Source organism: Engystomops pustulosus, chromosome 4, assembly GCF_040894005.1.
Source record: "Engystomops pustulosus chromosome 4, aEngPut4.maternal, whole genome shotgun sequence".
In the NCBI taxonomy this organism is placed as follows: domain Eukaryota; kingdom Metazoa; phylum Chordata; class Amphibia; order Anura; family Leptodactylidae; genus Engystomops; species Engystomops pustulosus.
The window spans coordinates 78,193,708-78,265,796 of NC_092414.1; the positions used below are offsets into that span (position 1 = coordinate 78,193,708).

Here is a 72,089-nt window from a genome sequence, read left to right on the forward strand (position 1 = left end):
AAAATGTTATTTTAGGCCTTGTCATTATTTTCCCTTAAAATAGAAGCCCCTGTAAATACAGCAGTCTTTCATGAATGATCCCGTGCACAGCTGAGCAGTGTGTAAGAAACACAGATCACTTGTGAACTCAGATTACTGGCACCATCTAATATTAGATAAACTTTTACCACAATGCCATTTCAAGTATTAGTCAGAATTTTAAGAACTCAGTGCTTTTCAGTTTTATTATAGCTATACGTATGATGTGTAATTTCAGGATAAAAAGTCAGGCGGAAAATAACAGTAATATTACATGGGACATAAAGCAGCAAACCTGATATAACACCAGGGTATAAAAATACACAATTATATGCAGTTTGCTGTGTGCTAAAGAACACTACTTTGTATGACTGTCATCTTTTTGTTTCAGTTTTGCTAAATTATAGGTATTGCAGTAAGTATAAGTTCTTTGCCCCTGCCCTTTTTCAGTATTTAATCACTGTGATGACACATTAGAGAAAACTAAGGGTAGGCAATGGGACCATTATTTGAGTGATTGGTGCTAGTCCTGGCAATGTAGGTCCAAGCAGTCATACATTTATTGCTTATCGTGTTGATAGATTAGTAATGTATTATTGTATTTGTTTATTACTGTTTCTATCTTCTCTTTTGCAGACTACATAACCCTGAAGCAATGCTTCACTATTGGATCTGGGAATTAAATAATAGCTATAAGCTAGATGTATATGGCAGACCTCCTGGGACATGCCCTGGTTATAGTAGTAAACTGTAAAATATTAGGGAACACATTATTTTGTTAAAAAAAAACCCCAATATTTACATAGAGAAATAAGAAAATGGTTAAAAAAATTAAACACAAAGAAAGCATTGCTGAGGCTAAATGGTCAAGAAAAATAAAAAAAAAGAAAATTTCCCCAATAACTCCTTTATGTTAGGTGTCAGTCTGAGGATAAAAAATAATGTACTAAAACTTTTATTATTTTCTAACTTTTATTAATAGTTAAAAAAATTATACGAGGAAAAGGAAAAGACGGGGTCGAAAAGTTAGACGCGCTACATCCAAAGTGATATTATTAGTTTTATTAGAAAGTAGGACTCCGCGTTTCAAAACCGTAACGTCGTCTTCATCAGGTCAAACACTGCAGGAGGTCCTGCTGGTTCTGTGGCAGGATCTATGCTGCCCTAGGTGTCCGGACCGCGGTGTTTCAGTGCAGCAGAGAGAAGGCTGCGTGCTGTCACTGGCGCGGGATGAACAGCCCTGTGTTTTTTTAATGTGTTTTTCACTTAAATGATCCTGTGTTCACTGTGTTCACTGTTTTTATTCTATTCTTCCCTGTTCTTCACTGTGTTTTTTTAATTAAATGCTCGATCTCGAGCAGGGGAATTATTCATGTCACCTAGCAACCCATCCATTTAAAACGCATTGCACTCGCATTGCACTTGCAATGCTTGCGAGTGCAATGCATTTTTGATGCGTCTCCATAGACTTGAATGGGGCGGGAAAAACGCGCGTAAAACGCGAAAGTAGAGCATGCTGCGATTTTGACACGCGTCAAAACAAACGCAAGCACGCGCGTGCAAAACAACGCAAATGAGGAAAGACCCATTGGAAACAATGGGACAGAGTGCAATGCAAGTTCTGCACGTCAAAAGCACGCGCAGAACTCGCACGTGAAAAACGCTAGTGTGGAAGGGGCCTTAGGCTCATTTGGATACTTTTTAAAACCTTTTTATTAGTAAAAACAATGGCTTAAGAACCTAAAAGGAGAACAGATCCTGACAGAGGGGGCTCACACCAGCATGTAAGTGTGGGTGTTTTGTTACCTGATGGTGGCCGTTGCGGCCATAGCTGGAGTCATACTTATCCTGGGGACTGTTGCTGGTATTTTCTGTTCTATATGGGACTATTTTATTACACATATTATTGTGATTAATGTTATTGTTTGTGTGATGGATGATTAAAAGATCTCAGATTGGGCATTGATTTTCGTTCATTTTTTCATTTTGCTGTACACGATAAATACAAAATGGGTGTACTTTTTGCATATTTTGGATTTTTAAAACTTTTTTCTAAGACTATTGTTTTTTTAATTAAAAAAACATTTTTACATTTTTTTATGTTACATTGTAAGTGAATACTAACGTGCGATTGTTAATCTCTTGTATAATGCACTGCACTACTACAACAATTGGTATCCTGTAATCGCAGCTGTGGGGCGCCGATAGGTGGCAGAGAGATCTCACTCCCTTAGCACCCACTTATACACCGCGGCCCATGTTTGACCACCATCTATCGATGGTTCTGTAACCTACTTGAGCACCCTGACAAATCAACGAAGCAAAGAGTGACGTGTATCAACTACAAAATAAGGGGTTAAACTCCTGGAAAATGACCTTTTTCAACCCTGGGTGTTAGTGCTAGGCTCTGATAACAAAGCTTTGCAATCTTTATATTTTTTTAAAGTGCATTTAGTACAAGTTATTTTTTAATCTTAATGCTGTACTTCACATTGTGCTTTCAAAGTTGGTGGTAACAGCTGAGACTTGTTTATCTGCTTGCATCGTGTACTACAGAATCCATGACATGGGCATCTGCTTACCCTTCAGCCTCATGCAGTGACTAATCTTCGTCTCTCTTCAGCTATTCTCAGCTCATTTTCACAAGACTTTGGAGGTTTATATTGGTAAGCAGATTCGACATAAAATAGGAAATTCTAGGAATGGTCCAATGAAAAAAAAATCTGCCTGTGCTGGAATCACCAGAGTGACATCTATTAAAGCAAGCACAAAGAGTTGTATGCTACTGAGACACAGGAGAGAAAGAAGGTCACGTGATCACCACTATGTTTGGCTGTAGTTGGTTGGTTGCAGTGCATCCACTATGGCCAGTGTTGTGGTGATGGCAGTTACACATCATTACTATGGTAACAGAGCAGGACAGTCTGTTAGATCATCACTGGGAGCAGAGCATAAGAGGGAGGAGGAGTTACTGAGAACGAAAGGATCATGGGACGTTTTCAGTGGCGGCCATCTTGGTGATAACTCAGCCTACTTTAGAGAGGCAAAAAAATTTTGTGAATCATAAAATCAAACTATTTAAAGCTCCATTTTGTGACTAATGACATTGAGTTTTGTTATATTCATTTATTTTTAGCATCCTGGGATATCCCTTTAAATGGAACCTGTCATCACAGTTTGCCCCCTTAATAATAATAATTCTTTTATTTATATAGCGCACACAGATTACGCAGCGCTGCACAAAGCATGTCAAATCAGTCCCTGTCCCGATGGGGCTCACAATCTAAACAACCTACCAGTATGTTTTTGAAGTGTGGGAGGAAACCGGAGTACCCGGAGGAAACCCACGCAAACACGGAAAGAACATACAAACTCTTTGCAGATGTTGACCTGGGTGGTATTCGAACCCAGGACCCCAGTGCTGCAGGGCAGAAGTGCTACTCACTCAGCCACCGTGCCCCCTTACATGCTTGTCCTTTAGAGTGATGGCACACGTGGTGTTTTGAACCAGCTTTTGGACTGTTTTTAAGCAGTCCGTTAAAAACGGATGCGTTTTTTTTTTTTTTTTTAAAAACATCAGTTTTTGTCAGGTTTGACCAATTATCTTAATTCAAACTGGTCAAAAACGCATACGTTTGTTGACAGACTACTTAAAGACAGGCCAAAAACGCGTTCAAAACGCCACGTGTGCCATCACCCTTACTCTAGGTCAGTGTTGGCGAACCTATGGCACGGGTGCCAGAGGTGGCACTCAGGGCCCTCTTTGTGGGCACCCAGGCCACATTTCCCCAGCACTGAGTTCACCAGGCATGACTTAAAGAATTCACCTGCAGGCACAGGCAATGTAGCTGCCTCTCTCAAAGTGTTATTTCAAAGCAACACATGCTCGGCTTCTTCGGCCTGTAGATAGAGTGAGAAGGTATGGGCAGGTGCAGTTTATTGATGATGGTCTTCTTCTATTGAATTTGTGGTAGAACAGAGAGTTACTGCTTAAATTGCTGTGTTGGCACTTTGCAATAAATATGTGGGTTTTTGTTGTCATTTGGGCACTCGGTCTTGAAAAGGTTTGCCATCACTGCTCTAGGGGATGGAAATGTATTTGTTAGCCTCAGGGACTTGAAAAGTGGAAAATTCTTTATAAAAACAAATATATGAGCTGCAGATGGGATTAGATAATCCGCCATTGGATTATTTATGCATGCCCCTGCTCTGTACTTCACTGCTTGGTCCCGCCCATTAATCGGCTACGTTTGTGAGGGGCGGTACCAGACAGAGCGCAGGGGGTGGGTGCGTGCATAAATAATTCGATGGGGGAGCCAGAGTGTCTGTGGCTCATCTACGTTTTCTCCACTAATTGCAGGACATAATATTTAACTACTTAAAAAAATACCTTAAAAATATACTTTACATAACCTTTGTGAAAAAAACAAATAAATGTAATTTTGGCAGCACATGGGGTCTGCAAAGGTGACATTAGGGTGTATCGGACTGGGGGTTTAGTGGCATTTCTTTTGAGCAAGAAACCTAGAACTCAAGTGCCATGTAGGGCACCGCTGTTCACATGTGGCACAGGAGTTTTTGGTGCGGCACGGTGGCTGAGAGATGAGCACTTCTGCCTTGCAGCACTGGGGTCCTGGGTTTAAATCCCACCCAGGTCAACATCTGCAAAGAGTTTGTGCGTTCTCTCCGTGTTTGTGTGGGTTTCCCCCAGGTACTCCGGTTTCCTCCCAAACACACTGGTAGGTTGTTTAGAATGTGAGCCCCACGTGGACAGTGACCAATTTAGCATTCTTTGTGCAGCGCTGTGTAATCTGTGTGCGCTATAGAAATAAAGAATTATTATTATTATAATCTCTGTTGCCTGTACATAAAGCGGGGCATCATTTGTGCAGCCTGAGCGGACTCCTCCCCTGTGAGAAGAGGAGAACAGCAGCCAGATGGAGCACTTGTAGCTTTTGTGTTGCTGCTGTTTTACTATGTGTGTGTCTTATATTACAACCATGCTGAACATCAGTGGCCGGAGAGAGAAGAGGGAGGAAAAGCCTGTTTACACAGACTGCAAACCGCCTGGGGAATAATGCAGGAAAGGAAGTGAGCCGGCTCTCTGTCTGACTGCTCCAACTTCCTGCTCACACACACACACACTCACATTAACACACAGCAGAGAGAAAAATCAGGATCTCATTACAAGAGTGAGGCGACTGACAGCATGGACAAGCCAAGGATTGTACCACAGCCTTCCTAGAGAATTACTAGCCCAGGAGAGGGGTGCAGCACCAGTCTGGGTAGGTACAGCTGGGCATCATGTGTGCCACTAGTTGCATGCACTTCTTACTACAGTTCTCTGTGAATGTGGGGTGGAGGAGGGGCTGCTGTGTTATTCATCAAGTTTTCTATTTTACCTACTTGCATTCATTTGTATTGATAAGCTGCAGCTAATTGTCTGGGTGGGCACTGAAAGTCAGCAGCCTCATTACTTTAGTAGGGGTGTGACTGGCATGAGGGAGAATACCCACGCAGAGTCATCGCATAGGAGAGATGTTGTAATTCTGTGCATGTGTCACATCTGGTAACATTGGCACATTTTAGGAGTGTGGAGGGAAGACTTCTTCATATCAGCACCTGGAGGGGTACAGTGTGGGTATTCACCAGTGTCACTCTCTGGGCATCAGCACTTGTGGTTGGCATCTGTAATAGTGTCATGTATTACTGAGAGAGTATTGGATTAATGACTGGTAAATGTGACATAGTGACTGGGCACTGGTGAAAGGCATTGGTAACTGGCATGTGTGATAGGGAGGGGGCAGAGGCTGTGATATGACCTGAATGGCACCAGCAATGTGTGAGCGCTACACCTGGCATTGCATACAGGGGGTGCAATGCCAGGTCTAGGGCACTGGGCATCACTAGTTGTCACGTATGTGATACATGCTCGGACATAAACAATTGGGACAATTCTGTGTGACAGGAAGACATTGTTATATGACTTATTAGAGGCATCTGTGACAGGAAGAGTCCCTGGAGCTAATGACTGGCATCTGCACTTGTGTCTGGCATGTAGAGGCTATTAGTGAGGGAGCATCATGTCTGTGAGGAGAGTATTTTCCTCCACAAAGTTGTGTGAGTCCGTCCTGTCTGGAAACACAAGACTAATTGCCATGCGCTTCCGGTTGGGAGCTGGCAGCAGACAACATCTTGAGAATGAGTCAGTGAGCGCACAAAGAGAGTCTGTGGTTTCCTTCTCCTCAGGTTCATGCATGTGCAGCTTCCTTTGTAGTCTTCGGAGGATTTCTCGGAGGCTCCGGCCATGTAATAACGCGCCTGAGCCAGAGAGGTAGAGGAGAAGGCTGCACTGTTGTTTTTGGAGGGGAGGCTTTCATTTTTATAAGGTTACAGGACCCGATGCTGCCGGGGGAAAAAGTTCCCTTGAATTTTCCACTGGCTGCAGGAAGAGAGCGCATTTAGTCATGGCTCAGTAATGTCTGCCTATACCGACTAATCTCATTAGGAGTTTCCGCTCCCCAAACACTGGAGGGTTTTGTGTGGCTTATAGAGGAGCCCTGCCACCAACATACACAGCTAATACTCCTATTTATTTACTCAAAGTACCCACCTTACTAACTGTACTATGTATATGCCATCACTATCTGTACTATATATATTATATATAGTATATGTATAACCTGCCACCAACATACACAGCTAATACTCCCATTTATTTACTCATAGTACCCAGCATACTATCTGTACTATATATATTATATATATAGTATATGTATAACCTGCCACCAACATACACAGCTAATACTCCTATTTATTTACTCATAGTACCCACCTTACTAACTGTACTATGTATATGCCATCACTATCTGTACTATATATATTATATATAGTATATGTATAACCTGCCACCAACATACACAGCTAATACTCCTATTTATTTACTCATAGTACCCACCTTACTAACTGTACTATGTATATGCCATCACTATCTGTACTATATATATTATATATATATAGTATATGTATAACCTGCCACCAACAGACACAGCTAATACTCCTATTTATTTACTCATAGTACCCAGCATACTATCTGTACTATATATATTATATATTGTATATGTATAACCTGCCACCAACATACACAGCTAATACTCCTATTTATTTACTCATAGTACCCAGCTTACTAACTGTACTATATACATGCCATCACTATCTGTACTATATATATTATATATATATAGTATATGTATAACCTGCCACCAACAGACACAGCTAATACTCCTATTTATTTACTCATAGTACCCAGCTTACTATCTGTACTATATATATGCCATCACTATCTGTACTATATATATTATACACTCACCAGCCACTTTATTAGGTACACCATGCTAGTAACGGGTTGGACCCCCTTTTGCCTTCAGAACTGCCTCAATTCTTCGTGGCATAGATTCAACAAGGTGCTGGAGAGAGATTTTGGTCCATATTGACATGATGGCATCACACAGTTGCAGATTTGTCGGCTGGACATCCATGATGCGAATCTCCCGTTCCACCACACCCCAAAGATGCTCTATTGGATTCAGATCTGGTGACTGTGGAGGCCATTTGAGTACAGTGAACTCATTGTCATATTCAAGAAACCAGTCTGAGATGATTCCAGCTTTATAACATGGCACATTATCCTGCTGAAAGTAGCCATCAGATGTTGGGTATATTGTGGTCATAAAGGGATGGACATGGTCAGCAACAATACTCAGGTAGGCTGTGGCGTTACAACGATGCTCATTTGGTACCAAGGGGCCCAAAGAGTGCCAAGAAAATATTCCCCACACCATGACACCACCACCACCAGCCTGAACCGTTGATACAAGGCAGGATGGATCCATGCTTTCATGTTGTTGACGCCAAATTCTGACCCCACCATCCGAATGTCGCAGCAGAAATCGAGACTCATCAGACCAGGCAACGTTTTTCCAATCTTCTACTGTCCAATTTCGATGAGCTTGTGCAAATTGTAGCCTCAGTTTCCTGTTCTTAGCTGAAAGGAGTGGCACCCGGTGTGGTCTTCTGCTGCTGTAGCCCATCTGCCTCAAAGTTCGACGTACTGTGCGTTCAGAGATGCTCTTCTGCCTACCTTGGTTGTAATGGGTGGCGATTTGAGTCACTGTTGCCTTTCTATCAGCTCGAACCAGTCTGCCCATTCTCCTCTGACCTCTGGCATCAACAAGGCATTTCCGCCCACAGAACTGCCGCTCACTGGATGTATTTTCTTTTTCGGACCATTCTCTGTAAACCCTAGAGATGGTTGTGCGTGAAAACCCCAGTAGATCAGCAGTTTCTGAAATACTCAGACCAGCCCTTCTGGCACCAACAACCATGCCACGTTCAAAGGCACTCAAATCACCTTTCTTCCCCATACTGATGCTCGGTTTGAACTGCAGGAGATTGTCTTGACCATGTCTACATGCCTAAATGCACTGAGTTGCCGCCATGTGATTGGCTGATTAGAAATTAAGTGTTAACGAGCAGTTGGACAGGTGTACCTAATAAAGTGGCCGGTGAGTGTACACAGCCAGATACTCCTATTTATTTACTGATAGTACCCAGCATACCCCTCCCTGCCTCCTGTACTGCCATCACTATCTGTAATATATACTGTATGTGTGTAACCAGCCACCAGCATACCCCTGCATCCTGTACTATCATAACTATCTGTCATATATACTGTATGTGTATAACCAGCCACCAACATACCCAGCATACTCCTGCCTCCTGTACTGCCATCACTATCTGTTATATACATATATATAATATATATACCGTATTTTTCGGACTATAAGACGCTTCTTACTACAGGACGCACCCCAGATTTAGGCTTCCAGAAAAAGGAAAAATATATTTTACACCAATTAAAATATCCCTGTTGGTCGCACTAAATCACAGCACACACAGACATACATTTACACACTCATCTCTGCATCATCCATAGTTACACACTCAGCTCTGCATCATCCATCCACATACACACTCAGCTCACCTATACACACATACATACTTCCCCCATTCCCCTTCTTCTTACCCTGTCCCAGGGCAGCATGGCAGTGTGAGACCAGTGATGATGTAAGAAGCATGTGATCAGGCTTCTCTCTTGGAGATCAGGTGCAGCTCTATATCAGTGCATCACCCGATCTCCATTACAGCGGTCAGGAGGGTCTGGCTGTGCTGGATCCTCCTGACCTCCGGACTATAAGATGCAGGCACTTTTTAGCAAGATTTTCTTTTGCTAAAAAATGCGTCTTATAGTCGAGAAAATACGGTATATATACAGTATGTATAACCAGCATACAAATTACACAACATACCTCGGCCTCCTGTACTGCCATCACTATCTGTAATTTACAGTACAGACCAAAAGTTTGGACACACCCTCTCATTTAAAGAGTTTTCTGTATTTTCATGCTATAAAAATTGTAGATTTACACTGAAGGCATCAAAACTGTGAATTAACACATGTGGAATTATATACTTAACAAATAAGTGTGAAACAACTGAAGATATGTCTTATACGCTAGGTTCTTTAAAGTTGCCACCTTTTGCTTTATTTACTGCTTTGCCCACTCTTGATGAGCTTCAAGAGGTAGTCACCTGAAATGGTCTTCCAACCAGAGGTCGCACTAACATTTTTCCAGAAGGGTAATAATACTCCTCTCACAATTTTTGAGGAGTATTTTTAACCCAGGAGGAGTACGAAATTTTCACTAATAAATGCATAACTCCCAGGTGTATATATAGTGTTAAGACACATCTATTAATACAAGGAAAAAGTTACAGCTCCTGTTTTCTGTGCTTAAAAGGGTTTTCCCACAAATTCAAGTTAGGCCATATCCACGGGATAGGGTCTAATTTGAATTCTCAGGAAAACCCCTTTAGGGAGCATGCACACGTTTTTTATGCGTTTTTGACGCATCCAAAGGCTTCACATGTTGAAGTAACATTGGGTTTTAGCAAATGCAATGGAAACGCAATGTTACTTTAACATGTGATCAAGGTTGAAGCCTTTGGAATGCGTCAAAAACGCAACGCATCGTGTGAATGCGCCCTCAAATAGCAAGTATGTATTAAACGAGTGGTGCACAACATTTTTATGGTGTGTTCACACATGGCGTTTTCAAACACATAAGAACAGCTGAGAAGAGATTTGCATAATTACATTGCAGTCAACATTGTGTTAACAAAACGCATGCATCAACGCAATGTGGACAGCAATATAATTAGGCAAATCTCTTCTCAGCTGTTGTGATGCGTTTGAAAACGTATGTAATAACCTCACCCTTAGGGCGCTGTCCCACGTTGCGTTTGCAAACGCAGACAAAACGGCGCCCACCGGGGCGGTCCGCGGTCCGATCGCATCAACGTTTCTATGGAAACGCCTGCAATCGGATACGAGCCGCCTGTGTTTTGCGTTAAATTAATGCAATGCACCAGCGGCTCGTTCCCGATCGCAGGCGTTTCCATAGAACCGCCGATGCTATCGGACTGCGGACCGCCCCGGTGGGCGCGGTTTTGTCTGCGTCTGTGTTTGCAAACGCAACGTGGTACAGCGCCCTCAGGCTACATTCACACTACCATATGGGGGCGTATGTAAAACCACAAGCTTGTGGCTGTACATATGTCCCCAATAGATGGCCACACAGAGTGATACCGCTCAGTACACGGGAAAATGACATGTCTCTCCCCGTGTTACGGCCAGTACCCAATGCATTTCAATGGAGAGGGTCGGGGTCACCTCCTCCTCCTCTCCATGGTGCAGAACGTACGCCTGCCTGGCTCCGGCCTGGCGGGCATACGTTTGTGTGAATGCAGCCTTATTGTCTACCCAGTGGACTATGGCTGACGGCGGCCCCCAGACCAGTCCGGGGCTGATGCTGCTGAAATTTTATTTAATTCGGTTTCTGCGGTTTGGGAACATAACCCTTTTTTTTTTTTCATTATACAGGGCACATTTAGGGAGGAACACATAATATATGTGTTCCCTGCTTTTCTTTTATATAGATGACAGATAACAGTGATCTAATGGTAAGAGCCCATTGGATCACTGTCATCAGTGATCTGTATACAGAGACCTGCAGAGAGGATGCACAGCACCTTCCCTGCAGCCTCTCACTGTATACAGGGGCTGCTGTGACAGGGACCGATTATTATCAGTCCCCTGTCACAGTACACAATTGGGCTGTCACATAGACAGCACGATCCTGTTACTGGCTGTGTGCACGATCGCACACCGATCAGGAGCACAGCCCCGGCAACAGATATCCCTCCCCCACCCCCCGCTCTGCTCCTCCATCTCTCACCACTCGCTCGGCTCCGCCCCCACCACTCGCTCGGCTCCGCCCCCACCACCCGCTCGGCTCCGCCCCCACCACCCGCTCGGCTCCCCGCGGGAGAGGCACGGACGGTGAGCTGGAAGTCCCTCCCTGTCCTGCCTCCAGCCACTCAGCGCTGCGATCCTGCAGAGAATATCTTGCAGGATCGCAGCCGGCAGTGTCACCGCTTGGAAGCGGCAGCTCACAGGAAGATCACCAAGCGTATTAATACGCTTGGTGATTTTTCTGGGGAGTAAATCAGCCTCTAAACGCGTCTATGACGCGTGTAGAGGCGTTATCGCGACCTCTGCTTCCAACAATTTTGAAGGAGTTCCCACAGATGCTTAGCACTTGTTGGCCTTTTTGCCTTCACTCTGCAGTCCAGCTCACCCCAAACCATCTCGATTGGATTCAGGTCTGGTGACTTTGGAGGCCAGGTCATCTGGTGTAGCACCCCATCAATCTCCTTTTTGGTTAAATAGCCCTTACACAGCATGGAGGTATGTTTGGGGTCATTGTCCTGTCAAAAAATAAATGATGCAAACCTGATGGAATAGCATGCTGCTGCAAGATGCTGTGGTAACCATGCTGGTTCAATATACCTTCAATTTTGAATAAATTCCCAACAATGTCACCAGCAAAGCACCATCACACCTCCTCCTCCATGCTTCACGTTGGGAATCAGGCATGTAGAGTCCATTAGTTCACGGTTTCAGAGTCGCACAAAGACACTGTGAACCAAAGATCTTAAATTTGGACTTAAAGACCAAAGCACAAATGTACACTGGTCTGATGTCCATTCCTTGTGTTCTTTAGCCCAAACAAGTCTCTTCTTCTTGTTGCCTGTCCTTAGCAGTGGTTTCCTAGCAGCTATGAAGGCTGCTGCACATAGTCTCCTCTCAACAGTTGTTGTAGAGATGTATCTGCTGCTAGAACTCTGTGTGACATTGACCTGGTCTCTAATCTGAGCTGCTGTTACCCTGCGATTTCTGAGGCTTGTTACTCGGGTGAACTTATCCTCCTTGGTCTTCCTTTCCTGGGTGGTCCTCACGTGAGGCAGTTTCTTTGTAACGCTTGATTTTTGGTTTTTGAAACTGCACTTGGGGACACTTTCAAAGTTTTCTCAATTTTTCTTAAAGTAATGATGGCCACTAGTTTTTCTTTACTTAGCCGCTTTTTTCTAGCCATAATACAAATTCTATTCAGTAGAACTATCAGCTGTGTATCCACCAGACTTCTTCACAACACAACTGATGTTCCCAACCCCATTTATAAGGCAAGAAATCCCACTTATTAAACCTGACAAGGCACACCTGTGATGTGAAAACCTTTTCTGGTGACTACCTCTGGAAGTTCATCAAGAGAATGCCAAGAGTGTGCAAAGCAGTAATCAAAGATAAAGGTGGCTACTTTGCAGAACCTAGAATGTAAGACATATTTTCGGTTATTTCACACTTTTTTTGGTAGGTATATAATTCCACACATGTTAATTCATAGTTTTAATGCCTTCAGTGTGAATCTATAATTTCTATAGTCATGAAAATACAGAAATCTCTTTGAATGAGAAGGTGTGTCCAAACATTTGGTCTGTACTATATATATAGTATGTATAACCAGCCAACAGCATACACAGCCAGCTACTCCTATTTATTTACTCATAGTATCCAGCCCTTGTACTGCCATCATTATCTCTAATATATAACCCTTCAATCGCTATCAGTAAAGTTGCCAGTGGCATTAAAGAGTATGTATGGCAGTATACGGTAGCATCAATCAGACAACCTAGGGTTAAAGTACCCTATGGGGGTCTGAAAAATAGTAAAAAAAAATCCTAAAAATTTAAATCACCCCCTTTCCCTAGAACTGATATAAATAAACAGTAAAAAATCATCATAACCATGTTAGGTATCGCCATAATGTACCAAAATGTCCGTTCTATCAAGATATAATAATGGTTATTCCCGGCGTTTAACCCTGTGTTGGGAAATAGCACCCAAATTCAAAAGTGCCACTGTTTTCCCCATTTGAAAAACATAAAAAATATAATAAAAAGTGATCAAAAGGCCATACAGTCCTCAAAATGGTAGCAATGAAAACATCATCAAAAGTTGCAAAACATGACACCAAACACAGCTCCGTACACTGAAGTATAAACAAAGTTATATACAAACATAATAAAACCTATATAAATTTGGTATCCTCATGATCATACCGACCCAAAGAATAAAGCAGGCATGTCATTTAGGGCGCAAAGTGAAAGCCATAAAATCCAAGCCCACAAGAAAATGGTGCAAATGCATTTTTCACTGCAATTGGTGATTTCACTACATTTGGAATTTTTGCCCACTTCCCAGTACACAGCATGGAATATGGCTAAAGGATGTTTCAAGCAGCAGAACGTTCTCCACAGCATCTCCAGACTCTGTCACATGTGCTCAGTGTGAACCTGAACTTATGCGACAAGTGATGAATATGACTTATCTTGGTATTCTCTGGTAAATGCCTATTGCCTTTTATGGAGTTGGGCTGTAAGCACAACACCGGCTTGTGGACATCTGGCCCTCATACCACCCTCATTGAGGCTGTTTCAGAGTTTGAGCAGACTCATGGATTTTAGTGGCCTGGAGGTCACTTTGCAGGGCACTGCTCCTCCTGTTCTTGCTTGCAGAAAGCAGAAGGTAGCTCTCCTGTTGTTGGGTTGTTGCCCTCTTACACCTCCTCCGTGTCTCTTCTCCATGGTCTAGACACTGTGCTGAAAGAAAATGGCTAAACTTCTAGCCACATGCCCGCATTAATGTGGCATCCTGGATGAGCTTTACCACCTGAGCTACTTCTATGGATTGTAGACACTGCCTCATGCTACCTCTAGGGGTGAGAGCAGTGACAAAGTGCAAAAGTGACCAAAACAAAAGCCAGAAAGGATGAGAACAGAGAAACGGTATGTGGTCAGCAGCTACGAAACCGCTTCTTTCCTACCTGTTCTCTATTAAAGTTAAAGAGTTAAATTATGTTGTTTATAGAGGTTATGTTTACACAATAAAGATGATTTTGAACTACTTATTTTACTCAGTTTTATTGCTGTTTTAGCTCCTATCACTCAGTGATGGTCAGTGTAAAATTGTGTGGGCGGAGACTCTCTAGTTAAGATCCCTTTAGTGCTATAAGATGCTGTGTACTGACAATTTGGTTAGATTATCAGGGTACAGGTTTATATACACCTTCATTTAGCTTCTGAACATTGTATTAGTATCTGGCACATAGAAAGAGAGATGAGATGGATCAGAGATGATGAGATCCATGATTTGCACATTGCACACAATGACACAGTCAGCCCTGCTACATCTGTTCTATTGCACTGTTGCATCTGATGTGCATCCCTACCCCCTTCCCTGGATAAAGAACTTATCTGCCTATAACTTGCAGCTCTCCTCTCACTGCTGCTATTTGCTGTCTGGAAGTGAAGGGGCCCCTCCGGAGAAGAACTCAATTCCACAGCATCAGACAAGATGGCCGCCGACCCTAAAGTTAAAAGATACAGGGTCGGAAACCAGGGCAACTGAAATTGTGTACAGCAGGACTGATAGGGACAGGTTGGAATAATGTCTGTGAAATGCTGTATTTTTGTTCATAATAGTGAATTAGAGAATGTGTTATTTCATTATTCCGAGTTTAAGAAACTTGTCTTTGTGGGAATACCCCTTTAAGTGTTCTCTTTATTTTTTTGAACAACAATACAAATGTGAAGATACCACTTTAAACATAACTTTTAATACATATTGATTAAAATTTGGGGAATTACCCTCATATATATACAGAAATACAAACAAAGCCCAGGAAAGAACTTTTTCCATTGACCAGACAGTTTTAGGCTACACTATCAAAAAAGTGCAAAAAGGCTAGCCAGAAAAAAAATCTTAAATACTGTTGCTGTCTCACACTTTCCAAAATGTATTCGTGGTAGCTCAAAAACATCTTCCATTAAATATTGATTGCAGGTGTGGGGATATTAGTGGATTTAGAGGGCAGGAGAGGGGTAGACAGGTGCAGACGTATCAGATTTAATGTACTGTATGGCTACATATAGGGAAAATGCCGCTGGCTAGTTATTTCTATCAGGCCCTCCGGTAGTGAGTTGTCCCTAATGAGCCCTAGATGCCTCAACTCATAGTGGTAATAATAGGAGATTACAATGTCCCTGATTACACTGAACCTATTCCCCAAATATTGGGAGAGTGAAGTGGAACAGTAAAAGAATTAAGGCCTAAAAGTACAAATGTCCCAAATGTACATATATATACTTTGAGGCTTATATTCTTTTACTTTTGTCTCTTGGACATATTGCTCCACTTTACTCTCCCAATATTTGGGGAATAGGTTCAAGAGGGGGGCTCAGCAGTCACCGGGGGTCATTTCCCCCTGTAACTAGGGCTCTTATAGATGCCTTAGTTACAGGAGGTAACTTGTAAAAAGAAACAAAAATGTAAAATAACACACATACACAAAATATATTCATAAATATTCATAAAAATACATTCACATTGCCCCATACAATAAAAAAATGCCCTACTACACTTCTAAAAGCATTGCCATAGTTGCCCCTTTTGCCTGAGACTATACATATTATATATCAAAACGCCCGAAATTGAATAGGGAATTTATTAATAATGTTCATTTCAAGTTAATTTGAACATTTAAAGAAATATGCACTATAAATTGCAAAAAAGTGCTTTTTTCCCCTACTTTTAACCCCAAATAAAACTTAAAAAGGAAAAAAAAAATCTTTAAACTTTTATTATGTTTTGCATCACAGGGCGAGATACACAATGCACGCCAGGTAACAGGTCCTAAATAAGTACGCCAGGTAATAATTTCTCCTCCTTACTGTCACCTTAGCGCCATTTTTGCCACCTTCTGGCATTTATTTGTTCATCACTGGCTGTGCTGCGCTTCTGTGACTTAGTGCCCATATTGTTTGGTAGCTATTACACACTTCATACTTTACTGCTTGTTTAGCATGTATATGTATACTGGCTCTTATGTTTTGCTACCTTTTGCCATATTATATCTGTCATTTTGTATTATCTATTATCTGTATTACTGTCCTTATACTCTACTTATTTAGGACCTATTACCTGGTGTGCATTGTGTATCTCGCCCTGTGATGCACTCATATTTTATATATACCGGTTTATATTTTTTATGCTTTCTATGTGTAATAAAGATAACTATTTTTCATTAATTATTGTGTAGCCTTGTTTTCTTCCTCTTTTCTTCTTTTTTTGGTGTTTTTTGAGATTTCTTGAAGAGGTTTTTGGCTTTTCTGGTGTGTATTACTGTCAGATTGCCTAGAGTACTGATTAATGTATGACTTATTGTTTTTGGTTTATTTTATTATGTTTTAACTAGCTCTATGTGTCCTTACTAGAATCTTTTGAGGCCCTGTCACAAAGGGAGTTAAAAAAAAAAAAAAAAAGACTGTGTTCATCAAACCAAACTAGGCTTTGACAAAAAAATGTTTGCAGTATGACACTGTTAGGTGGTGTGTGTCAAACCAGTTTGTACTTCAGTAGCTGATTATCAGGTTAGGCAGGTTAGGCTTTGCCCCTTCACACCAGTGAGCCTTATGCATGTATTGGGCTGTTTCTGAATTATCATTTTTCTGCCTTGGGCAACAATTGATAAGTTCTAACCACTGTAGGAACACCTCCATGAAACCTCTTGTTTTTGAGATTATGTAAGCCTGTCATTTAGGCAGCATAATTTTCTCTATTAGAAGTCTCCATATTTATTTAACTCCTACGCGTACTTGGACGTAATTGTATGTCCCTGCAGGAAGATACTTCCCACATCAGGACCTTCTATCTCACGAATGGAGCCGGCACCAGAAGCGGCTGTATACTACAGCTGACACCGCCCTATAACACCTGCAATGTGTTAACCCCTAACAAGCCACAGTCAAGTATGACTGCGGTGTGTAAGGGTCTTCCCCCTAAGGGTTACCGGGGGATCCGATCCTCTTCTGAGCCACCCCGAGGTCTGCCAAGTAGCCCGAGGCTGCCCGATCTTTCTGGCAGTCAGATCCCTTCCCATCCAACTGTAAATTGCCTGAGCATGCGTCTACTCTACATTGAATTAGTATTATAAAGCAGTGTATTGAACTTGGACCAGTTATCAGAGCATTGATGGTTTAAGTTCAAGTTTGTAAAAAAACAAATAAAAAATAACAAAATATAAGCCCCTAATATAACAAACTCCCATACAAACACTTAATAAAGTATAAAAAACACAGATGCACAAAATTCGCCCTAAAAAAGTTCTGTGAAAAGATAGAACAAATCTTCTTACAAAAAATAAGCCCTTAACTAGATTTGTCAGCCAAAAATTTTTCTTGAATTGAGCAAGTTTTTATTCAGTAAAATTGAATAAAATACACAAAACCCCACAAGTATTTGGTATTGCTGTGTCCGTAACAATCTGTTTAATAAAACAGAATTGTTACTGGACTCGCTAGTTGAACGCCGTAAAATAACATATTACAACATTTTCTCCGAATTACTTTTTATTCAGTAAAATTGGGAAAAAAATTTAAAGAATCTATATACGGTATATACTTGAGTGTAAGCCGTCCTGAGTATAAGCCAAGGTACCTAATTTTAAATTTAAAAAAACTTGGAAAACATATTGAAGGGAGTATAAGCCTAGGGTGGGAAATGCATCCGCTATTCATCAATAAAATGTCCAGTAATCTCCCCTAATAAATAAAATGTCCACAGCAGAGGTTTTAATTTTTGGAAATGTATGAAAACATTATAAAACCTATACAAATTTGTTATCCCCGTGATCGTACCGACCCAAAGAATAAAGTAGACCTGTCATTTGGGGCGCACAGTGAAAGCTGTAAACTCCAAGCCTACAAGAAAACGGACCAAATGTGTTTTTCACTAATTTCATTGCATTTGAAATCTTTTTCCCGCTTCCCAATACACGGCATGGAATATTTAAGTACCGTCACTATGAAGTGCAATTTGTTATGCAGAAAACAAGCCAATATACAGCTCTTTATATGGAAAAATAAAAAAGTTATAGATTTTTGATGGTGGGGAGTGAAAAATGGAAATGCAAAAATAGCCCAGGTTGTTAAGGGGTTAAAAAGTCATGCCAACATACAGCAGATATTTGGGAAATGTAAGTTATGAATTTGGGTGGTATGACTATCTGCTTCAAAAGTTAGAACTTTGAAAATAATTTTTTTTTCTATATTTTCTGTTTCTTTAACCCCTTAACGCTCTGCGCCGTAGCTCTACGGCGCAGAGGTAAAGGGAATGTATGAAGAGGGCTCACGGGCTGAGTCCTCTTCATACAAGGGTGGGGGTTGTTGCATATTGCAGCAAACCCCCACCGCTAATAACCGCGGTCGGTGCTTGCACCGATCGCGGCTATTAACCCTTTCACTGCCGGCGGCATTTAAAAGACGTGGGCGCCGCCATCTTTATTACGAACGTCGCTCCCCCGAACGTCATCGGGGGCGGCGATCGGTTGCCATGGTAGCCTCGGGTCTTCGTTTGACCCAAGGCTACCTGGCTTCTGCAGATTCGTTACAATGAACCAGTGGTATTGCAATGTACCCTAGATGGTCTAAGAAATAGTGGAAAAAAAAAAGTTTAAAAAATAAAAATTTTTATAAAATATTAAAAATTCAAATCACCCCCTTTCCCTAGAACTGATATAAAACATAATAAACAGTAAAAATCACAGACACATTAGGTATCGCCGTGTCCCAAAATGCCCGATCTATCAAAATATAAAAACGGTTACGGCCGGCAGTGACCTCCGAGACGGGAAATGGCGCCCAAATTTCCAAAATGCTACTTTTACACCTTTTTACATCACATAAAAAATGGAATAAAAAATTATCAAAATGGTAGCAATGCAAACGTCGGCTCAATTTGCAAAAAATGACCCCTCCCCCAGCTCCGTGCACCAAAGTATGAAAAAGTTATTAGCGTCAGAAGATGGCAAATTTTTTTTTCTTTTTTGTACACATTCGTTTAATTTTTGAAAATGTATTAAAACACAATAAAACCTATATAAATTTGGTATCACCGCAATCGTACCGAACCAAAGAATAAAGCTGAGTTGTTGTTTGGAGCTCAAAGTCAAAGTCATAAAAACTGAGCCCACAATGCATGTGCATTTTTTTTTTCAATTTATCCACATTTGGAATTTTTTTTCAGCTTTGCAGTACACGGCATGTTACAATAAATAACATTACGGGAAAGTAAAATAAGCCCTCCCACAGCTCTGTACACGTAAAAATGAAAAAGTTATGGATTTTTGAAGGTGGAGAGCGAGAAATAAGCGAAAAAACCCTGCGTCCTTAAGGGGTTAATAACTAAACACAAACAATATCAACAATCTTAAACTAATTTAAAGCACAATATGTCACAAGAATGCAATCTCAAAATTCCCTGGATATGTTAAAGCATTACAAAGCTATAACCACTTATAGTGACACAGGGTAGATGAAAAATGGGCCCCTGTCCTAGAGGCCAAAATAGGCTGAGTCCTGAAGTGGATAACAAAAGAAGTTTTCTTGTTGCCCTAATGAATCGGACACAAAAGATTTTTGCAGGCCACATTCACACTACCACCGACTGCAGTATATTTCTTTCTAAAAGGATTTATAGCAGATAGCTATTATAGCTTCTCCTTTTTGTTTTAGCATTGAATTGAAGTAAAGGGTAGTTCCCACGCAGACAGGTTTCTTAAATGTACTTAGGATAACAAAATAACACATTCTCTAATTAACTGTTATTAACAAAAAATACAGCATTTCACAGATATAATTCCAACCTGTCTCTATCAGTCCTGCTGTACACAATTTCAGTTGCCCCTGGTTTACGACCTTGGATCTTCTAAATTAAGGGTTGGCAGCCATATTGCTTTTCTGTCTGACACTGTGGATCCGAGTTGTTCCCTGTTTTCTCCCTCTAGCCTCTCCCCCTGCATTCTAAGACGAGCTCACACTAACTGACTTACTGTTTGCAAACAATAACATATCACATCCTGAGCTACAAGCTACAGGCAGATAAGTTCTCTTGGGGAGGGGGAGGGAGGCACATCGGATATGATATGCATTTCATGGCTCTCATCATCTCTCATCTCTGTTCTGTCTCATCTCTTTTTCTATGTGTCAGATATTAGTACAATGCTCAGAAGGTAAATGAAAGTGTATATAAACCCTGATAATCTAACCACTTTTTCAGCTCACAGAACTAGAGGAATCATAATGTGTCTGGTTTGAGAGTCCCTTCCCACAGCCTGGAATCTTACTCTGACCATCACTGAGTGATATGAGCTAAAACAGCAATAAAACTGAGTAAAATTGTAAAGTAACGGGTTAAAAATTATCTTTATTATGTTGACATCACTAGGGGATTCAAATTTGAGAGATTTCATGCATGGGCAAACCCCTTTAAGACAGGTGAATGGCAGTCTTCTATTTGTATATGAATGTAAGGAAACAATTTCAGACTAATCCAAAAATGTAACTGAAGGTTGCAGATTGTCAGTAAGAAACAAAAAAAAGGCCCCCTTTTTCATTATTTGTTGGCCGAGGTGATAATCTTCCATTTGCAGGCAGATGCCTACTGCAGCTAAGCGCTGACATAAACTGCTGAAGCTAGTCTTTGGCCATTGATAGTATTAGTAAATTGTCACCTGTATGTAGTCTGATACCGTAGTAAACTTTTGCCTTTTCTTGTTATATTGTTCCTTAAAGGACTTCTATCAGCAGGATCAAGGATTGTAAACCAAGAACACTGACCTACTAGTGTGCGCCCCCTCTGACAGGATCCTCTCTTCTTTTAGCTTCTTATGCCTTAGTTTAAAAAAAAAAAAAAGCTTTCAAAATTATGCAAAAGAGCCTCAGGGTTTTTAAAGCATTTTATCTTCAAAACTTGGGCATGAGAAGCTTAAAGAAGAACAGATCCTGCCAGATGTGGCACCCCCCCCCCCCCCATGTCAGCTGCAAAGACTTCCTAAGCTTTTTAAAAGGTCCCTTAGTCTGGTTCAGTAGGCGACACAATCATGGGGAAGACTGCTGACTTTACAGATGTCCAGAAGGCAGTCACTGATACAATCCAGAATAAGAATAAGCCACAAAAGGCCATTGCTAAAGAAGCTGGCTGTTCACAGAGTGCTTTATCAATGCATATTAATGGGTAGTTGAGCGGAAAAAAAAATGGTAGAAAAAGGTCCACAAGCAACCTGAATAGGATTGTTAAGAAAAGGGCATTAAAAAATTTGGATGAAATTCACAAAGAGTGGACTGTTGCTGGAGTCAGTGCTTCAAAAGCCACTACACGTATCCAGGACATGGGCTACAATTTTTCACTTTATGCTTCCCTCTACCTTCTCAAGCTTTTTGGAGATGGAATTTTCATTTTCCAGCAGGACTTGGCACCTATCCACACTGCCTTAAGTGCCAATACCTGGTTTAACAACTACAGTATCACTATGCTTAATTAGTCAGCAAAATTTCCTGACCTTAACCCCATAAGGAATCTTTTGGGTATTGTGTAGAGGAATAGGAGAGACACCAGATCCAACAAGCAGATGAGCTGAAGGCTGTTATCAAAGCAACTTGGGCTTCCATAACCCCTCTGCAGCACCATGAGCTAATCCCTCCATGCCACGACCCATTGATGCAGTCATTTATGCAAAAGGAGACCCAACCAAGAATTGAGGGCATTTACTGTACAGACTTTTCCTATGGGCAATATTCCTGTGTTCAAAAAATTTTATACAGTTTTTTATAAGTTTTTATAAGTTATACATTTAAAGCTGGTCACTTAGCCATTTGAAGCATCAAAGTCATCCAGCTCCAGATTCAAAGCTCGCAGCTCAAGTATTTTGGACGAGTAAAGTACATAAATTATATATTTTTTACATTATTAGGCTACATTCACACGATGTATGCCCGCCGTACCGTAGTAAGGCGGGCATACATCAGCGCTGCGGAGAGGAGCAGGGGATGAGCGCTGCTTACCCCCGCCCCTCTCAATAGGCAGATACAGCGCACGGCGCCGTATCACGGGAAAAGTGTGCGGCACCGTACCGCTCCCGTACAGGGCCCTGAGCCCATAGAAGTGTATGGGGGACGTATATCGGCCGTGCATACGTCCCCCATACATGAGTGTGAATGTAGCCTTAATTTGGTTTGCACGGTATTGTTATGTCATAGCAAGAAATTAAATCTTTTGTGTCCTTCCTGTGTTGGCCTCCAAATACTGATGCTGGTTAAGAGCTATGGAGTGCTGGGGTGATAGCGCACTGTCCCCACTTTATTTGGGAAGTGACACAAGTGACACTACATTGAAAGTACATGAGAATAACCAGCTTATGTAATCGTTCCCCGGTGCCAGCACTGATCGCAAGTGTTACTAGTGGGAGTGAGCGTTAATGGGTCCGCTCATCCCTACATACAACACTATTTTTAGCTCCAGTCTTACAATGCATACATCCTTTTTTACTAGAGGCTGGGTGCTCATGGTGGCTTAGCAGTATGGTATTAAAACCAAAATATCCAGGACAGGGAAGCAACACTTACTGCAAACTTACTGCATGTGAAAATATATACAAGGACATATTGTCATTTGTAATGCAAAAAGCAGTAGCTTCTGAGCTGTCTGCATATGCCAGTTTTCCTTGTGTTGGGATACATTTTATATTATACACCTGCTATGAGTTTTAAAGACAAGGCCCCTCTTCCCCGGGTACAGCCAGATACATCAAGAGACTTAGGCCTCTTGATGTATTTTTTAGGTAGTACGGCTGGAGAGCAAAACTACGCCAGGTCGACCTCAAAACTTGCAGGTTTTATAAAAGCACGCAGGCACTCCGGCAGCTGTTGTGCCCCTCTAAGTTGTCAGACACTCAGTCTCTAACAGGTTTGTCTAGGTTATTTCTGATCGCTCATACATGTATTGAAATACTATGGTATTGCAGCATATTGGAGGGCTCCCGACTGTAATTGCAACAGATTTCTGTTGACACCCTGTTAGAGCCCCTGTGACTACAGTTACATTTAGTTAAAATATTAAAAGAGTTTTCGGGACTCATAACTGATATTTTCAAAAGTATCCAAATGTGTTCCTTGATGACTGCTCTGTTTTTTTTTCTGTAGCTCTCCAAAATACTGAATTGTTATTATAGAGCACTCGTGGTGTGTGGCACTACATATTACTCTACTATCCCAGAGCAGAAAAAGCCCTCCCTGAGAACTCCGCTTCTGTCTTCCAGAATTACGTCCATTCTCTTAACGCACTTACAATCCCCCCAGCACCATCTTTATTTCTTCCCTTTACATGAACTGCTTGTACTGCCTTTAATGCTCTCTCTCTGCTCTTCAGGTCCCTTATAAAATGTATGTGCACTTTTCTCTGCCCATGGTTCCATCCACCTCAGCTCATGCTCTTGGGCATGGGGGGGGGGAAGGGTTTTGTCAAGGTCCACGTAGAGGAAGTACCATCGTCTTAAAGTGAAAGATGCCAAGTAATGCAGTAGAAGAATTTCAAGAGACTTATCAATTTCCATCTTTATGTGTTCTAAATGATGTGAAAATGTGAGATGTTCCATCACATATTGCGGTGTGATGAGAGTAGGCTGAAGCCAATTATGTAAACGGGAACATGTAGTGATAAACCATTTAATAAAAAAAAATTGGGTAAGTATAGGGAGTCCCCCTGTGTGAGTCCAATGATATTAATGGGGTCCTGCATATGCAGCGATCACTGCATTGCCATGCCTCCCTAGTCCGGACTGACAGGTCTCACTGCTACAAACAGTATTCTGCTGGTATGGAACTAGTAGGTAGGTATCCTCTGCTAATATTCAACTACAGACATATACAGATCCCTTTACTTTACCCTGCAGTGGCTATAGAAAAGGTAGGAGGTTCTATACAACCCCTTGCTGGAACATTGAAAGAGAGAGGGGCAGACAGTGGCTATGACTCAGCACTGCTACATCATAAAACAATCTCTCAGAAAGGTGGCAGCTGAGAGAGACCTGGTTATATGTAGAGAAATCAACCTCACGCTGCCTTCAGGAATTCTCTTCAGAGAGTCACATGTCTCTCTCGTTCATGAGGGGGGCTGGGTTAGCAGTGTCAGTGAGGAGGTAGGCTATACAGACTGTATACACGACCTCAATGAACGCGACAGAGGACATCAACAAAAGTGTTTCAGTGGAACATGTATATAGACATCTAAAAGGTGCTGTGTGTGGTTTGTTCCCTGGTGACAGGTTATCTTCGAGGGCCAGGTTTTGAGTTTCCATTTTTTACTTGCTGAACTCTATCTTTCCGTTTACATAACCGTATGAAGGATTGTTTTCTGACTGAGCCTTCTTGATACCCCAGTAGATAGGTAGTCCCAGTGTCATGGGTGCCCTTGCGATCTAGGTCTCGAATCGCAGGCACACCCGTGTCACTCTCTGTGGCGGTGCTCCTTTCCGAGCACATTCAACCCACCACTCTCCGGCTCCCATACCGGCTGGCCAGCGTGCGTGCTGGCATTTGCGGATTTATAGGGCCAGTGCGCCGCTGCTCACTTTCCGGGTTCCTATAAAGACAGGCGGCTACCAGATAGGTAGCCATAGCACATGTCCCCCAGTATATAGGTAGCCACAACACATGCCCCCAAGTAGATAGGTAGCCACAGCTGTCTAAGAGCCAGATGCAGCAAACAAAAGAGCCATATCTGGCTCCCGAGCCATAGGTTCCCTACCCCTGTCCTAAGAGAAGATGTTATATGAGTAATATATGGTGGATCTGAAAATCTGCCACAGGAAATCATCCCCTAGAAAATGATCAGATAGTAATGAGCAATGAATGTAACTTAAAAACTTCTCCATGAAGAACAAAGAAAAGATGCTGGTGACTCACGGTGACTGGCTTGAGATGGAACCCGCTTGCTATATGATGTCATTCTTCCTAGGTGTGAGTCACCATATTCTATCATTTACTTATTAATGTAGCGCACACATTACATTCTCCAGCTAAACTTCAGAAATATGTCCCAGTGTAAGGATTTTAGGTGCAAGTTGTTCTTTATTTAGTTATGCCAAGCCTAACTGACATGTAGGCTATGTTTTCATGGCGTAAACAGTGTCTTGAAATAAGATGTCCAGGAAGATGGGTGGCCAAACTGGAATGAGACTGTAAGCTCCTGTGAGCAGGGGGGCCCTCATTCCTATTGCAGCCATATGACTATGTTTTACTCTGTATTGTCCAATTTTATTGGTGACGTAAGCCTGAGCGCCTGTGGCTCATTAGCATATTGAGTAAAAGTCTATATTTCTACAGCGTTATTACACTGAGAAGACAGCAGACAAGTGAGTTATAGGAGTCTGTCATCAGCATGTTAGATGGTAGATGTCCTTTAAAGAGGTTGCCTTAGACTAAGTAAAAAAACAAACAAAAACGAGGTGGCCGGGAGTGGGCTGCATAAAAAAATAACTAGTACTTACCTCGTCTCATGCTCTCTCTGGGCATGGACAGCCCAAAGTTCCATTCTTGCAGCTTCCGGCCGGCCATGCCCACCCGACTACTGTCCATGTGCTGTATCAGGTGCTAGGACAGGTGACAGGTGGTCGTGCCCAGCTGGAAGTAGCTGGAGTGAAGCTCCCGTGTCCCTGAAAACAGCCTAAAGAGAGCGTGGTGTGGGACACCGGTAGCGCCGGAAGTAAGTAAGTTATTTTTTTGCAGCCCACCCCCGGCCACCTTGTTTATTTTTACTTAATCTTGGACAACACCTTTAGTGTAATTTATGAACTCTGAGTGTACGTTGTAATGATAATGTGCAGCTATAGCTGTGGTAAGGAGGAGTTTGTATGGGGCAGCGATCATGCATAAATACTTCCAATCTTTAGATTTTCTATAGGTAGTAGTTGACTGGATTGTGGTCCCGCAGTCAGTTCAGTTCCTGTAGCAGTGGTCAGTGCAGGAAATATGAGCAGTACATGTCATGTTTCAGACTGAATGTGGTTATGTGGAACTGGCTTGACTGCAGTGAACAGTGTCACTTAGAAGTATAGTGTAGTATCAGGCTCCCCACATACAGGTTTCTTTATTTTGCATCAGTCGAAACATATTTTGTGATTTTCACTAAAAAGCATGAATGCTTGTGGCTTGCTAGATAACCTTTTCAAAGGTTTCGACGTCTATATTTATCAGATAGAAGTATTGGATCCTTTATATGGAGTTAGGAGTTGTCTTAAAATGAGGAAAACATGTAGTTGCATGATGCCAAATATATCACACAATGTGCACAATTGTAAGACATTTACACTGTCTTTTATAGTTTCAGTCAAAGGTGGTTGGTTTAATAAACTAGTAAAAGCAGATTAACGTAACCATGTAATGTCACCAGGGAGTACCCGGATTTCCCCACTGCTCGGTGAGGCCAGATAGCATAAGCCACTTTCCATGCTATTGGATCGGCAGGTTCCTGTGCTGGGAGAAGTGTCCACACCTCAGCAATGCATATAGCCAAAATCCTCTTAATCCAGCACTCTATAAAATCAGATGAAACTGTTTTTCCAAAATATTGAGGTCACTGGCGCACAGGTGTAGAGTTATATTATTTCTTACCTAGAGACCTCTATTCGATGACATAAGTGGCGATTTTATGGTAACGTCTCAAGTGCTATTTGTTTATGTTGTAGTCACTGACAATCTCACAATAGCAGATTCTTATGGATCTTGAGATGCAATACCCATCAATAAAATAAATATTTTTACAAATTGGAAATAATTACTAACTTCAACTCTTGACCCGAAGAGTTCAGTTGTAGGTGTAACTGTGCACCATCTCCAGAATTATAGAGGTTAAAAAAACTCTACAGTTTACTCTTATTGCCTCCCTTATTGTTCCCTCATACTTTAGTTTAATTTTAAACCCTAGAGCAGCGATGGCAAACCTTTTAGGGACCGAGTGCCGAAACTACTAGCAAAAGCCACATATTTTTTACAAAGTGCCAAATTAAAGACACTCACAACTTTTATATGCGTTAGCACCCTGAGGACACCAATACAGTAGAAAGAAGGAGTAATTTAGATTATTGTAGTTTCCCAATAAGGTCCCCTTGTCTCACAGATCCGGAGAAGGGGCTACAAGGGGCTCCTCCTGCACTTCATATCACTTTAAAATAGTGCTGGACATGGCACATCCTGGGCTGCCTGTGATTGCAGGAGGAGTTCTTGAGTCCTGAATGGTGACCTTTGTGCTGATGACAGCATGGGTGCCCACAGAGATGGCTCCGAGTGCCATCACTAGGTTCGCCACCACTGCCCTAGAGATACAAAGTAGTAAATCACCAAGAGGAATATAAGCTTAAGCTTCCTTTCCTTATACATCTAAAGAATGCTTTATTTGTTCCTTTAAGGAGAACCGGTCATCTGGGACATCATTTTCAGTAAAGACAGGTTCTAAAAGCCCATTACACCTGCATTGCATAGGGATGGTTACTATTGTGCCCCTTGGATGAGCGTATTAATTATCTTTGTTGGTGGGCATTTTTAAGTACTCATTTGGGAGTTACGTATGTATTCAAAACTTTTACCTTTTTTACTTTATTAAAAGTTAAGTTTTAGCCCCACATCCACCATTTGTACTTTGTGTTTGTTGGTCCTGGTGGACGTTGGTAGGGAGTTAACACTACCCACCTAATTGTACTATTAAAGAGCAACATGGGATTAAACTGATAAGAATCACATTCACCAACGTTGGAGCAGTTTTCTTTTCTATAACTGCCCCATCAATAAACGCACTTTACTACTGCAACTTTGTGTGGACTGGTATTGTTTCACAGTGCAGCAGTAAAGTGCTATCCTGAGAATGGTTATTCTGGAAAGTTGTTCCAGATTAAATCAAAAGACGAGGGGGCAATGTCTCCATCTGGAGAAAACAAGGTTTAATAAGCAGAGGCGACAGGGCTTTTTTTACTATGAGAACTGTCAATCTGTGGAATAGCCTGCCTCAGGCGCTGGTCACAGCAGGGACAGCAGAGAGCTTCAAGAAGGGTCTAGATGCCTTTTTACACCTAAAGAACATTGATGGTTATGTTATATACAATTGGTTCCCATAAATCTCTTCCTCATCCAGTCCCTTCCCGTCCTTGGTTGAACTTGATGCACATGTATCTTTTTTCAACTGTACAAACTATAATACTGAACCATACATTTCAAATCATACATTTTTTGATGGTTGATTTAGTGGTGTCAAAAATAAAGCGATCGCTTTATGAATGATTAGATCTCCAAAGATCTACTATTACCTGCATATTTGTAACCATATTGTTCCCCACACCAAGAATGAAAACAAAGTGGATGAAGCCCATGGCTCTGGACCAGGCTGTTATGTGTACATATAGGACCTCCTGCATAATGGGCCGCTTGGAACATGGCACTTAGCTTATGCTCTTCTATTTGGCAATAGTGGTCGAGGTTTTGTAGGTAATTGTGTCAGACAAGTACAGGGCATACCGTCAGATCATTTACCTTGTATGGATGCATGTGTAATCCTTCCATTATATTATGTAAGCTGTTTGCTTGGCTGTAGGCTTGGACTGTCCTATGTTTTCCACAGGGTGGTGCTGCAGGAATTCCTACCATATGTTGATTTCCCAGCACGACGCCTCACAAACATAATAGGTGGAAGTACTGATATAGAACATTTTTACAGCTTGAGCACAATAGACACACTGAGGATGCTCCGGGCGGAAACATTAACCGAGCTGCATGTGGAAAGATCCGCATCACAATGTTATTCCTGTGTATTCCCAGAGATTTCTTATCACAGTTATTGAAGTATTATACTATATAGTGATTATCTGCAGCAATATCTCCTGAACTGTCATATGGAAGGTGCAGATACTTACATGTCTATATTTTACCACATCCTGCAGATGTGTACACATTGTGTCTCTTAAGTAAACTAATACGTTTCACCTAAAATTCTGTTATTCTGAAGACTGACCTGAGGCGATATTAAAAAAAACCCCCAAAAGAATAGTCATAAATGTACAAGTGGTAATAGAGGCATGTGGTCAAGCCGCGTATTGCCCAAATGATGAAGTGGCCAATGTACCACCCCAGGACCTGGCTGCTTTACAGCTTAGTTATTGTAGAAAACTGAAAATGGAAAAGTGTTTCACTTTATCAGCTGCGGAAATACAAAGAGAGATGAGAAAGAGGAAAGGAAGTGACCAGCTATGACTCTGCACCAGGGCAAATGTAAGCGTCCAGATATCCTGTGCAACCTTTTCCAGTTTCCTCCAGAAATCTACAGAAAAACCAGAACCAAAACTAAAAGCAAAATCAAGGCCTGTTCCTGTCTGATAGATAGAGATCACCAAAGGCAAACAGCTGGCATAGTGTATGAAAAAACACAAAGTAAACCATACATAAGGGAACCTGTCAGCTCCTGGCTTATGTATAAATGAAACGAGTGGCAGGAATGCATTTTAATTTTTAACACATTTCTGTGTGATATTGGCATGGTGGAGAAGTCAGTGCATCCCCTCATCCGCATTTCTCCTACTGTGAACCTGGGGCATGGGATTGTCCATCTGCATAGAAATAACAATGAAGATTTCTCTGCTTTCAGGCCAGAGATTTTCTCAATTCAAGTTTGTTTTATGACACAGAGACCATTACCTATGTACAGTAGTAGATTATAATAGGCAGTTTGGGCCCAAGCCTTCTAGGGGGTCCATGGCCACCCAGACCACCCACACAGGGTCATCTCCAGGTTTCAGTATGCCCCTGGGCGACAGAGCCTCAATGGGCCCCTTTGTAGTGAACTCAAGTGGGGCATTAAAATTCAGAACCTAAGACAGTCTCTTCATCCCTAAAATATTCCCTAATTTATCATCCCAAACAGCCCCCTTGTGGTCATTTTATATAAGACCCCCATGGATTCATTAGGTACAGCCTTATGTGGGCCACCCCAGAAGTTCTGGGCTTCTAGCACTTGCCCAGGTATGCCCAGTGCTGGTGTGCCGATCATGCACCAACCAAATTTTATACTCAGAAGGACCTTCACCCAAGAATCCTTGTACATCTGTTTCTGCTCTCAATACACATGTACACAAGAGCCATTTCAGGACCTTTGAAGCTTTTCCAAAGGTCCTGAAACCACATATTAATGGCATGCAGAAGGGACACATCCTCCATTCCCCAAAGAGCTGATTCTAGCACCATATGTAGGAAGTGATTCCAGACTTGTATTGGTTATAATATTCATACAGCCCAGGGCACATGGCAGGCATAATCCAACCCTGCCTATGTGGATGGGTTTGGCTTATTTAGAACCCTCCATCTCCCCAGTCATATACGTTTTCTTTACATTGTTTTTTCTTTTTAAAGAAGATTGTTAAAATCGATTTTATTAATTATCCTCAAGGGCTTGAGAAAGGATTCTGAAGAGGATCTGAAAGTAGCACTTGGGTGAATAAAGTACCCACTCTTTTTATATTGTGGTGTGCAGCCTACATATATATTTTTAAAATATCCAAAAGATATGCCATAGTGTTTACTGCACAATATCTTATGGATATTGAGGTTAATGAAATATGATTAAAGGACATCTACCACCAAGGTGAAGGATTGTAAACCAAGTACACTGACCTGGTGTGTGCCCCCTCTGCCATTAAAGGCGTTAAAATTATGCAAACGAGCTTGAGGGGCTCCAGGCTTCATAGGTCTTAATAGAACCTGAGCCCCCCTGGGGATCCCACCAGAAGGGGCACACTCCTTTATGTAAGGGTGCTTGATTTACAATCTTTCATCCTGGTGGTAGATGTCCTTTAAGATGACATACAGTGGCATAGCTATAATTATTACAGTATTATGTATTTTATGATAATAGCTACAGTGCCATGATATGGTTTTGCCTTTAATTGTAAGTGTCTGGGTGCACAATAGGGGGATTTATCAAGGTACGTCACAAACTCCCAGTGCATGGCCAGGAATTGTGACTATTTCCCTTCAACTCCATGCACAGGGGAGGCACAGGGCAGGAACATCAGCGCCTTTCAGCTATAACCTGCAGGTAATAGCGCACTCATACAATTGTTTGGCTGCATGGATGGGCCTATGGGCTATGACCTCTTGGTATATTTGGCACAACCTGCAGGGTGGGGTTAAATGGAACCTCTCACCCCATTTTTCACAAATAGTGGCAGATTTTCATAGAGCCATGTTAACTAACCGACATCCTTCTTCAAGCTAAAAATTGTTTCCTTCCCATTAACATAAAATCAGAGTTATATCCAAAGTTATCTAGAGTGAGTGGGGAGGGGGGCGTGTCCTAATGTCATGTCACTTCATTGCAGGTCATTGCACACAATTCTAATCCTCTCCATGGAGTCTGCTGTGATTTAATGTGCTCAGATATGTGCTTGGTGTACAGTTTACTGTTAGGAAGCTAAAGGACCTGCTTTGTGTTCACACTGGTCATATGACATTCCTGTTGCATAAAGAGAAAGCATGGGAATGAGCTGCTACATATAGCCCGAGGCCACGCCCACCTTGACTACAAGAAGATAAGGAGGCGCAGTTATATAAATAAGCGGCCGCGAGGGCCACCGTATGGTTAACTGCTGTGTCTGGAAACCCACCCCCTGACCGGACCATAGATATAGGTACATTTTTCTGGCTGCCAGCAGCGTTCTCCCTTTATTAAGGCATGTCCAGCACACAGGCAGTCGGCCATATACTTTTGTATAATTTTTGTGGTTTAGTAACAAACAGGTTCTCTTTAAGCATTGTGCGCCAATGTTCATTACACATTTCTACATGTATATAGTCAGGATATGTCTTATAGGCAGCCCCATACCACTGTCAGCAGCAGGAGAAAACATTTGCTGCATGCATTGTTTCTAACATCTATATATGGACAGTTACAGCACTATGGGAACACCCAATGCTCACGTTTAGCAGAGGCCGGGGATTGATGCCATTCACTTCTCCCCAATACCTTTTGTTACAGCAGTTAGCCGAATCCAACAGCATAGTGTTGTATGCTTACATATATTAAACAGACAGCGGACAAAAGAATACCCTTCATCTGTGACCTGTCCATAAGACAAAGTGTTAACCCAGCCTTAGTAATTTGGGTAGTTACTAGCTATTTTATGTCCACACATTCCATTACCACCCTGAGCCATATACATCAGCAGGGAACAATGTCACTTCTGAACAAAGTGCATGTAACGTACTGTGCTCAGGCAAGTCTGCCACCTTGTGGCGTGATAGCCGAAAGCTTATATATTCCTACAAGTTTTTTGGGGGGGAACATATAGGGGCAGATTTATCAAGCTGTCGGAAAGTCAGAATATTTCTAGTTGCCCATGGCAACCAATCACAGCTCAGCTTTTATTTTACCAGTGCTCATGAATATTTTAAAGGGGAGCCGTGATTTGTTGCCATGGGCAACTAGAAATATTTTGACTTCCAGACAGCTTGATAAATCTGTCCCAATATAATCCGAACTGCATTTATCATGAAGAAAAGCAGGGCTAGGTATCATCATGCAAAGATGGGAAAATAATGAAAGCATATCTGATACTTGAATGGGTGGGCTGCACAGTATACACTTACACTGATGTTCCTTCTTGTAGGTATGGAGAGTGCAATCACTCTGTGGCAGTTTCTGTTGCAATTGCTCCTTGATCAAAAACACGAGCATCTTATCTGCTGGACGTCCAATGATGGAGAATTCAAGCTACTCAAGGCTGAGGAGGTGGCCAAGCTATGGGGACTGCGGAAGAATAAAACCAACATGAACTACGACAAGCTGAGCCGCGCCCTCCGATACTATTACGATAAGGTATGATCAACATTATATCAAATCTAAGTGTTCTTAGATATATGTAGTATAGTTATAAAGAAAGTGCATTATGCTGTTCAGCATGTCAGAAACCTTTCATTATAGGACAGGATCTCGTTACATAAGATGCAATTCCACCTAATTCTGTGTACTAATGCTATGCTATGGATTTTATATCCTTGTGTCATTGCTAATGCCGAAATCATTCATTCTGAGCTTTCTTACTAATTACATAAATATAATTATTGGTTACAAAGTCATTTGGGAATTTTCACTCTACTAGAGTAAAATCATTAATACAGTAGCAACAAAGAGGTTGTAGGTGATGGAGAGGTTGCAGTTACATCAGAACTCCAGTGTCTGAGGGTGCAAAGACCCCTCTGTTTTGCTCCTCTTCTGAAGGGGTTGTACCAAGGGGATAATAAGGTGATCGGTGAAGGTCTGACAGCTAGGACTCCCACAAATCATGAGAACAGCATCCCCAGCAATCCAGAGAAGGGGGGGGGGGAGGGGGGTTGTTCTCGGTTGAGGATGCTCCCTGATTCTACATTCAATAGGATGAGTGTGTCAGAAATTGCTGATCACAGCCCTCAGATATTTACAACACTCAGTGCCTTAGATAGCCCAGTGCTTTGTGTGTTAATTTCCACCACTCCTATATTGTTGAATGAAGTCAGCTTGGGATAACTTGCAAACTTGGTACAACAACTACACTCAAGTAGATAAGAGGCTGCAGATAAACATCTCACAGATAATATTTTACTTGATAATTTAAGGGTGTACAAAAATAAGACAATCCAGCATCTTTCTGTGAAGAGTAAAGTCATTAGAAACGTTATCAGCTTCTTGTATATGAGCTGTCAGTATGAGTGACAGATCATATACACGATATGGAGGGACAGTATAAAGTATACAATTTATTTATACAGTTTGGTTAAGAGTTCAGTTCCACTTTTAGCCAATAAATGTCTTTGTCATAAAAAAGCAAAGGGAATCCGGGCACTTTAATGTCCACATGGGATTCATCCAAATATGGGGGTGGAGAAGGACAACTTTTGTTTTATAAATACCTAATTATTTATTTGAATCTTCCCTGCAGAACATCATTAAAAAAGTTATTGGCCAGAAGTTTGTCTACAAGTTTGTGTCCTTTCCAGAAATCTTGAAAATGGACCCTCACACTGTGGAGGTGAGCAGGGATAACCTATTGCTGCAGGACGGTGATTGCAAGATCCCAAGCGATCTCCACGAGAGGCACAAGCAAACCTTATCGGCCTTGAAGAGCGCGAGCCGCAATGAGTACATAAACTCAGGATTATATTCCTCCTTCACCATAAATTCATTGCAACATCAAACGGATGCCTACAAAGTCATCAAAACCGAAAGGAGTCAAGAAGATGATGATGATGATGATGATGAAGAGGAGGATCTTCATGAGGAAGATGATGAAGAAGATGACCAACCAGAAGCCAAAAGTCCAATAGAGGAAGTCAGGACTGTTATAAGATTTGTTACAAACAAAATGGACAAAGAAACTGTCCGGCCTATCATTTCACTGCCTTCTACATCAGAATCTGCAGTGGCCTCTGCCTTCTTATCCTCTACCTTGTCTGCTAAAAGGTCTCCTCGTATATCACCAAATGTAGCTAGTGTTTCTTCTTCACCACATTCATCACGCTCCCCTTCTCTGTCTCCTAATCTGTCCTTATCAACAGAGCAAAGAAGCTTCTTTGTAGATTATCCAGACTCCATGGAACCATTAAATCTCTCATCAGGCTCAAAATCAAAGATTTCCTGTCACCCTCCCAAAGCAAAGAAGCCCAAAGGCTTGGAAATCTGCTCACCACCCCTTCTCCTCTCCAGTAATGATATTGGTTCCATTGCTCTTAACAGCCCAGCACTTCCTTCCGGATCCTTGACACCAGCTTTCTTTACTGCTCAGGTAAATTCATATTAGCCGTGAAACGTATTCAAGACTCCATACAAAACACAAATTATCAGAGAATTTATATGAATTATCCTCACAGTGGCACTATATGGCGGTATTACATTCACCTCTTTAGGCAGTATGTTAGAAAGACTAGCTCTGTAATGTGACCTATAACTAAAGCCCAATATTATTACATTTGCAAAACACAAGAGAGTAAGTAAAGTTTCATGAGTTAATCATAACTCATTTGGGAAGTCTATTGTGACTGGGTTTATCCAGGCTAAATATATTGATAGCATATCCGCAGCAGAGGTCCTTAATATCAGATTGATGGGGTCCAAAACGAAGCAGACGGCTCTATTCTCAGTATAGTGGTCAGAGCAGGGTTGTGCAGATCAACTCCTAATCATTTGAAAGGAGATTAGCTGCATTGAGGACCTATTCATACAGGGTCATCAGTATTTTTAGCCCCATAAAAAACCCTTTCTGCTTGATGCTACACAGTAGTACAGTGCTGTGAATAACCAGGTGGTTTAGAACCAATACAAATTTATTACACATGTATGAAAATTTCACTTACCTTATACTGATCACCTATCCTTGGAATAGGCAATGATACTAAAATGTTGGTAGACCAAATCAGGATGACGACTGTATAAAGACCCGTGAGAAGATTCTGTTTATTACCAAGAAACATTATACAGTTTATAAACCTCATTCGATCTTAACTTTGTCTTGTAGACGCCTAATGGACTATTGTTAACCCCAAGTCCCCTGCTGTCCAGCATCCACTTTTGGAGCAGTCTGAGCCCAGTAGCTCCGTTAAGTCCTGCCAGGTTGCAGGGACCAAACACCCTATTCCAGGTAAGTGTGAACTAACCCCTTTAAAGTCTGAAGCATAATAATATACACTACAGCTCAAATGTTTGGGGTCACTTAGAAATTTACTTATGTTTGCAAGAAAAGTAAGCTAATATTAAATGAATCATAAATACACTTTATGCATTGTTAATGTGGTAAATGACTATTCCAGCTGCAAACGTCTGTTTTTTAAAGCAATATCTACATAGGTATATAGAGGCCCATTTCCAACAACCGCTACTTTAATCAATTGTGTAAGAAGGCTAATGGACGTTTAGAAAACCCTTGTACAAGTATTATAGCACAGCAGAAAACTGTGTGGCTGCTTAGAGAAGCTATAAAGTGACCTTCCTTTGAGCTGGTTGATAATTTGGGGCATCACATTTGTTTGTTCTATGAAACTCTCACAATGGATACATTTCACTTATGTGAAACTCGACAGTCTATTTTTATTCTTAGAAATAGGACATTCCATGTGACAAATTGCCAATAAACTAAAGATTTCCTACAACGGTGTGTACTGCTCCCTTCACAGGAGAATACAGGCAGGCTCTAACCAGAATAGAAAGAAGTGGGAGGCCCCGCTGCACAACAAGACAAGTACATTAGAGTCTCTAGTTTAAGAAATTGACGCCTCATAGGTCCTCAACTGGCAGATTAATTAAACAGTACCCACCAAACGCCAGTGTAAACCTCTACAGTGAAGAGGTGACTCCAGGATACTGGCCTTCAAGGCAGAGTGGTAAAGAAAAAGCCATATCTGGGATCTGGACAGAGGAAGATTGGAAATAAAGGGTTATAGATGGACAAATCGAAGTTTGAGGTGTTTGGAGCACACAGAAATATATTTGTGAGACGCAGAATAACTGAAATGATGCTGGAAGAGTGCCCAACGCTATTTGTCAAGCATGGGGAAGGTAATGTGATGGTCTGGGGTTGCTTCGTTGCTGGTAAAGTAGGAGGTCACAGGGATTTTGGGAGGCTATCCCTTTATTTTGCAACACCATGCCATAGCCTGTGGACAGCGCTTGATTAGATCAAATTTCATCCTACAACAGGACAATGGCCCAAAGCCAACCTCCAAATTATGAACTATTTAGGGAAGGAGGCAGCTGATATTCTACCTGTAATGGAGTGGCCAGGCCAGTTGCCAGATCTCAACCCCATTGGTACCAAATGGTACGCAAAAAGTGCCCATCAAGCCAAACCAACTTGTGGGAGGGGCTTCTAGAAGCATTGGGTGACATTTCTCCAGATTACCTCAGCAAATTAACAGCTAGAATGCCAAAGGTCTGCAATGCTGGAATTACAGCAAAGGCAGCATTCTCTAATTAAAGCAACGTTTGAAGGAGAAAATTACTCTTTTTGCAACTCATTTGTAAAATAAAAGTATGAGTTTTCATGGAAAACACAAATATTGTGTGGGCCACCCCAAACTTTGGAGCGTTAGTGTGTATATAATAAATCCCAAAGGTGATCTAAGTTGTCGCATTTTTTTTTCCTCTCTAGTTTCCAAACCTGCTGAACAGTCACTTGCCATTGCAGCTTCCAGGGCTTGACAGGTCAACATCTCCAGTGCTGCTTTCATCAAACTCGCAAAAGTCCTGATGTTCTTTGAAGGCTCTATATGGACTTGATTAATTCATTAGAGGTTCCTTGTATGAAGCGTGCAGGACTTCCATCATCATACAAGACGCCCCAATCTTTCAGGTTGCCACAGCTTCTTGTGTACAGTACAGGACAGATCACTGAACTGAACCATGCACTGGGTTAGCAAAGCACAAGATGTACCTGGCCAATTGATGCAAGTCTGTCTTCTAGACTGGTGTTTCCTTGTATAATTCTGGTTCTGCATAGACACTAGCTACAGCCTCCCATGTATGGTGTGCTATACACCATTACTTATCATTGCATCTATCCTGACCGAAAATGAAGTTCTGTTTGTCTTGAACTACTGGAGTATTTGCCAGCAGGACAGTTTCTATCACATATTACAGGACTGTATTCCCCACAAGTTGCGAACTGTTTAAATCTTTTTCTAAGCATAAGGCCGATGCGCATTGCATCAGAAAAGGAAGGAAAACCCTGCACCGCAATTCTATGTTATGCACTTGAGCTTATAGAAACTATAACCGGCTGTGCCTTTATCTGTATCAGTTTTTATTTTGTAAATGTTTTATATAATTTTTTTTTTCCTGCATTAGGGGAAAACTTTAGGAAGAAATACCTCTGATAGACTTTCTGTTCTCGTTTCCCCAATATGTACTCAGCAATGTTTATATTTAGTGCTTTTTTAAAAATGTACATTGAATTATTACATTGTTTCCATTGTAGGGAATAAAATAATAAAATCCATAAATGTATGATTCCCAACATCCTCCTTCCTCCAGAGGTAAAGATTATTCCTACAGAATAAATGAAAGGCGTTCAGTTTCCCTCAATGATCAGTTACTGCTGGGGAAAGCTTAGGGCAGTGATGGCGAACCTTTTAGAGACCGAGTGCCCAAGATGCAAACCAAATTCCACTTAATCACCGTGAAGTGCCAACATGGCATTTTATGCTGCAACCTATTGCTACCAGTTCATCCACATCATTTAATCGTATCGGTCCCTGAGGCCACCAATACAGTTGAATGAAGGAGAACAAATTCAGACTCTCATTGTAGCTTCTCTCCAGGGTCTCTCTGTGCAGGAAGAATGGTGGGTCCAGCAGGATGACTTCCAAAGATAATGCAGTTATGTCAACACCTGGGGCGATGGCCTGAGTGCCCACAGAAAGGGCTCCGAGTGCCACCTCTGGCACCCGTGCCATAGGTTTGCCACCACTAGCTTAGGGTATCTAACACATAGACCTACCATGGCTGACACTACCTACAACCAATTGGGGATTGGAACAATCAATACAATATGAATTGTGGTGGCTTTAAGTACACAGATACATTCTTTGATATACAATGAGTTTTCCCTTTTATGAACAACCAATTCTTGTGTCAGTACGCCATGAATAGCCAGGTGTGGGGGAAAAAATAGCATAAAAATGTATTTTTCTGAATTTAGTTTGTTGAATTATCTGAAGGATTGGCAATCAATACCCTCCCCCTCACCTGTTAGCTGTGGTGTGGTGTGGACTGTGGTGCTGTGTACAATGTATATTGGTAAGTGAAGTTCAATCCCAGGAGACCCCTAGAGCCATCACTGAGCAGAGGTGCGGGGCTGGCGGCCTCAGACACAAAACACAGACACGGGGGAGATGTATCAGGATTTATACACCAGGGCGTGCAAGCCCTGAAAGAATCACAATAACTTGGGAACTGCCAGCGATTGCTTTTATTTCCTCCTTTATGCCACCTCTATGCCAAGGGAGCGTGAAGGGGGACACAGGTGGTGGCAAAGTGGGCCAAGCGCAGGCGTTCCTGTGCACTTGTTATAGCCTACAAACATTCAGGACTATTCATGTAGGCCTGTCAGAGAATTGTATGCCTGCCACCATAGCCATGTTTGGACCGTCACCTATATAATGTGGTCAGAAGTTTTGACAGAAAAGCACATTGATGATTGACTGTTTGATTCGGCCAAAATATTGGCAAGTATTCAAGGAAAAGCCATAGTTGTAATGTTAGGAATACCGTGCACATGACCGTGCTATAGCGACAAACATCACATCATTTGTAAAACCATGAACAGGAAATATCAAATATTAAGAACCAGTTTATTTTTTTTCCAACCTGGACAATTTTATAAAACACCGTAGAAATCAGCACCAGGGGGCCAGGAGTAGAAACCAAAAACATAACTGAACATATTCCTGCGTTGTACAAGAAATTCAGATGGAAGGAAAGTGCCTTACAACAAAGAAATATTTGTCCCCCATTAGATTCCAAACAAGACTATTGTAATCCACGGAATATTTATACTTCATAAAAGTACAATATTAATACAAGTTTGTCAGTTTTAAATCAACAGCAGTTTGTTAGATCTACCGATTGGTTTCAGAATTTTATGCAAAGTAGTAGTGGTCCAAAATTCACTGCTATTTAACATGAACTTGATGCTTTCTTTATATAAAAAAAAAAAAAGCTGAAATTAAAAACAGAAGTCCCATATCATATCGGTTATATCAACAAAACAACCCACATGTTCCACAATCACTATTCACAAATAAAATTAACAAAAATAGTCTGGGGATAAGGTCACATAATACTGTTAAATTACCTAAAAGTCTCATCACCCAGAAGAGCAGATCCCTGAATGCTCTACAGCCATACAGTCCATTCACCAGCTTGTTTCTCAAGAGTTACAGTTTCATTTATATGTAGGGAAAAAAACAAAGGGAAAATGTATGATGCAGCTGAGCTCAATACTTCATTAAAAGGAACACAAATGACCCCACTGGCTCCCGGCCACGACGTATGCTACACCGATGGCCAGGTTGTATGCACCTTGTATGCTCAAGAGCAACTTCTGCCTTCTTCCATCTATGGTATGGTGGGAAATATGTCACATTTTTACGGATAGAAGTAATGTCCATTGAAATGGATGTAGCTGTAGCCGAAATGGTAAAAGCAGCATATAGCCAAAAAAAATCAAATGGGCATAACTTTGGGTGTGTTCCCTTTTACCTAGTTCTTTTTGGACTACTGTTAAGAACACAAGGGAAATCTGGATGAATTATCTAATGCCACGCATGTCCTCAGGGTCAGAGACGCCTTTATTTTCATTAAGATTGTAGCCCCCCCCCCCCCCCCCACAATGCAGTACTGTCTCTTTAGAAGAGGTCCCAGGAGCACTTTCGCCCAGCCTCAACCCCCTTGGTTGAGTCTCATATTGAGTCTCACATTCAGACTTCACAATATTTTAGTAACGCCACCAACCCTTTCCACAAGGCCTTGGATTTTCTGGATATCATTAAAAGGGTTTTCTGAGATGTTTGACTTGTTTTGAGATGCATATAATCCAAGATCATGCACCACGTTTAACCCCTTTTTTTAAGTAACCATGGTTCTTCGGCAAGCATCACTTCCTCTTCATGGGCCACAGAGGTTACGTATCCATGCTACAATTTCAAACAAATTGGATTACGGTAAGTAGCAATACCATGGGCAAAGTGTACACAGCAACTACCACTTATTAAACCGCTGATTCCAATGCAAAGTATAGGTCATGAGCATCATCCTCCCCTGAAACCACTTTAACCATTCATAGGGGGGAGATTTAGAAGACCAGAATCTATCATGCAGCTCTTCATTACTATAATACTGTACAGAGTGCCCTAATGCCACAAAAGTTCATCTCCCACCATCTTCTGCTACTGCCACCCACTAATCATTTTTAATAAGAATGTATTTGGGACTCAAATGCAATGCAATCTTTTTCAATAAAGAACATGATATTTACATTTGACTTTCAGTATGGAATCCAGAATTAAAGTTTCGCAAATGACATGACCATCACCACAAACGGACTGCTTGTGTAAGAGATGAGAAATGATGAGATAAGCTTGGTGTGCGTCAGTGGAACTGCAGGTGCTTTCACCATGAAAACAAGACACTACCCATCATTTATTTCTCATGGCGGCAGCGTCCCCAAGAATCTTGCATCGGAGTTGAGTGCCAAGTACTTTCTTACGACATACATGTTTACAGGGGATTTTAGGATCAACACTTCATTTTTCTTTTTTTAAGTTTGTAAACCACTCCCTGCCCTAGCATGTTTAACCCAATTCTAAAAAATGAATTATTTTTTCCCTCTTACTATGATCCCTGCAATTTGCTTTCATCCCGAGACTACAATTCCCACGTAGCCTTGCACAGCAGGCTGTGTACAGCTATCTTCTCACTCCCTCGCAGATAGCGACAGCTATAGCACAGAATCAAGTCAGCTCCTCAATTCTGCCTTCCTGCACGATGTAATAATTTATGGAAAGTAGAAATTGGTCAGAACTGACATCTTTCTCAAGTCCCCCGCACCCGCTTTGTAATTTTTCCTTCCTTTTTTCCCAGCTTTACTACATCCCAAGGAAGTTAGAGCAAAGACTCGTACAATGTCTGTGACATGAAATGAAGTATCAGGGAAAGCAAACAATTGTCATATTTACTAGGTTAAAGTATCTTCTGTGTTATGGACCCCAATTTTGACTTTTGTCAGGGTAGTCCCTGCAACCTTTTAATTCTACTTTTTAAAACTGGTCCGAAACTGAAGGTTGTCACTACTTGTGCACATAGGCAGATTTAAATATGATTATCAGTGTAACTAAACTTGTTCTCATCTGTTCTGTGCATTTTTATAATCTCAATTATCCCTATTGGAGGAGATTACTCATAATGCAGTCTGATAAAAAAAGAAAATGATTTTTCACTAAAGTAACAGCATAGTGGAAGGATATATCAATTACTGACTATGTGGGGTCTACAGTTAAGTACACAGCTCCATCACAGTCTCCATTGTGTCCTCCATTTGCTGATATCTTTGATTGGTGGGGTCATAACATTAGAAGCCAAGAATAACCCCTCAAATACCAGATTTAGCTTTGTCACATGTACAACAACAGGGAAACAAAATATGAAAAGCAAGTAAAGGTGTGGTAAATGAGCAGTGATTTGAGGGTTACTATATACACTACAAAGGTTGTTAGTCCCATTACAAAGAGAAGGGGAAAGATTTTCCAATACTATCTTGTAGTTAGTAGTGTAAACTTAGGACAGTCAAGAAAGATAAATTTGGTGTATATTTACTCATGTTCGCCTACGTTTGGGCCACAATTTTGAAGCACGGTTCATTTCTATCCCTTCTTATACAAACTCCCAATAAATTAACACCGGTTTTGTGGCATTATTAAGCCAGAATTTTGGCATATTTAGCCCTTTCCTCTCCCCAATGCACAAATAGATCCATAATCCCGTTTAGACATGTGACATGTCTTAACAACACAGCCATACAAAACATCATGTGTGCTAGAGGTACATTACAGTCAGTCATTCTAGATCATTATTACAAGGGGCTCATCATAAACCCTATGAGATTTGCTGGTGACCTATTTTATTCCTACCTTAGTAAAATATTGATCTCTGTTCTATACTATAATTATTTTTCTTTTCTGTGGAATAAGACGATCAAATGGAACTTCAAATGGTCCACTAGGTTTCAAGGCCAAGCAAAGCAGAATAGTGTTAATGGAAACATTACCATTTAATAAAAATAAACTAAAACAAGAGAAAAATAATAAAACAAAAATGTTGGGTTTAAAAAAAAAACAAAAAAAAAAAACAATGATCCATTCACAGATTCTCAAGCCACTGCAACTTCTTCAGGAATTGAACTGTTTGTTGTGGTAAGTCTTCAGACAGTAGTCATTTAGCAGCAATGATTCGGCAATAAATAACGACGCATTGGGTCTCAGTCCTGCACGAGAATTGCAGCTACAGTCACATCGACAGCTGTAACCTACTGGCTCTAACAGCAGAGGAGACCTCAAAACCGACTGTACAAGCTTCGTCACACTGTGACAACAAATATATATATAGATATATTAAAAAAGGAGGGAAGAAAATAAAAAGGAAAATTGCAGGTCTGAAATAAAACGACTCTACTGTCAGTAGGTCAGTGATGACAAACAGTCCATAGTCCACCCTAAGTAAGAGTCGCCACCAAAAGCTTCTGATCTTGGTATGAAACATCTTAAAAGAGCATGCTCTGTCTTCTGTTCTTGCCGTGCCCTACAAACAAGACAGGAAGACAAATAACCATTACTGTCTGATAATAGGACGGATGAATCAGTATACAGGATATAACATTTGTCATTTTTGTTTGTAGTATGGGACGTATGAGAGCTCATTTTGTGCAGGAGGAGATGCACGTTACATTTTTGGGAGTCTATAGCTCATTGATGGGATTTTATAACCCCTTACCATAAAAAGAATGTTATCTTTATTCTCTGGGTCTCTATGATATCTCATTTACATAGGTTTTTAATGTTTGCCCAATTTAACTGAATAAAGGCTAATTTAGAGAAAATCTCATTTCCATTTTTTCATTGCATCATTTTTTATTTTCCTGTTGACACGGCAGGTTGAGGATTTATTTTTTGCAATAAGAGTTGTTCCAATTTGAGGGCATATAACTTTTTTTGCTCACTTTTGAAAGCATAATTTTGGAAAGGGATCCGTTGTAAAATCACTGCATTCACTGTGTGGGTCCAACAATGCTTCTGATTTACTGTACAGATTGTTAACGGAAGCACCGATACCAAATGTATGGTATATATAGATGATCGATATAGAGATGTCTAATTGTGTGTGTTAACTCATGGATAAACCAGGTCAAAATGATACATATGACCCGATTTATCCATCAGTTAACACACACAATTAGAGGCATCTCCGATGGCGGTTACAGGAGGGTGTCATATATAGCTGACACCCGCAGCTTCTGGCATCGGCTCTGCTTGCGGTTCGTGGGATGTGACTTCCTGCAGCGCAGTACTATTTCATCCTTTTGCTGGAAGGGGTTTATTTCATTTTATTTTGTCAAACATTTGGAGGAAATATGAAAAATTATATATTTTTTTTTAAATTTCTCACAGATGGCCACTTCAGCCCATGAAAGAGTAGGGACAGGAGCCGTCACCGTATACTATGCTGAAGGAAGTGTGTGGAAATGTCATGATGGGGCGGAAGCCAGTGTCCTACTCTGGCAGATGCACGGTTATAGCCATCTGTACGGCACTACTCTCCATAGATCATCACACAACCATATAATGTCTCCTTCACTGTACTCCTGGTATCAGGAGAACATTATCAGTACCTTCAAAACTTTCCCCAATCAAGACATCATTAAGGTTGTATTGATACAGAATGCAGATAATGCTCCTTTTGGTGGCAAACAAAATATATTCTTTATTTATTGATATTTGTGTATAACAATTTGGTGAACAGTGAGGAAATCTACCTGGCAATGCATTTACTAAAAAGTCCTGTATCAAGAGATGTTGATACACCGGGGCTTAACCTTTTTCGTGTACAAGGTAGGCAAGATGCAAGACACAAGGATATAAAATAACCGCGCACCTGCTTCTGGATAGGAAGAATTTCGAAAACCGGGATCCTTTTGCAGCTGGATATCCTTAAGACTGAATATTGATATATCTGAAAAGGTGAAGTAACAGAAAAGCAGCTTAAAACACAAGCTATAAAGAGCTTTACAACCCTGTATCCTGCATTACAATATACAGTTGCAAAATCTAATTTTGTGGATATTGTTTATGGATCTACAGAGCAGATTTGTGTGGATGGCAGTATTGTATTGGCATTATTACTGTACTATGCCTCAATTACATTATGAAGTAGGTAGCAAGCAGAAGTACTCTGTAGGTAAGTGGCCCTAGAAGTCACTCAGAAATAAGTATCACAGAGATGAGAAATGCTGGGATAATTACTTTCTGGTAAGCTGTGTATTTTCGTCCCCAGACTTCTGAAGTATGCATGTTTCATTGCGTCTTCTGCTGAAATCCTCTTCTTAGACTCGTACTGCAAGATAAAAATAAATGTCTTTCAGGAGGCACTGTGCCCACAGCATACAACCAGATGGCAGTGTCTCTAGATGCTAATGTTTGGTCATGCAAAAAAGGCTTTACTAAAAAAGAAAACCAACATTTGTGCCTCCAATACCTCAGGACCAATACTGTGAGCACACAGCATCCATGGACAAAGTTATGATAGCTTCATTTCACGCAGGCATGGTTTTATTCCGGCTGGGAAAATGCCATGTTCATTTCCAAACAAAGCATATGGCAAAACTAGCGAAAGTGCCGGCAAAACTCAACAAACCAAACATGCACAGCTATGGAGAACACAAAATGTGCAAAAGCCTGCAAAATTCTGAAGCAAGCAAAATACAGGACATCCCAGTTATTATCTTTATAGACTTATGCAACATTGGTCTTTATACTGTGCCAAGAATACATTGCATTAGCAGTGGTATTACAGATACAGAGCTCTGAGCATGGACACTGCAGTATGGTACGTTACATTGTTTAGTGAAGCCATCTTTATTGTTCCTCATGAGTAAAATAAAATATTAGAAAAAAACTCAATACAAAAATATGGAAGCCAAGAATAAGATTAGGGATGCAGCAGTGTTTATGTACATCAGGCTCAGGTGTATTCGGAGCCCTGTAGCATACTTTAGCAGCAGCTCGACTATACTATACGCTTCATCCTATAGAACAATACTGTACCTGAAGAAACCTGGTTAACAGCTCAATTCCTTCAGAGTCTAACCTGAAAGACATGGAGAGAATGTTAGACAATAAAACACATCCAAAAATAATAGAAAAAAGAAATGAGAAGAGAAACCACAAATGGGGCTGGCAACACCATATGTAGTAACTACGCTATTATGAACTTCAAATACCCGGCACATAAAATATATCACCAAACAACTCGAGAAAGAATGTGTCATACAGGTGTATGGAAAAATAAAAGCGCTTTTATTCCAATAAAATAATAAAACCAATTAAAAACAAGATGAACAAACACCCGACTATAGCAGGGACTGAACATATGATAGTGTTAGTACCACTGCAGATGCCCTGAAACCCCCAATGTAGGTCCAATCAAAAATATATCTGGCCACTGGTAAGGAGATAATGTATATAATTATGAACCACAATAAGTATCAGAAAACAATATATAGAAAAAGAATGAAATGCAAAGCCCACCAGAACAGGCTAGATGCTGCTCAAATCTAAGCATAATAAAAATACCCCTAAAAAGACAAATGCAAAGATTGAGTACACGTGGGCCAAGAAGGTATGGACTAGCATAACCTATAGCCACCAAAATGCAGACCTACATACAGGGGGCAGGCAGAAGCCAAGTGGGCTGTTTTTTTTAATCGGGCCTACATTGGGGGTTTCAGTTCATCTTTAGTGGTACCAACAGTCCCTGCTTGTTATAGTCCGGTGTTTGTTCACCTTTTTAATTGGTTTCATAATTGTCTGCTGCAATGTGCATATATTGAAATAAACAAGCTTATTTTTTCATCCGCATGTATTCCACATAGATGAGAAGAGATTCCTGCACACAGCGCCACATGTTTAGCCCCTAAGGAGGACTGTGGTGACCAGTGACACTTATAGCAGCAGCTATTCAGTGCGAGTAGCAGCAGAGGAAGTCTTTTCAATGCTCGTGGATCAAATGAAGATGTAAAATAAAGGAAATATATTCTAGATCAAGCTGGTTATTTGCCACGGCGACACTTTGGTCACAAAAACCTGTCCAATATATACGGTCTAATAAAATGTATATGGCTTCTGCCAAAATCTATTTTTCTCTGGTCAAAGCGACACATAATATAATTTTACTTTAGATGATGCACTTAGAAATTCACATTGCTGTTGAGGGTCCCATTTGGTTTCCCTTTGGACTATTCTGTAATTTCTGACAGCAGGAGTATCCAGCAATGCTCTGCCAATCAAAATGACAGAGACCAAGGAGGTCTTATAATGGATTCCGCAAGGCACAGTGGTTTCAATTACAGAGAGAAAATAGCTGTACAGAGGTAACACTTCTCACAGCTGATGAGATACAACGGCATCTAATTCAGATAATCCTGTGTGAGCCGGGTCATCAGCAGAACAGCGTTAAGGCTATAACACATGACTGGGTCTTTGGTCCATGTGGATTAACGAACAAACACTGTGGCAGGGACAGGACTACAAGAATCATAGTGATATTTAATAGAGCAACAGCAGAACCTGCAGAACAACAGCGCCAAACTGTAAACATGACGCAGTTGTTCTGAGATTTTTCTGCCACTCCGTGCATCATAACAATGACACTAAGAGTCTCGGTCCCCAGCACAGACTTGGGTCCATGCAATCCGAACAATACACATTCTATAGGGGTCATTTATCTTTTCCCTCCATTGGTGTTTTTGCGCCTTTATACTGCGTATTTGCTGTTTTGCGCCTATTTTGCGTTTTTTACGGCATGTTAGACCTCAATTTGCTGTGTGTTGTTGCGCCTATTTGTCATTATATTGTGCCTCTTTCCCAAAGTTTGCGCCCGATTTATTATACTATTGCACCTGTATGGGCGTAAATGATTGAGAAAGGCAATGGTATGATTTGCGCTTTTGTAAAAATCTGCACAAAAAACACCTGCATTTAACATAAGCCCAAAATGACAAAGTCAAATTAGGTGCAAAAAATACTCACAACAGGCGCAAAAAGAGCACAGAGAAGTGGGAAATAAGAGAAATGATCCCCTATATTTGCTAAAACACACATCTGCATGCTCCCCTAATTCCAGTGTCTAGGTATGAGCCTGCATTAAAGGGAGACAACTCTCAGCTGGAAAAAGGAATAGGCTGATTTTCCTAAAAATCAAATAGGCTACTCAAGGGGTTTCCCCCCAAAACAAGGGACCATTGATTTACTAAAGCCTCTAACATAAAACACTATTACAGACGGGGATTACAAAGATTTCCTAACTGTGAGGTCCTGCAATACCTTGGAGCATGATTGATAAGAGGCTGAGGCTTATACTTTGGAAAATTGTAGTTCCGAAACTCATCATTAGAAGAAACCCCTGTCCAGGTTTCTTCAGTTGGAGTGCCTGAAAAACAAGGTGAAAATTATATGAAGGGGTGTTTTTCCATATAGCAATCACTACATTTACAACACAATAGACAATGCAATACAGAATAACATCTCTATAAAAAATATATATTACTGCCTCCACTACTGGCCATAACTCATGTCACAGCTTATTCACACCTTCTATCTACAGAGAGACCTCCTCATAGACCTCAGCGAGTCGGCTCGGGACTATTGCTGCTCTATGATGCTAACAAACCTTGCACCTGTGTGACCAAGGTCAGATTTCTCTCCACTGGAATTAAACAATGAAGCGTCCAATAAAATCACAGCAAGCAGTGATGAATTGATACAGAAAGTATATTGGATAATTTTCATAATACAAAAGAAAAAAAAAACACAACTGAAGCGGGAATACCTCTCTAAAGCTACATTCACATTGACGTGTGCCTGCCATACCGTGGCACGGCGGTGCTGGGAAGAGGAGGAGAGGGTGAGCGCCATGCGCCCATTGCCGTCTGTTGGGGGGGGGGGGGGGGCTATATATGCCATATATACATTGGCCGTATATACGTCCCCCATACAGCAGTGCGAATGCAGCCTAACTGCTGAAAGTCCAAAACTAAACAAGTAAATGCGCATCTACTTGTATCTGAACAGAATTCCATAATCCTCTAGATTAAAGGAGTCTTCCCATGAAAGAAAGATCTCAAACTTTAACCCTCTAGTAATGTTTACACAATAAAGATAATTTAAACCCCCTACTTAAAAATGTAAATCACTTTTATTGCCCTTTTTGCGCCCATCACTCACTGATGGTCATTGTAAAATTCCAGAGTGTGGGCGGGGACTCTCTAAGCAGACATTTCAGGAATCCTCCGTGCTAAGAGATGCTGTGAGCTTACAATGTGCTTAGATTATCAGTGAACAGGGTTTAACTACACTTTTACTTAGCTTCTGAACATTCACTAGTATCTGACACATAGAAAACGGGAGTTGATGAGATATTACACACAATAACACCCATTTCTGCTAACTGGCCTATAACACACAAAATCAGCTCTGCTATTTGTCTCCCAAATAAAGACAGATGATCTGTCTGTAGTTTATCGAGGAAGTCTCTGCACAATGCTGCTTGCCGACAGGAAGTGCCTGTGTCTGACCTTGTCTTGTAATGTAAGGGGGAGAAGCAAGAGGCAGAGAGCACTGCAGCTGTGCAGACAAGAGGTTATTGATGAGACGAATCCAACCATAGTTGGAAGATTTACGGTCATATCCAGGGAAAACCAGATTTGTAAACACCAGTACTGATAGAGACATATATTTGTGAAATGCTGTATTTTTGTTAAGCGAATTAGAGAATGCGCTATTTTGTTATCCTGAGTATATTTAAGAATCTTGTCTACCTGGGAATACCACTAAGTCTCATTTCCTTTCTACAGAATAGGGAATATATGAATCCTGAACCTCTCATGAGAAAAGGTGGATTAAAAAAAAGCTATATTAACTGGGCACAAATGTGCCAACACTGAAAAAAGCATGCATGTATTGATAGTAACAAGTTACATGTACAGTAATTGTTAAGCCCCATATACAGATTCAGAAGACCTTGTCCACAACTGTGATCATAAGCTGGTAACAGCAATATCCCATAGACTGGCTGCATAAGGCCATGCACAATGGTATAATAAAATATGTATGGCACAAGCAGACGTTGTCTATTTTGGCTCTGAGGATCTGCATATGGTCTGCCTTCATCTTTCAGCAATTACTGAAAATATCCTCCTGGATAAAAGATCCGGTTCAGTGATGATTGATCCTTGAAGGCCAACTTTGAAATAGAGACCATTAGCATTATGGCTAAAGAACCAACTACAAAATGTAGTTAACACTGCAGCGAGACAAGGCCACAGCTCAAAGGAGCCCGAAAATAAACACTCCTCAATGTTCAAGTAAAAATTGAGATATTTACCTAGAAGTCTGAAAATTAGGTGCAGCTCATCTTCTACTGTGGAACCTGGAAAAAGTGGCCTTCCTGAAGCCATTTCAAAAAATATACATCCGACACCCCTTTAAGAAAAAAGCCATAAAAGAAACACATTTCAACAACAGTATTCCAATAGAAAATATAGATTTAGGCAAATCACAAGATCTGTGTCATTTAGATTCTACATGGCATATGGCCAGCAACAAATCAAGGCTTAAAAAAAAAAAAAAAATCATAAATATGCTCTATATTTGAAAAGGGTAATTTTGGTGAATTTGGTTCAGATAAGACACGTCTTCATTTGTGCATGAATGGCTTCCCAATGACTGCAATGGGAGATGGACTTCAGCATAGATTTTTCAAAAGGAAGATCAGTGTCAAAATATGCAGTATAAACACACAGGGTATCAGGGAGGAAAAGAGGGGACCTCTACAGATAAGGGTCAAGTTTTGGCTTCCATGTAAATAAAACAAGATTTTAATCTTAACAGATTTCCCAAAAAAATACAGTATTTTTATGGCTTAAATGAATCAGTTTACTAAAATGGATGTTTTGTTTTTCCATTAGTGTCAGTAAATTCTCTGCTTAGGCCACTAGAAGTTCTAAAATGTAAAATCAGAGCATGCTCGAAAGAGCAGATGGATAACGGATGGAACAAATGGATAAAATAAAAGGTCATCCGTTTTACAAAGGAAATAATGTAAGACTTATGAGGGAAAGGAGTCTTACATTAGCCTTCTGTTACTTCTAAAATAAAATATGCTCAGCCATTTGCATCTATCAGTTGAAATAATGGAAGGCCTAATGGTAGAGACACCATTGTAGGTCCATTGAAATAATCGGATAAAAAAAAATTGATCATATTATTCAGATTCATCAGATTTTAAATGAAACTGCAAAACTGAAGTCAGAACGCAGATGGGTACTGAAGTATCTGCATTGTAACAGACTATAGGCTCATAGTGTATTGGCCGCATTGTGTGAAAGCAGGAGGGAGCATTATGATCGGCGCACAATGCAGTTGTGATTAAATTGTTCTCGTATTCTGATGCAAAAGATATAATAATCCCCTCCATCTGTCCACACCTACCAATTCAGTGAATAAAGAGGAGACAGGTAAAAGAAAAGTAGCAATGGGCACTGCAGGAATTACACATCTCCCATGCTCAATCTGCTGCTTCATTCAGAGTGCATGCTCTTATAAAATGCGGGGGTCTGAGCAGTTGAACCCCTGCTGATCATATTGCTACCCCCCATCATGTAGATATGGGATAACAACGCTACTAGGCACAAACCTTTAAAAGGAAACCTACCATCAGGAATCTGTCATCAGAAGTCAATCTGATGATAGATTTCTTATGTCTGCCTCTGCCCTAATCTGTAAACCTCATATGATAATTTACATATTACTAAAATAAAGTTTTTAACTGCAGAGGCTACTGGGGCCTGTTCTAGCCTGGACGGGCAGTGATAGCTAAGGCTAGTACACACCCCAGTAGCCTCTGCAGCTAAAAACTGCAGGGTAGAGGCATGCAGGAGGAATCTACCATCAGATTGACTTCTGATTCCTCAGGGAAGGATTCCTTTATAGCTCATACAAATTTATTTTTGAGGTCACATTTGTTTATATGTGTTTAACAATAAATTCATGTAAGCAAGTACTTACCACATGTCAATTTGTGTTGAATATTCAGAAGAGCCAAGAAGGACATCTGGAGGCCTATACCATAACGTAACCACTTCATTTGAGTAGGTTTTAGTTGGAACAGATTTTGCTCTCGCCAAACCTTTATTTTAAATAAACAAAAATAATAGCAAAGTCACAACATATAGTTTATTGTGCATCAATAACAACCAATGCCTAAAAGCCCCAAAGCCTTCTTGTAAATTCCACGTCTATAACTGCTCCAATGCTTAAAGGAATTTTTGTCTTCCATAGAGCTTAACTTGCTATGTGTGAACAAGGGGAAAGGTAGTGCTAAAATGCATCACCTTACTCATTGAAGAATCCAATGAACCTCTTAGGGTGCAGTCACAAGTGGCGCTTTACACATGCGTTTCAAGAAGCAAATCTCTCTTCAGCTGTTGCAAAGAGTTTTGAAACCGTGTATTAAATGCCACATTTCATCTTAAAGAATTTATGGAAAATTCTAAGTATATAGGTCAGTGTTGCCTTCTGTGTGTATGTGACAGGCACTGCAATCTTATATGAACATTAAATAAGGATTTGGAAAATGTTATCCGAATTGGCCATCAGCCCCCATGATAGAAGACCATCTTGAGAACCAGGGTGAGAAGTCATAAAAATCTGAAAAGTCCCAGATTTATAAATTTAAAAAAAAAAAAGGAATTTCCCTTTAATTTTTAAAACTTTGTCGCTGTATCTTTAATATATGCAGCCATTTGTATTAACATTCTGTCCTTTTCTAATGTCAACCACTTTTCTTAGTGCAAAGGACAGGGGAGGACACCGCGCGCTTCATTTCAGCAAATCATTTTCAACAACTGTCATTACTGTTATGTAACCGAAACTTTGTGTCCGCAATATAAAATTATCCATGTTCAATTCAATCAACTGCAATAATATGTGTCATCATAGTCCATTTCATGCTCATTGTTTAGACAGTAACCACCCCCTAGCATCGGTGTGAGTTAAAATGAGCTTACTGATATGCACGCTAGACCAAAGAATACACTAAAATGAGCATCCTAAGCATCTTCTGCCCACAGATGTTCAGATAATCACTGGACTTGGAGCTTAAGAAAAGGACAAAGAAACAAATCTCCAAATTAAATCCGGAGGAAAGTAAGGGCTGTTAAATGCAGTCTAATGCCCTAGAAATCCTTTCTAGAGGAAGTAAAAATCTTACATGACCTATAACCAATGCATGGGCACATGCTTCAACATGTCACTGGAGAAGAGTCAGGGGTTACAGACTTAATGATTAAGAAGGGCTACTTTGCCTCATGAGTTTTGTAATGTGTGTGGGGGGCAGAATATCAGGTAATTTGCCAACATACATCTGTTAGAAGTTTTGCATTGCTTTCTTGAAATTTAAAGTGAATAATTGTCCTTTAGGTCTTCAGCTGCCATTCCTGTTCATATGTAGATGTGATCCTAACTGTCCCTGACCAATCTACCTACCTTCCAGGACCTTGTGATAGTCAAAATAAAAACTTAAGGTCCCGGAAACGCAATTGGTCATGGAAGGTAGCATCACATGACCTTCCATCGGCAGCCATTTAAGGCCAGGAATGGCAGCTGATGATATATATAAACATTTCTGAACCAGGGGCTTTACTTTACATAAGTAACCCAATATCTTTCCCCACACACTATTAACACACATTACAATAAACATGAAGTAAAGTGGCCAACCCCTTGGTTTCTCTCCTTCAAAGATTAATTTATTTATAAACTTGTTAAGTGAAGGAGCAAAGGACATGCATACAACGATAATAGGCAAAAGCAATTAATCCAGTTCAAGCGTAACATGTCAAGGAGTAGATACAAAAGCTAAACCAAAATAACACTAAAAGCCAACATTTTACATAGCATAGGCAAGGCGCTTAAAGAGGACCTGTCACCCTGGAGCCCCTCCCATAATCCTCCCCCCAGCCCCTTTCTCCCTAGCCATTTTTATTTTAAATTTATATGCAGTAAATTTATTTAAACCAATCCAACCTCTTACTAAATAAGAGGTCGGATCATGTATCTGGTGTGCTTGCAGTCGGCGTTATTCATTAGGAGGCGTGCCGACACACCCCAGCACGCCCCTGCCTGTGGTCACATTGTACGAGAAGCCAGCAGCATCGCATCGCTGCCGGCCGGCAATGTGAGTCAGCCAGTCCGGAGAGCAGGCAGCAATGTGATGCTGCCGGCTTCTCCTACAATGTGACCGCTGGCGGGGGCGTGTGTTGTTTAGTAAGAGGTCGGATCAGTTTAAATAAATTTACTGCACATAAATTTTAAATAAAAATGGCTAGGGAGAAAGGGGCTGGGGGGAGGATTATGGGGGGGGGCACATTTGGTGGGTGGGTATTCCAGGGTGACAGGTCCTCTTTAATCAGGTGTTACAGGTTGAAAGCACAAAGTACCAATACAAAATGACAACAGGTCTAGAGGCACTAAACATTGAAGTATCATGCATATTTAGGAGGGCATGGATCCATCCATTTTATGGCCGTAGGAGCCACGAACCTTGTCTCAAGGAGGAAAATCCTTCTAAAACGAGGCCACAGTTCTTCATCTAGTAAACCAGATAGGCATATTGCTCTGGTAAACTCTACAGGGAACTCCACAATATCAGATAATGTGGATATGACTTCTGACTAAAACCTTTGCAATAGTGGAAAATCCCACATCTTTTGCCAAAAGGTCGCAGGGGTGGCCCTATATTCAAGGCGACCAGGATCTGGAATGTGTCCCATTTTAAACAGGAGTGAGATAGCACTGGTGAATGCCATACAATTGAAGGAGTTTATTATTAAAGGCAGGTGACAAATATCGGTGGGACTTCAGAAAATCAGATCTCCTCCTCGCTTAGTGATGGAACCAATGTTCTCCAGTCCTCAAGCGCTCGTTGTACTTATGAATTGCATTTGGCTTGGATAATGATTGAGTAGATGGTAGATATAAGGCTGCTAGGGCCCTTTGAACAAACCACGTCTATTAGAGGGCACAAGAAGAAAAAAAAAAAAAAAAGAGGCGTCGTTGGGGAACTGTGACTGCAGTACATAGCGCAGTGGGAGAAACCTTGTTGTCTGTTGAAAGCTAGAGCCAATTGATCAAAGGATAAGTGTAGAATAACCTGACCATCTCTAAAAGTGGGAGACCCACTGTCTTCACACCATAAGATGCAAGTGACTACCTAATGGATAGCAGAAATCGCTGGTCTTGTGTGAATAGCTAAAATATACAAGATTAATGGAGAGTATTCAACTTACCAAAATCAGCTAACTTCAGCTCTCCCTTTTCGTTGATGAGGAGGTTCTGTGGCTTTAAGTCCCGGTGAAGGACTTTTCTTTTGTGACAATATGCTAACCCTCTTAAAATTTGATACAAAAATATCTAGAGGCAAAAATACAAGAAAGGTTATCAGATATATTTACTACATTTTAAAATCTGAAAAACTTATACTACTCAGCTTAGTGTACATGTAGAATGGTTACAGTATGTAAAAATGATTAAAATAAATGCAGTATGGTCTGAAAAACATGGTCAAAAACTATGCTGTGCAAGTTGTGTCAGGGAGGAGTGTGAAACTGATCTGATAAGAATTTGGCTTAAACGAGTGTTTGTAACCATTTAGCAGAACGAAGATGAGGAAAACACTAATGCATCAGGCTGCCTCCGGCCATTTTCTCTGCACAAAGGACACAACAGCCTGTTGTGCATGTGAGAAAAAAGCATTGACAGGAGATGAATCTAGCACATTAAAAAAAAAAAAAAAATTTGCCATAAAAGATGAGAAAAAAACCCCCCAATATTATCCCAGAAGGTATACAAGCCCTTGTTCCTGCTCGATTTTAAGCTATTATGAGCAAGGCTTGCAACCCTTCTGTTTCATATGACAATGTTTGTGCTCTGTAATGTATATGTAGTTTAATGTAGCTCTGTAATATACATGTAGAAATTTACATGTAACATGTACATTGTAATGTATAGCCCATGATTCGTAAAGTGCTGCAAAATAGGATTGTGCTATACATAGATTTATTATTTCATAGCTTCTAAATAGTGGTAAAAGTGTAAATTGTCACTATCACTGCACAGTATTTCTATATTTTAGCATGCATCTTCCATTTATTGTATGCTACAAATGTATAGTAATAAGGAGAGAATTGCTCCAAACTGGGCCGGAGCATTTCCAAATGGAGCAAGGATTTCTTTAGCAAATTATAAAAATAAACTGATGTAACTTTCTAATGGAGTGGTCAGTAGATTAAGTAAAATCTTGTGGTTATAAAGGCTTTTCTTAGAATAAGATTTCAGGTGTCTCTGTACCTTTACATTGTGTATGCTCATAATGTTCCCACAGTCATCCATATATTGCTTCAAATCTTTGTCCTAGGAAGAAAACCATATAAATCATCAGCCTCTGCAATCAATGAATGTCATGTAAGATTTATAATGACACAATAAACCATAATCCATTATCACCAACAGGAAAACAAATGCCTCAAGCCCCAGTAAAACACTAAGGATCACATTGAAAAGCCTCCATGACTTGATGCCATCAGGGAGTATTATAATGCCCATCACTAATGCTAGCATAAAGGAATGTGCACAATAAAACAGTAGTAGTACAGCTCCGTATACACTCACCGGCCAGTATATTAGGTACACCATGCTAGTAACGGGTTGGACTCCCTTTTGCCTTCAGAACTGACTCAATTCTTTGTGGCATAGATTCAACAAGGTGCTGGAAGCATTCCTCAGATTTTGGTCCATATTGACATGATGGCATCACACAGTTGCCGCAGATTTGTCGGCTGCACATCCATGAGGCGAATCTCCCGTTCCACCACATCCCAAAGATGCTCTATTGCAGTGGTGGAGAACCTATGGTACTGGTGCCAGAGGTGGCACTCGGAGCCCTCTCTGTGGGCACCCAGGCCATCACCAAAGAGGACTCAGGGTATCCATTTGCACTCCCATGCAGCCCAGGGCTTGTCACGCTCAATGCTATTTTAAAGCAACAGCGCTGCCTGGGACTACAGTAGGAGTGAGAAAGTGTGAACAGATCTGAATCATCATTGTACCTCCTCCTCCCGGCACACAAATTCTTCCTGTTCAGGAATTTGTCCTCCTATCTACTGTATTGTATATTGGTGTCCTCAGGATGCTGATACAATGGAAAGCTACAACAGAGCAGGGAACAATAAGTTGATTAAATTTCAATGTTGGCACTTTGTGATAAATAAGTGGGTTTGGTTTGTAGTTTGGGCACTCAGTCTCTAAAAGGTTCGCCATCACTGCTCTATTGGATTGAGATCTGGTGACTGTGGAGGCCATTTGAGTACAGTGAACTCATTGTCATGTTCAAGAAACCAGTCTGAGATGATTCCAGCTTTATGACATGGCGCATTATCCTGCTGAAAGTAGCCATCAGATGTTGGGTACATTGTGGTCATAAAGGGATGGACATGGTCAGCAACAATACTCAGGTAGGCTGTGGCGTTGCAACGATGCTCAATTGGTACCAAGGGGCCCAAAGAGTGCCAAGAAAATATTCCCCACACCATGACACCACCACCACCAGCCTGAACCGTTGATACAAGGCAGGATGGATCCATGCTTTCATGTTGTTGACGCCAAATTCTGACCCTACCATCCGAATGGCGCAGCAGAAATTGAGACTCATCAGACCAGGCAACGTTTTTCCAATCTTCTACTGTCCAAATTGTAGCCTCAGTTTCCTGTTCTTAGCTGGAAGGAGTGGCACCCGATGTGGTCTTCTGCTGCTGTAGCCCATCTGCCTCAAAGTTCGACGTACTGTGCGTTCAGCGATGCTCTTCTGCCTACCTTGGTTGTAACAGGTGGCGATTTGAGTCACTGTTGCCTTTCTATCAGCTCGAACCAGTCTGCCCATTCTCCTCTCACCTCTGGCATCAACAAGGCATTTCCGCCCACAGAGCTGCCGCTCACTGGATGTTTTTTCTTTTTCGGACCATTCTCTGTAAACCCTAGAGATGGTTGTGCGTGAAAATCCCAGTAGATCAGCAGTTTCTGAAATACTCAGACCAGCCCTTCTGGCACCAACAACCATGCCACGTTCAAAGGCACTCAAATCACCTTTCTTCCCCATACTGATGCTCGGTTTGAACTGCAGGAGATTGTCTTGACCATGTCTACATGCCTAAATGCGAATTGCGAGTGTTAACGAGCAGTTGGACAGGTGTACCTAATAAAGTGGCCGGTGAGTGTACATCCTCATCACTGGGTTTTTATAATATTTCACACACATCTGCAGAATCCAGAGACCTGGTCTTGCAAACATGTATGCACATTTTGTAGTTACATTTTGGGTTACGGTACTGGCCGAATAGCTAGATTTTGCTATCACTGGTTTCCATTCATTGATGTACTTGATACATGTATCCACAGGTACACTTTCTATACATACCAGGTATTCAAAGACAAGTGTTAATGATTTGTCTGTATGAACAATATCATGTAAGGTAACAATGTTGGCATGCTTCAGGTCCTTCAATAAAGAGACTGAAAAAGAAAGAAAAAAAAGGGAAGAATATTAAGTGACCTCCTATGGTAGTCATACATTAATGGGGTGTTCACAGCTCCTACACTTATGGTATACATAAATATACATACTCTCAAGAATCCTGTGTATATAATTAAAAGTGCCTGAGATAGGTATACTGAGCCGGTTTATCTATGCAGAAATTGTGAAGTTGGGTCATTGACACCAAATAGTATAAATTATGAAGACCTCAAGCAGTCTACAGAGGGAAGTAATGGGGCTATATCATCTGTACCATATTGTGACCTCAAATCCGCCGTGACAACAGGTCTAATAACCTGAACCAGAATCATTATAGCTCCCTATGATGCCACCAATTTTGGCTTGAATAGAATTTCTTTCCGTATTAAGATCCATAAGTAACCCACATCACAGATGTTTGAATAAACCCAATGGGTACAGGTGAATGATAACATAACCAACCTTCTCTAATAGCCGTGCATGGAGCTCCTTCTTCATGTTCCAATCTGATCTCTTTCAGGGCTACAAGGTTTTCGGTCAACTTACTCCTTCCTTTGAAGACTGTGGCATAAGTACCCTAGAAACAAAGATCTCTGTTATAGAGCATGTTCATAAGTAATGCACTGTGGACTTGTATGGAAATGAGCCACTGCTCTGGTTATCTCACACAGTTCAGTATGTAATGCCAATAAACCCAACTGAGTTCTGCATGGATGTTATAAAACTGTAGCTTGTATAGCACTGCATCATCACAAGAGGCATGACCGCAGTGGAGAAAGAAAAGAAAAATATGACATAAGGAGGTATAATTATTTTATGGCCACGGCTGGAAAAATGCTACATATAGGATTTCCAAGTAAAGGGTTTACTCACCTCTCCTAGCTTCTCCAATTTGACATATGTTTCCATCTTCCCAAACCCAATTTCTGACTGTGAAAAATAGAGAACAGAGAAATAATATACTTTATTATACAAGATCCGGTAATGCTTGATGAACCAGGTGGCACACACATTACTATGCATTAAAGAAACCTGTTGGTTCACAGTAAAATTTCACAATAGATACATTCTATATAGGTAAATAGCTGATACCCTACTACAACAGAGCCAAGTTGTGTACTATCACAAATCTTCATACCAAAGTAATACTTTAATGTAGTGGCAAACATGGCCTAGTCTGTAGTGTGAGCAAGTTGGACCACCTGTCAAAAGTAGAATAGTGTTGAAAATTACCAAAATAATAAAAAGCAAAAAACTGCAGAGAGCACTATCCAGGGGCTGTGGAGAGCTGTGCTTTGCATTGCTCCGCAGTCCTCTACCTTTGTGCTGAGTGACAGTATCTTCTGGCTGGAAGCCGAAGACGTCTCTCAGACGTGGGGACCAGCACAATACCAAAGTGCATGGGGCACGTCAACGCTATGTTTTGATGGTAGGAATCCTACCATCAAAATTCAGCATGATAAGCCAGGGGTACTTAGTCATAGACCCAGGCACCAGGACTGTGGTAATCATCTTATATTTGTTATCCATGGTCTCCTTCTTTCAAAAATCAACTTTTGAAATTATAAGAGGCACGCCGTGCACTGGCTTAAAATGAAGTTACAATATCTCCTCCTCCCCCATCAGCAGCCCCCCCCCCAATCACTGCAAGGCAGGAAGCCATTGCACACAGTGGGAGAAGGAAGTGCTCCTGCACACTGTAACAGCCTGTGAATCTTCAGCACAGACGATGATAATAATAATAAATGTTTTGCCAACAACCCCCAGGGCCCTTCAGGTTCATTAGCATCCTTTTAAAAGTGTAGGAGCACTTCCTCCTTGCACTGTGTGCTGAAACCTCCGCTCCTGCCGTCAGATTACATCAGGTAGGGTGGGATAGCCTAACAACAGAGCCTCTAAAGCCAGAGCACGGAGCCGCTCTTGTAACGCCCCCAGGAGCTCTCCTTGTTCATTAGCATAATTGAAGTGTCCATAGTTTAACATGCAGGGTTTAATGGGAGATTTCCTTAAAAAAGAAGGTCACCAAGTTTTGTTACTAATCTTTCCTTTTGACCAAGAACAACAAGCACATTACGGTTTTCTTCACACTTGTGTTGCTATATTACCAGTGATGCCCTTCGTGATCGCCTGCTCATTGGTTGATCAAACTGGGGGCTATGAATCTGCCATTTCTCCAAATATCCGTCAGGTATCCTGATGTCAGCGGGAAGTGACAGGCGCTTGTTTAAGTCCTAATAAAGACAATGAAAAAAACAAAAAGGTATTTGTTATTATAATGCATAGGGTATATGTAAATCTAAATAAATATGGGTATATCTAGTAAAACAACTGTATCTAGATGTCTGTCCTCAAAGATAATCTTTAGTTATATAGCACCATCAAATTCGGTAACAAATTACAGATTAAAGATCTATAAATACACAGATATTCTAATATAACAATCATTTTCTATAAATTTGGTCTGACAGAAACAATATGGAGGTACTAGGATCACCAGACGCAGTCACAAGCTTCCCCTTTCTTGTCCAAATTTACAGAATAAAATGGGCAATACTTCCCCCATACCAAGAAATCCAGGCTATGAGGATGAAAGGCATCCAAGGTCACTTTAGGTCCAAAGCCTTAAATACAAGAAACACTGTGGCTAAAGCCTGCAGCTACCGTAGATCACGGCCCCCCCTGTGGTCTACTGTGTCACCGTGTTCCCCTGTACCATGAGGGAGCCGAGTGACCGCACTGCAAATTATATAGCAGGCCCTAATCCTGCCCAGATTTGGGCAATTCTACCCATGTTTGCACCCCCTTTGTGCTCCCAGTGGTGTAGAAGCTCAACATATAGAAATGTCACAAATAAAAGCATACATTCAATATATAAATAAAATTGTAAGTTATAAAGTAAATCTTTCTACAAATGTAATAATCCTGGCCCCAGTGTTAATAATGTTAGATACCTTTACTTGTAATTCAAACACTTTTCTTTATCGTAGAATGCTTCAGGTTCCCTAGAGATTGCAGGCAGCTGGAGATTAGAGACATGTTTCCTAGGCAAACAATATGACCCAGGTCTGTGTGACCCTTACAACTTTTTCTCATGCTTTTTGCTGTTTAGCCAGAAACCTACGGCAGCTGTATTCAAGCAAACCCCAGATATAATATGTATCCTGCTTCTGACAAGGTAGAGGGCCTTATGTATTTATACATACAACAGTGAACTTTTCAGTGGACTTTGTATATAAGATGGCGGCTGATGGCTGCTTCAAGCTGAAGAATTTTTATTTATTAAATTGTTAGACACTGTTCCCTTATAAAGAATGGCTGGACCATTATACAAGCTCTTATACCACTTGTATCACCCTCTCATCCTCATAGTCTGTAAGCTCTTGTGAGCAGGGCCCTCACTCCTATTGTTCCATATGACTGTTTGTAATGTAATATTATATTTGAATAAATCCCCTACGATGTGCAAATCTCTACAGAATTTGTTGCCGCTATATAAATAAAGATTATTATTATACCCATGTCCTTGGCGGTGCATGCATGTCTTTCCATGGAGAAAGGAATCAAATGTTGTCAAGAGACATGGCAGAAAAGGGAAAAATGTGTGACAAGTATCAAGCAAGTACACTATGAAAAGCACACCATATCAATCCCATATTTTGGGTTATTAGTCTTCTCCGAACAATTCTACAGAAGCAAACTGATAATTTGCTTTAATTTCTTTTACAAGAAACCTAAACCACCCAGAAGTCCCTCACTTTTAGACCCGTTTTTTGCAGACTCCTGCAGAATGTCCTGATAAGATATAATAATTTCTAATGTCAGTTTTCATGTTTGCTTGTTCAACATAAGGCAGAGCAGGGCTTTATCAGGGCTGAGAACGTCATCTCAATAATTCATGTACTGCCCAACAGGCTAAGTAATGCTGATTTACACTCAAATGCAGATCCGTACCCCATCAGCTCAGATCAGCCGCCTCGCCAGTGTATCTCCGCTCCAGGCAAACACTGCTGTCAGTGCTAAGGAGCCATTTCATAATGTTAATAGATATATACATATACCCATGGTCACCGCTTGAAAGGAAGAAAACGTCTTGTTTTTTTGATCAGATAGGAAAAATACAATGTGCGGTTTCACATGGCAATAGCAGGAGGCTTATACATGTTCCCCTCTATCTTTGTTAAAACTCAATTTTACAATTTAATATGGTCATGGCGCTTCTAGGAGCAAGGGAGCCTTAGAAAGCACATTTTCAGCAATTCAGGTGTCTTTATAAGTTCATTGCGCTGTTTTCCATAAAAGTCATGAGAATATCCTCAACCGGGTGTAGCAAGTGTTTCTTGATTTTGAAGTACATACATTTACGCAAGGGGCACGGTGGGGAAATTTTTAATATATAATTAGGGTGCAAAGTGTGGGTTTTTTATATTGTATATGACTAGTGGGCACAGCGTGGGCATTTTATTTGTCATGGGGCTGGTGACTGCATTACTTCATACACGGGGTCAGTGTGCACTTTATTTGCATCTCCCAGCTCGATTTATAAATAAATGCTATTCAGTGATAGAAATTAAACCTTTCTGCTCTGTGAGGTAAGTCTTCTAATAAAAATGTAGGAATAAAGCTCTGAAGCTGAATTTTTATAATAGCTCAGTGAGATCCCCATCTTCAAGTCCTGTGACAGCACAGCAGAAACGTTTCATCTCCTCTCACTATTGATATGCAGGCCCAATATCAGTTTCCAAGGAAACAAAAAGCTTAATTTAACAATTATTGATTGCCAACAGAGATAAATGGAGATGGTCTATGGTAGATGGAGTACACAAAGGCTCCAGCAGAGAGCAGCAGATTTCCTTCCTGGTCTCCAGGCACAAACCGCACTTATGTATTACAGTAGAGACATGAAAGGCTTTAACATCATGACAAGTTTATCTTGGATCTTAATAATGGAAGAAAAGTGAAAAATGCCCTTGCAATAACGTGACATGTTGTAAATTAAAAACACTAGTAGAGTGAATAAAAAAATACTGATGTGTTGTCATATTACAGCCATACATGAGCTAATCGGAGAGATCACATTATTGTATCCTGAACAATTACCAACTTCTTGGACAATCCAAGAACTTTGCGGTCTAATGCTCCATAAGCCTGGTAAGAGTAACCCAATATTATATGGCAAAGAAGGAGTGTTCACAATTTTTTGTAGTAATATAACTTCAGTGAGTATACAACTCTACAGCACGCGGTAGCCTTTAAATAATAGACGCATGCATTTCCTGAACTCTAATATTGGGTGCTGTCACCCCTGCTATTAGCTCAAACATTAACAAGAATAGGTGCCACAAACATCTGACAAATTACTATCATTAAGGCAATCCACTTGTAGAGGATGACTGGATGTCAAAATTAGGGCACCCAAATTATCATTCATGGCATCTGTGCAAAGCATTACCAACTGATGAGGGTTCCCAACACGAATGTTAGCTCTGAGAAATCCAGTCACTATGCAAACATAGGAGAACATATCTGATGTGTCATGCGTGACACCGCTACTGCTCTCCAGGAGGTTGGGTCACCCAGTCACAACATGTTTTCTACTTATCGGTTTCCATACAAACGCATATGGAATGGCATTACACTCCTGACTCACTTCCACATTGTGCCCGTCAGAGGTAACAATTACTTGTATTCTCCGTCCAGTTAGGAAAGAAAAGAAAAACATACAACATTACAACCTTATATTCTTTATACAGCCCCAGGCAGAAGATAAATATTCTGCCAGGTTCTGTCAATTCCCTTTAGATTACTAAATTGTGGTGAATTCGTATAGTTTGTGCTATCTTTCTGCATAGTTTGGCTACAAATAGTCATTGAAAATATATAGTTCATGAGAGAGAGAGAGGAGGCAGCCTCTGCACTGCAAAACCACAGAGGGCCAATATACTAGGGGGAAGACATGGGCTCATTTCTGCTACTACATAATATGCTTACAATGCTCTTGTCACCTAATCAAACAGATACACAGTGCACCCACTTTATTGTTTAGGGCTCGATGTGTGGGCTCAATACAAGAAATGATCCACTATCCACCATATAGTGCAGCACATCACATACCTCCATTGAAATCCTCCTGTGTATTCTGTTCCTGAGGCAAACACCAGTGGGGGACTGGACTTCATCTGATGAGGTCCCGGATGCTTGGTCACTTTCACCATCTGATCCCATTTTTAGATTTTCATGTACAATGTCTGAAAGAGAAAGCATTAGAGAGTAATTCGGCACAATATAGTGTGGTATGTCAGGGGCCCAATTTCTTCAAAGGTAATTACATACAAGTACATGTTAAAGAGGAACATGGCACCACAAATGTGTACAAATTTATAGATTTTACAGTACAATTTCCATTCAAAGTGGTTGTTTCATTATGGCCATGTGAAGGCGTCTAGTGACCACATGGTCATCACTAATATTTATATATCTCTATATACTATATATATATATATGTTGTCACGATGTAAAGTTTGTCCTCATCTAGGGGGATATTCTGTGCGTGTGCCGAGTTTGGGCACTAGAAGGCTGGATCATTCATCTCTCTGTATAAATGATTCTTCTGTCAGTAATGGCATTCCAATTTTTTGCAATTACAGCAATGAGGCTTCCCATTGAGCGCTTGTTTTATATAATGACGGCTGTTGTGTGCACCAAAGATTCTGCTTGTGTTTGCAAAAGCCTTTTCAGAAAATTGCTAAATTAGTTTAAAGAAAAGAACACAAGACAAGTGCCTCTTGTTTTACAAAAATAATGAAGTAATGAAATGGTTTGTCAGAGCTGTAAAACAAGCCCCAGCCAATCCATTCCAAGTGGCAGGCGCTGCCTAAATCTGCCTAAAATTCCCAAACCAGTATTTACCATGAAAGTCCTGGCGCAATGGCGCGAAGCGCAGGTGTCTGCCTTCTAACAAAGTGGTAGACACATGATATATTTTGATATCCATTACTGAAGGGTAACTAAACATTTCAGAAACGTGTAGAGCAAATACAGAGCATTTTCTGGGACCTTCTGTGGAAAAAAAAAAAAACCTATCCTAGAATAAAGATCAAAACCCTTCAAAGATATAAGGTGGGCTTGCCATACCTAACCCCTGGATTTATTTTCTTGCAGCTCAGGCTAAACACTTAAGAGGTTGGGCAAAATCCTCAGTTCAAGCGGGACCTAATGGGAAACTCGTCTCTTTTATGAGACATGATATCACCTGTGGTGGCAATGGATTTAGGAATCGGATTGGTTGGGTTCATTGTCTAACATTAACCCTTATGTCCAGGAAGGATCTTTAAGCTGTATGGGTTTTCTCCTGGGAGAGGAAAGGGATATGGTTCCTGTCACAAGTACTAGATGAAGTTACATACAAGAAGGGTACCGTAGGTTTGTTCTTAAGTTGAATTTGTATGTAAGTCGAAACTGTATATTTTAGAATGGTAGATCCAGACCCAAACATTTTTTTGCCCAGTGACAATTAGAGTTTCAAATTTTTTTGCTGTAATTGGACCAAGGATTATTAATAAAGCTTCATTACAGACACCTCACAGGTGATCATTGCTGTCTGGGACTATACTTAAGCATTCAGAGAGCTTCACCAGAGGTCACAGTGGGCAGAGCGGTCTGTCTTTAAGTCTGGTGTCCTTAAGTAGGGGCCTGTATAGCTGTGATATTCCCCATGTAGAGTTATACAAATTCCTCCAGTTCAGACAAGTCTATGACAAAATGATGAGGAGGACTCTTATAACTATCACAACCCATCATAAGCTGAACTTCATCGTGGCAGACGGTACAAATAGGGGTGTTATCTCGGTCATCTATGATCAGCTTTTAGAATAGTATTTAAAGGGTCATTCTATTTCTATTAAGTGAAAGTGGGAGGAAGATTTTGGTACTATATTTGATGAACCATCCAGGTAAACATCTGCAAAAAGTTTGTATGTTCTCTTGTGTTTGCGTGGGTTTCCTCCAACAATCAAAAACATACTGGTAGGTTGATTAGATTGTGAGCCCCATGGGGACAGGGACTGATTTGGCAAGCTCTGTGCAGCGCTGTGTAATCTGTGTGCGCTAAAGAGTTTACGTTATAAGATCGGTATCCGTCCGGATTCTAATTCCCCCATGCCAAAATGCCAAACTGCTACATATGATGTGGAATGGTAGAAGCCCAGGTAGGTTTTGTAGGGAAGTGTTACAGGTGATCAGAACAGTCCTGTCTGTTGACCTTGAGCCAGACCCCAAGATATGTTTGTTAGGCATTATAGAAACAGATGATGTTGATAGTGTAACTAAACAATCTATAAAAAGCTTCTATATCTGTCTCACAAAGCTATCACCAGTAACTGGGTCCACAGTTCTCCCCCTACAATGTATCCATTGGGGTCAACAACATCATTAGGCTTGAGTGGGGAGTTGAACTGTTGAAAATTAAATATTATGCCGGGGATATGCAAATTTGGGGGGGGGGGTGTATACGTCGTGTACTATGTTTTGGGTCTTTGTTTGCAAAAACTGAAAAAATGTTTTTCAGAAAAATGTTAGAGCAGGTGATAATAGTAATGCAGCTTCTCTGAGAGATAACCAATTCAATATTATTTCTACATTGCAGGTTTCTATTTTCATTTCACATTAATTAAGGAAGTTTATCTAATATGCTGATATTGTCCTTTTCAACTAAACCCATGAATGTGCTACTTGGGAATCATCAAAATACTATTCTACAGTATTTGACTGTGCTGAGACATACATCTGAATATTGACATGCTAGCTAAGGCTGCCTGCACGCAAACACTTTTTTTGGGGGGTTGCATGCAAACTATGGTTCTCTTGTCTGTTTTTGTTGTTACTGGGTCTTCAGTATTTTTATAGTTTTTGATCCATATGTCATCAGTGTTTATGAACACACATAAAACAAACAAAAGAAAAAACCTGTTACCTAGAAAATACGGATGACATGCAGATGACACCGGTGTTGCATCTGGGAACTAGGCTCATAGCCGGAGCTGTGGAATCCACAGCATTGTGCATGAACCCATACACATATACAAGGACGTGAGCAAGGTAAAAAAAAAAAAAATTAAAAAAAAAAATGGTGCACACGGGAAGAATATGTTGTGCTTAGTGGTCTTCAAAGGTCCACTTATAGCTGTGTAACCCAAGTAAGAATGTTAAGACCATCAAATAACTATATGAAAGAGTTGGGAATCATATAGGTAGGGGGGCACATAGCTAATGTAGATGCAATGGGTAGCATGGATAAAGGTAGACTTGATCTTTCCAATAGTAGATAAAAAATAAAAGATACAGAAATAAACACGACCATCTAAATTACTTCTTGTCAAATACAGAAAAACTACCGCCAAGAGACAGAGCGCTGGCTTTAGAAATGCAGAGGCAGAGAAGGTAAACTAGGAGATGGCTCATACCACTATATCCTATAAACACTCCAAACAGTCTGGCATTCATAAGCTTACAATGAAACATTCAATGAGTCGTATCAGATGATGCCAACTAGCGCAGCATCAAGCTCTTCACATAAACATTGTCAATTCAGGAGAAGTTATTCTCCAAGCACAAATCTGCTAAATGTCAACCAGCTAAAAACATCTGAAATAGATGGGGCCATGAGAGCTTATAAAGGAGACATACAGGAAAGCTTGGGCTAGGTTCACATCACCTTTTTTTGTGTCCGCTCAGCGTAAACATTGACATGTAGTGGGAGAAGGAGGCATCTTTTCATCCTGCTCCCTCCTGTTGAGCGACTTATACAGTCAGCGGAGGCAATAGAAGCCTATCGGGAGCGTATCCCATCCCCCCTCATTGCGTGCTGAGCATATACCTCGCTCAGCAGGAGGTGGCACCCAGTGATGTCACTGTCCATATAAGTGACAATGACATCTCTAGCTCCTGCCGCTGTACATTCCTCTTCCCGCAGAGGGAAGAAGGGGTCCCCAGGTGATGTATCCCACTGTATAAGCAAAGAGTAGGATACATCTGTGTCATACCTTGTAAGGACACTTTGGGGAGCCACCTGAGGTGTCGCTAAAACGCTGGACAAAAAACAAGATGTGAACCCAGCCTTATACAGCTTAACCACTACAGGTGTATGATGACAATGTCTGACTCCCACCCTACGGGAGCTGTACTTGCGGCACTGTACTGTTCCTTCCCCCGGAAATATAGGACATGTCCTATCTTTCTCTGTAGTACGGCACCGTGCGCCAGATCTTCCTATGTTAAGGGGCTGTGCTACGGTACGGCGGGCAACGGAAATGTGAATGTAGCCTTAGGCTGCATTCACACTGCCATATGGGGGACGTATATACGGCCGATATACGTCCCCCATAGACGGCAATGGGGGCACGGCGCCCAACGGAAGCGGTACGGTGCAGCATACGTGAGGCACCGTACTGATCCGTAGCCGAGAAAAGATAGGACATGTCCTATCTTTTCCCGTATTACGGCGCCGTGCGGCGGGCAACGGCAGTGTGAATGTAGCCTTACACAATACTAAAGAGCACACATATAAGTAGAGCTAATGCAGAGTGTGTTGTATACACATAGATATAAATAGAAGTGTCAATAAACAAATTAATAAAAAGTACTGGGAAATATACACAATTATTGTATATACTACAGTATATCCAGTGGTTTTCACACAATTCTTGAGCTGGAAAAGCCCCATTCAGCTTACAATAAAGAATAAAAAAAACAAACAAAAAAACTTAGTATTCACCTCTGGTGCTCACCCTAGTTTTCCTTTTCTCCCCCTATCTTTCGGCTTCCCGCCAGGCAAAGGAACATCTATACATTCTGCCTGCACGCACAATATTTGATGCAACGTGATGTCAGGAGGCAGAATAGACGTGCCTTTGCCAGAACTGCCTGGAAGCCGGAAGATGTGGGGAGAAGCGGACGCCATAGGTGAGCACCGGAGACGAGTATTACGTTTAATGATAAAATATACAGCAGAGTCCCTCTTTAAAGATCAAATCTGGACATTTAATTAATGAGGGGGTGCTGCTGCGGGACATTTTATTTAAGAGTAGTTGCTGCATTACCAACCCTAGGCTTAAACTGGAGTCAATACGTTTTCCCAGTTTTTTTGTGGCAAAATAAGGTGCCTTTGGTGGCTTATACTTGAGTATATATTTGGTATATTCTAAGTTGTGCTGCTGTCACCAGAGCAAAGTTTGGTTGGATTGTTGATAAATACATTAGCTACAGATTTGTGAAAATACAGCTAGATGGAATTTGAAGTTGCAGGTTTTCTGGCAGACCACATCATAGGCGGCCTACATATTGGCAACCACTAAAAGGGCAGTGACATGTGTGCACTCCATAAGAGTCTCTTCAATGACTGACATACTTGAGTGATGGTGTTAGATCAAGAAACACTATAGTACTGATGATAGGACTGAATTAACTGCGATGCATAAGGGGTTGCACACACAAACAACTAAAAAATAACCATGTCCTCCTAGTCCATGCCATCACTTTAGAAGGCAGAGCTATAAAGTAAATCTACCATCAGTATGAAGCATTAAAATTAGGGCCACTTACTCATAGATCCAAGCACTGTGACTGCGGTAATATTTTTATATATGTTATCCATGGCCTTCTTCCTTCTAAAATCAACTTTTATAATTATGCTAATGAGTCAGAAGGGTTCTGGGGGCATTCCTCTAACCCTCTGCTCCCTCAGAGCTCCCCCCTCGCCTCATGTAATTTTAGTAGAGCAGAGTAAGTATTCAGCACAGAGCGTGAGCAGCCTGTAAAGCTGAAGATCTGGTAACGCCCACAAGAGCCCTTTAGGCTCATTAGCATAATTGTAAACGTTTATTTTGGAGGGAAGGAGGTCATGGATATCAAATATAAAAAGTTTATCACAATCACGATGCCTGGATCTAGGAGTATGTGTCTGGTTTATCATGATGGATTCCGATAGTAATGAAAATGTATAATACTGTTTATTAGTTTTCAATAGATTCCATGCCATGTTGAGTCACTGATGGCTATGTCATACAATGCAGTGTTTACAGGCAGTCCTCAGGTTATGTACAAGATAGGGTCCGGAGGTTTGTTCTCAAGTTGAATTTGTATGCAAGTCGAAACTGTATATTTTATATTTATAAATCCAGACCAAAAAAAATTTTGGCCCCAGTGACAATTGGAGTTAACATTTTTTTCTGTAATGGGACCAAGGATTATCAATAAAGCTTCATTACAGACAACTTATAGCTGAATATTGCAATCTGGGACTACAGTAAAGCATTCAGAGACTTCACCAGAGTTCAGAGGGGTCTGTCTGTAACTTTGGGTTGTCTGTAAGTCGGGTGTCCTTAAGCAGGGGACCGCCTGTACATATGAGCCCTGAACATTCAGGATACTGCATGGTAAAATAACCTCTCTGCATGTTTTATTTGCTGAAAATGGACAATGGCTTTAAAGTAAAAGTTATTTTGTGCAATGTTGATTATATTGTGAGCCCCATTGGAGACAGGGACCTATTTGGCAAGCTCTGTGTAGCGCAGAATAATCTGCGTGAGCTATATAAATAATTATTATTTATTACAATTTTCCATGTAATTTCTGATGCAATTCCTGACGGTTTTCTAGATCTCTGCTTACTTCCATAGTCATGTGATGTCACACAGGTGCACAGCTTGATATTTGACTGCAGATCAAGTATGCTATATCCCATTATTGTTTTATTGTTCCATCACATGCAGTGTACTCAGGCCTTTATTTTTGAGCAGCACCCTCTATATGACGATTGAATACAGTGTATGGGTATCTCGAATGACATCTGTATTTAGCCCCGGGAAGACGCTTTTTAAAACAGCTTTCTAGAAATGAACAAGTCTGGACGAGCATGTGTGTTCAATGAAAGTCACTACATTAAATACATATGCTATGAAGGAATGCTAGCCCTTTCCAAAAACACTAGTAAGTTATATGTACTTGGAAAGAACAAAAATCATGTATCGTTACAAAACAGACAAGATTTTGCTTGGATATAGGTTTGTGACAAATACATATTCTAAATATATATATATATATATATATATATATATATATATATATATATATATATATATATATATATATATATATATATATATATATATATATATATATATATATATATATATATATATATATATATATGTGT

General features: G+C 40.8%; 2 protein-coding genes and 1 long non-coding RNA gene across 4 annotated transcripts in view; 1 reads left to right on the top strand and 2 right to left on the bottom strand.

Moving 5' to 3' along the window:
* The window catches only part of LOC140129016 (uncharacterized), a 59,525-nt gene extending 56,843 nt beyond the window's left edge, over window positions 1–2,682 (bottom strand). Inside the window, exon 1 of the long non-coding RNA XR_011855251.1 lies at window positions 2,601–2,682. This is a non-coding gene — a long non-coding RNA (uncharacterized lncRNA). The remainder of the gene's footprint in view (window positions 1–2,600) is intronic.
* A 2,249-nt stretch (window positions 2,683–4,931) lies between these two features.
* ELK3 (ETS transcription factor ELK3) lies at window positions 4,932–38,432 on the top strand. The gene is made up of 5 exons (XM_072146460.1): window positions 4,932–5,303; window positions 33,075–33,283; window positions 34,383–35,225; window positions 35,955–36,077; window positions 37,584–38,432. Exons 2-5 carry the CDS (start codon window positions 33,077–33,079, stop codon window positions 37,680–37,682), a joined length of 1,272 nt encoding a protein of 423 aa, XP_072002561.1. The 5' UTR covers window positions 4,932–5,303; window positions 33,075–33,076; the 3' UTR covers window positions 37,683–38,432.
* Window positions 38,433–39,764: 1,332 nt separating this feature from the next.
* CDK17 (cyclin dependent kinase 17) overlaps window positions 39,765–72,089 on the bottom strand; it is an 83,267-nt gene continuing 50,942 nt past the window's right edge. For both annotated transcript variants that reach the window (XM_072146459.1, XM_072146457.1), the window contains 14 exons: window positions 64,994–65,127; window positions 60,988–61,113; window positions 59,756–59,812; window positions 59,345–59,459; window positions 58,787–58,881; window positions 56,665–56,727; window positions 55,605–55,728; window positions 52,324–52,444; window positions 50,642–50,739; window positions 48,583–48,688; window positions 46,306–46,348; window positions 45,505–45,595; window positions 45,137–45,214; window positions 39,765–43,786 (listed from right to left, as the gene is read on the bottom strand). In XM_072146459.1, coding sequence (XP_072002560.1) covers window positions 43,749–43,786; window positions 45,137–45,214; window positions 45,505–45,595; window positions 46,306–46,348; window positions 48,583–48,688; window positions 50,642–50,739; window positions 52,324–52,444; window positions 55,605–55,728; window positions 56,665–56,727; window positions 58,787–58,881; window positions 59,345–59,459; window positions 59,756–59,812; window positions 60,988–61,113; window positions 64,994–65,127 — 1,289 coding nt within the window. In that variant the 3' untranslated portion in view covers window positions 39,765–43,748. The remainder of the gene's footprint in view (window positions 43,787–45,136; window positions 45,215–45,504; window positions 45,596–46,305; window positions 46,349–48,582; window positions 48,689–50,641; window positions 50,740–52,323; window positions 52,445–55,604; window positions 55,729–56,664; window positions 56,728–58,786; window positions 58,882–59,344; window positions 59,460–59,755; window positions 59,813–60,987; window positions 61,114–64,993; window positions 65,128–72,089) is intronic.

Excerpts from the sequence above, each read along its gene's own strand:
- ELK3 (XM_072146460.1), top strand. The coding sequence starts at position 33,077 with ATGGAGAGTGCAATCACTCTGTGGCAGTTTCTGTTGCAATTGCTCCTT. Across the intron at positions 35,226-35,954 it reads CAGCTTTCTTTACTGCTCAG|ACGCCTAATGGACTATTGTT; the intron begins GTAAATTCATAT and ends TTTGTCTTGTAG. Across the intron at positions 36,078-37,583 it reads GACCAAACACCCTATTCCAG|TTTCCAAACCTGCTGAACAG; the intron begins GTAAGTGTGAAC and ends TTTCCTCTCTAG.